The sequence below is a fragment of the Gopherus flavomarginatus genome, chromosome 8 (genome assembly GCF_025201925.1).
Source record: "Gopherus flavomarginatus isolate rGopFla2 chromosome 8, rGopFla2.mat.asm, whole genome shotgun sequence".
NCBI lineage: Eukaryota > Metazoa > Chordata > Testudines > Testudinidae > Gopherus > Gopherus flavomarginatus.
Window position 1 is genome coordinate 68,971,333 of NC_066624.1, and position 72,089 is coordinate 69,043,421.

Consider the following 72,089-nt stretch of genomic DNA (forward strand, 5'->3'; position numbering starts at 1 on the left):
CACAGTGGAGGAGAGAGAGGGCAAGGAAATCAGAGTACAGAAGCCGTTGAACATACCACAGGTGAAAAGCCACCACCCTGCTGACTAGGGCAATGAGCCCCTGGCTACCCTCATTTAGTGGCAGGAACAGCAAAGCAGGGTGAAAGCAGTGGTAACCATTCCAAAAAAAGTGATTCATGTGCTTCTGAATCTGGTCCAGGAAACTTGGGGGAGGTCTCATGGCTGTTAGCAACCAAAACACATCCCCGAAAAGAGAGTCCAGGAAGGAGCTATTTCTCCAGGTAGCCCTGCATCTTCTCCTTAGCCCCTTCCCATGTATTGTTCAGATCAAAACAAAATCCCCAACACCTTAATCCCAGAGGTGCTCCATTGTAATTGTTGGGGCAGTAGTTGGGGACTGCTGCATTGCCAAGAACCCCATAAAACCAAATTATTCTTACTCCAGGTAATTCGAGCAGAGGATACTTGTTCGTATATTTGTGAACAAGCACAAAGCGCCTGCATGTCACCTTCGGACATGATGAAAACTGAGACGTCGTCTACAAAGGGCAACAGATAAACCAGGAAATCATCGGCATCCCTGGCATAGATCAAGCCAGTACAACAGCTTCTAAGAAGGTGCAGGAATGGCTCCAGACACCGGGCATATAACTTCCCAGACAGAGGGCACCCTTTACGTATGCCCCTGCAGACTGGGGAGCAGCAACTAAGACCCCCATTAATCCTTAAGACACTAAAAAAGTTATGGTAAAATAAAAAAATTTGACATGAACATTAGCTTCTAACATTTTTTTAAAAATAACTATGGTTAACTCTATAAAAGACCTTCTCCTGGTCCTCTGAAACAAACCCTACATCCAGATTAGAAAGTTTGCTAACAATAAAAACATCATTAATTAAGAACAAATTATCAAAAATACAGCTATTAGCAATACGATATATTTGATCAGGGTACCAAAGAGTCCAGGTAGTCCTTCAGCCAATTGGCTACGGCCCTGGATATAATCTTATTGTCAGAGAGGAGAAGGGAAAATAGGTCTCCAATTCTGTAAATCACAGAGGTTCTCTTTTCTGTGCAACAGGGAAATCACTGCTCTGGGGCAACTGAAAGGGAGCTCTTTCTCCTGGATACACTCCAGCACCAGTGGAAAAAAGTCAGGACCAATAAGATGTCAGAAATGTTTGTATAATTCAGATGGCAGCCCATGAATACCTGGGGCCTTGCCTGTAGAGAGCTGTTGGACTGCAACAGAGAGCTCCTGTAGTGACAGTGGGGATCAAGGCACCACTGCATCTCACCAGTTAGATTAGTAACCCCGATGCAGCTCTGCTGGTGCCAGCATGTCATAGGTTTCAGGCGATTACAGAGTACTGTAAAAAGAAACAGTTGCTTTCTGGACCTCAGCAGGGTCAGTCATCAAATGACCATTCAGCAGCCAAAGACAAGAGATCTGCTGATGGTCCGTTGTCTTTTTTCTCCTGAAAAATAAACTGTCTGGGAACATGAGATCCCTATAGCTGGATAAAAAGGGCCCATCTCAGGGCCCCCTGCATCTTCTCTTCCAACAATTATCTCAGGAGTAAGTACATCTCATTTAGAGTTTGGTGAATCTGTACCAAGGTCGCCATGGTTGCCATCTGCAAGGTTGCCATGAAGGTCCAAGATATCTCATTCCAGGGCACTCGTGGCCTGATGCAAGGACCATGTGGAGGCCTGGATATGCTGCTGTCAGAACAGTTGGATCTGGACCATCTCAACACCCCACTGCTATCTTAAGGATTCATATAGGGGCTTTTGCTTCCACCAAGCTCCCATACCATAGTGAATATCTGGGTGAAATTCAAGTCCTTTAATAATTTACTGTTAAAGCACCATTGAGACGCACAGGCAGGAATAAGGAGAAACACATTGATCAGACAAGTGAGTGGGAGACACCGAGGACCAAACAAACATATTCACACTGTCCTTCGTGGTATAAAAGTGATCCGATCTAGCATCTGAGATGTGTTTGGGAGTAGCCTTCAGCCCAGAGTACTGCCTAGCAGTGATGTGAGAGAACCTCCAAACATCATCTGACCCAAAGGTGTGCAGGAGACAATACACTTCCCTGGCTGCCTGAGGCTATGGCTTCTCATGGTTCCTATCTAAAACATAATCTACGGTGCAACTGAAATCACCTCCCAGGACAATAATAGTACTGGTTCACAGCCAAGCATGGAATGGGCAAGTGTCTGCAGAAAGGAGAGACAATCTTACCCCACAGGAGAGAAATACACAGTAAAAAGATTAAAAATAACAATTCCAGTATGTCTCCCCAGCTAGAGGAACCGGCCCTGCACAAACTTCTTTACAAACAGGATCTACGCCCCTGCACCCCAGGAAAAAAGAACAGCTACCACAGCAGTGACATTAGAGTCATGGCTCAGGAAAACGTCCCCTTTCCATTCCTTCAACCAGTTTCCCTGACTATCAGGATCTGAGAAGGTCTCTTGCAAAAGGACCAGATCAGCCCATTTTTGTCCGAGAAGTTCAAAGAGTTGTGCCCTTTTATGGCCTCAGCAACCATTAATATTTAAAGAACCAAAGTTGAGCAGCACCATGGAGACTAGAAGGAAAGAGTCAAAGAGCAGAGAGAAACAATGGAAAGTGGAAGTATCTGGGGAAAAAATGAGCCATTTGGAGGTCAGTATATCTTGAACAATCCCCACATACTTCCTCACCTTGATCAACAACTTTTTGAGAAGGAAACATTTCCTACAATCAACCAAGGTATCTTTCAAGAGAAGCGCAGCTAAGTGAACAAAGCACTGTAAATCATAAGAATATAAGAATGGTCATACTGGGTCAGACCAGAGGTCCATCTAGCCCAGTATTCTGTCTTCTCACAGTGGCCAGTGCCAGGTTCCCCAGAGGAAATGAACAGAATAGGTAATCATTAAGTGATACATCCCCTGTTGCCCATTCCTAGCTTCTGGCAAACAGAGGCTAGGGACATCAGGAAATAGGCCTCAACCTCAAATCCCCACTTTCCTTTAGTGCTATCCAAAAAGTCACTAATCTCTTGCATACTGTACCTACTCTTCCTAGATAGATGACTGGCTGGAGCATCAGGAACCAGTGAAGAGTCAGTGACGTCATCAACAATCTCTTCTAGCTCCCGCAGACTCTGCCAGCTCAGAAGAACATTGAGCTACTATTGTAACATTCTAATTTGCGAAGGAGAGAGATTCAGTAGGAGCAGCTGTCATATCTATTTTCCCAAGAGTGGAAGACAGTATAGTCCCAGGCTGGGACATAGTGTCATCATTGCAGTATGCAGGATTGTGGACTTGAGGATTTACCATCCAAGGGGAAGACAGCACACCACTGAGAACTCTAGGCATGGAGCTACCCCCCAGCACAATGCTGTCCTCCTTCTCAGGACACACAGCTCCATCCTCAACCACTTCCAGAATCTCATGTGCCTCCAAAGTCTTAGCCCCTTTAGAAACAGTCCCATATAAATCCATCTCATCAGAGTATTCTTCACTCCCATCTCTAGAACCTCTCTTTGCTTCCTTGCAGGGAGGTGCTCCTCAACCTCCAGGACTTGCTTCTTTCCAAGCACAAGTGATGGGATCACAACAGAAGCTTCTTCTGAGGCGGCTGCTCCCTAGACAACAGCAGACAACACATGGCAAGTGGGAGGATAGAATCTGGCAGTACAGATGCAGGCTCTGTCTCCTGCTGGTTCCTTGATGTCCCAACCCCCTCCCCACTATCCTGGGATCCCATATTCTTACTAGTGGCGCCCAAGCCAGCAGTGCATGGGCAGAAACCTCTCAAATGACCAGGGTCTCCATGCAGGAAAAAAGTCATATTTGCAGAGGTAGCAAACACAGTATAATCTGTCCCATCTATGTGGTCCTTTAACACCAGGTTCAAGGGCTGTTCACGGTTACTTAGAACCACATAATCCTGGCACTGGAATGACATACCATGCCTGCCATTTGGGTTCTTGCAGCCCAGCGGAACCATCCTAACAGCAGAAACTACATTCCTATAATGGGAAAGATCAGACACTAGAGTCACTGTGAAGGAAGGGAGGAAGGGTGGACACTGGAAAGGCTACTTTAGTAGCAGGAGGAAACAAGAGGAAAACTGGAACAAAAGACTCCTTGATCCAGAATCCCTTCTGTTCTAAATTATTCACAAACTGCTCTTGGACCAGGAAAATCACTATAGATTTACTCATTCAAGAGGCAGATTTTATATTAGGACAGCCAATAGCCTTACCTACACTCAGCAACACTTCCTTCACTGTGCAGGAGACAGCAGGCACACATCAAACCCATTGCTTGTGGGACCTGTGATTTCTGAAATTAGGGAGAAGCATCACTTGATCTGCCATGCAGGGCTGTCCCTAGACATTGTGGTGCCTTACACAGCCCCCCTGCAGGGGGCGTCCCAGGCCTCTGCAGAGGGTGGGGGCTGTCCCAGGCCTCTGTGTGGGGAGCGGGGCTGCGCCCAAGGGCTTTGGGGGGCAGAAGCAGTGCAGAAAGGCAGTAGGGGTCAGGCAGGAAGTGGAGCGACCTGGCCCCTGCCTGCTCCACTCTTCTCCCCAGATTAGAGGAAGAGGGGGGAACCACCACCCCCCAGCACTCACCGGTGGCTCAGCTGAGAGCTGGCATAGCAGAGCAGGTTGGGGCCAGGTCGCTCCACTACCTGCTGCCAGGTAAGTGTGGGGGTGGGCCCGACCCCTGCTGTAGTCCCCCAGGATGCATAGCTTAGGGGATGGGGTTTTGGAGGGTTGGGGCAGAGTGGTGGCAGGGCTGAGGCAGAGCAGGGGCGGGAAGAGGTGGGGTAGGGGCAGAGCAGGGACAGGGGCTGAGGGGAAGGGGTGGGGCAGGGGCAGAGGCAGCTTTCCTGGGCCCTGTTGTGCACAGCCCACGAGGGGCCAGCTCAGCCAGTCGGGGATCGGGCTGGCCACTGGAGCTGGATGCAGCATGCAGCTGCGTAGGGTGTCCCAAATTTCCTGGTGCCCTATGCAATGGTGTAGCCAGGTTCTAAAAGCAGAGGGAGCGAACACAGAAAAAAAGGTGCCACCCTCTGCAAAGCAGCAAAGAAAAAAAAAGAAAAAAAAAAGAAAAACCCAAGTCTTGCCAAAGAACCTGCTGCGCTGAATTACCCACAGCCAAATTGCCGCCAAAGACCCGGAGCGACTGAACCACCCACCGCCGAATTGCCGCTGAAGACCCAGAGCTGCCTGTGGGAAACCAAGGCTGGAGCCGCAAGATAGCAGGTGCCCCCCAGCGGGCACAGGGAGGAGCGTCACCCGGCTGTGGGTTCAAGGCCACAAGGTGAGGGTGGGGGGAGCAGGAGCCGCCGCTGCAAGAGGCACACAGTGGAGCCTGAAGTGAGTGCTGCCGAAGACCCAGACGTGCTGGGAAACGCCGAGTGAGTGCTCAGGGGAGCGGCTGCTCCCCCTGCTCCCTCCCTAGCTACACTACTGGCCTACGCAGCTGCATAGTTTGCATATGGGTAGGGCCGGCCCTGCTGCCGTGTGTGTGATTCAGGTTGAATTCAATCCCCTTTTATTCCTGTTGAGAAGGAGAATCCACTTTGCTTCTCACTCTCCCCAGGAGAACAGGGCAAGAGAAAGATGTCAGCCTGCCCTCTTGCCACAGTCCAGATACTCTCCCTACTGTAACGTTTTTGTATGTGAAATAGAGATAATAAGTTGTTTGTGCTTTAGAATAAGTTATACTTTATGCCTTTACATTTGGTTAATGTATTAGATATGGAGCCTAAAATTAAAAATGGCGTGCCTGCCAAACAACAGCTTGACTCCATCTTTGTTTAGCTTCTTGTTCAAGTTTTGTACCCTTTTGCAACTTTGGAGGGAAAGGCAGCCAATGGTCAGCATAGAACTGGTTCAAACAGGTTCCAGCAGGAGAGCTACCAGTTTTACCTCAAAACTTTGGTGTGTTTGTGCCTATATAAACTCTCAGCATCCACTGCCTAGAGGCAGCCATGGTACTGTTGTATTTATGCAGCAACGTGGACCAGAAGATCAGCATCTGAAGACATCAGCATTAAGAACTGTGACTGTGTTTACCAATCTCTGAACTCCACATCAGTTTCAGAGAAAGGTACAGAGGTCCTGTTGATCGCTCATGCTCAGATGATCGCAGAACCAGGCCTCTCTTCAGCATCAGCAGATCCTTTTGATCTCCCACTAAGAAGTGGTTGAGACCCAGGGTCCATCAGTCACCTGTGACAACAATGTCATACCATCTACTGCTTATCGACACCTAGAAACAGTGCAGTATCTGGGGTATTTTGTTTTAGGTTTATTTGTTTATTGCCAAGGTACCTATTTGTTTGGGCCTGGGTTTTAGACCCAAACTGTCAAACATCTCACTGTAGTCTCTTATTAAGTTATTTGTTTGAAATAAAGCTGTTATCTGTTTACTTTATTCTTCTTGCTTCTTTATCCATTTGCATCTCGGGATAGGGAGGCACACTATCTTTCCCTTCTAATCCCATGGTGATAAGATACCAGATAAGGGTCCAAGATCCTGCTAATTGGCTGCAAGGTATAGCTAGCCTATACCATCCTCACCAACATAGTTAATGTTGCAGGGTTGACACTACTTTCTTGTCACACACTATTCCCACATGCTGAATAAAAAAGCTTTCCCCTGTCGTATTCATTTAGATGGAATAAATGGGCCAAAGATGTTAAGATAATCTATTCACTGTCCAACATTAAACAGTGTTAAACAAGGTTTGGTATACAGAGACTTCAGTCTGCTTTGTACTATGGCTCAAACACCATTCAAAATCCTTTTAACCTATTATTAAAGATATGGAGAAGTAAAAGGAATTAAAGCTGTTGAAATATAAAGCATTAAGTAAGGCTTTAATTTTCACAAAATTTCTTATTCCCTTTTCCTTTAGCTAGAGAGTTTTTAGAAGGAAAAAACATCCTTGTTTGACAGTATCTTAGATGGTGTCAAATATGGTAATAACTGTCCTTTCGGGAAGAGAGAAGTTAATTGAGATAAGCTGGATCTGTTTGTTACTGCTGTTTTTAAAGTCTAATACCATTTCATCTCAGGTGATAGTTGGGATTCAGCTGGAGCTGCCAGGGCTGCTGTTGTCCTCTGGATACCTCTCTCTGGCTTGGCCTGGTCAGAACATCCCTCAGGATTATGATGAAGGTCCATGGTCCCAGGAGAAAGTGAGGATGGAAACCATGATGGGGAAGCTCACTCCAGTAATCTGTCTGTTCTTCTTATACTTCCCACATACACACACACCCAAGTCTTTTTGTTTAAGAACACAAAAAGGGAATGATTGGTGGATAGCCCATTCCCTCATTTTGTCCACCAATTAAGCCTTGTTTCTGACCCACCAGTTTTGGTTCACTGATTTCTGGTTCCACATCTTCTGTTTGCATCAAGCATGATTTTAAGTCTTTGAACCGATCAGCAGGCCTTTCAGTTTAGACTTACTCAGTTTTTCTGTCTCCTTTTTGCACCTTTTCCCATCAACATTTATGATCGTAGGTTATTGTGACATTTCATGAACTTTTAAATACTTTTACAGTTGAGCTCATAATTAAAGCAAATTTGTAGGCCCAATTATTATAACACCCTAAGTCATTACTGCTTTCTTCAACCTGCAGAGAAGAGAGCTGTTCATAGGTCTAAATTTCCTTGTACTGCTGCCTCCTTCTCTGTTACTGGTTCACTAGCACTGGTAGCAGGTGAGGACATGGCAGATTGTGAAGAGCTGGGCATGCAGAGAAACTACTACCTAAATATGACCAGGAATTAGACTATTTCCTCTTCTCTCCATCTCTACAGAGTAGGAGAGAGAGTCTGAGTGACATCTTGGCCCCTGTTTTCCTTATGCAGTGAACTAGCTGTGCACTCAGGTGCCTTAGAAATCCAGTGGTATCAGAGCAGTGTTGTTCTCATACAGTCCTTGGAGCCAATCTTGCCAAAATTACAGCTTTTCCTGAAGTGAGCAAGTAGGAAAAATCCTGACATTTGTGTTAAACACAATTAAATAGCACCTACTGACAACACTATGTATATTGGAGAACAGAAATTAATTGGGGGAGATTGTAGCTGGAGTAGATGAAGTAGGGATCCTCTCTTTTTTCCATTCTAACTATTTCCAGTTTGGGGCCTATTTATGAAAGGAGTGTTGCACAGACATTGTCATATTCATTAGTCTGTTGTGTACTTTCCTAATATATATTGGGTGGGCCGCAAAAATACATTAGTAGATTTTGGGGGGACACAGAAGCACCAGATACAAAATGCAACAGCTGAAGAGAAAACAGTGCTTTAATTTGAAAGATATGGTACTGTCAGACTGCAAAATTATACTCACTCAGGGTGAAAGTTCATTTTTTTGGTAAGAGGAGTAAAATAGAAGTTGGTTTTTTTCATTATACTCTTCTTGATAAAGGGAGTTGAGTAGATTTTGGATTTAGGCCGCTAAAATTACATGATAATTTGTAAGGCTGCTATACTGTATATCAGTGGGTGTTGAAGAATATTTTTCACTGAGCCTCTCATTTTCTTTTTGCCTGTTCTGCTTCCAATTTCCTCTTCACTAGTTTTTTTTCTTTCAACAAAATCAGTATTGAAACATTGACTATCAAACAAGATATCTAGTTTAAAAATTTCACATATGTATCATTTCCCAATATATAATGTCCTAAACAGTCAGTTGCCTTTTAACGGACAGAAAAAGCCAAATTACTGAAGCTCTTGTCTCCTCTAGATGTTAAAAATTGAAATAAATGAAAAAGGGCCCAAGGACATAAATCAGAACTTTTGTGAGCACTGATGGTTGCACTCACAGAGATTATGGGCTCATTTTTGGAAGTGGTCTTCTGAACATATTACCTTAAGTTACAGCTAAGGACTTAATTTTCACTGCAGTTAAGACTATTCAGTTCTGGTTCCATTCAGAAAATCCATGTGTAAATTATACACGCCAACAAATGCCTGGGTGTATCTATATTTTAGATGGGTGGTGCAATTATTTTTGGGAAGTTGGCTCTTGATAGTTGCTAATGGTTTAAAATACCAACTTCAACTCTGACCATGGATTAAAACGGGCAGGCAAACTACGTGACACGGATGTTTGCATCGCTGTGGTCTCTTTGAACTAAACTACATCTCCCAAGTACTTCTGCCGCTGTGCTCCCACTGGCTGGCGTGTCACTGACATCATGTGTTTTGGCTTTGGCAGGTCACATGTTTCTCAGGGTCTCCTTTGTTTTGAGTTGAGCTGGAGCTAGAGACAGACCTAAAACAAAAAAGGCAGAGCAAGAGCACAAGCAGCAACCCCAGTTCGCAGCACCAGCGAATCTGCGGGAGGCCGGACTGAGAGGTAACGGGTGTCTGTGTGTAGTTGTCAGGAATCACAGCGGCAGGGGGGCTCCAGGGGATGGGGCCAGGAGCGGTGTCACAGCACACCAGGCTGCCTGCTGCCAGCGGGGACGGGTGTAAAGCAGCCCGGGGCTCATCTTGTCTGACCTGCTGCCCATGGCAGGCCACAGAGCCTCACCCGCCCGCGGCTGTAACAGCCCCCTAGCCCCACGGCTCATGGCCAAGGGAGCAGGAGGCTGAGCCTGCCGTTCCCTGGGCGCCTAGTAACGTTCCCCGCCCGCCCCGCTTCTCCACAGGTGAGTGTCAAGTTCCCCTCCCGGAGCATCCGATCTCCGCCTGCGGAGCGGTCCCCAGCCTGACGGGGACGGGGCGCAGGCTGGGCTTGCTGAGGGGGCGCGGGGCTCAGCCAGGCCTGGCCCCAGGCGCGGGGCCTCAGAGAACCGGGCTCCGTGCCGGTGGCCCCCCCTGTGCTGGATGTGTCCGTGGCAGCGGGACAGTGGCCGGTAACGGTGGGCGAGTTCGTTGTGGTTGAGCCGATCCCGGGGCGGGGGGGCGCTGTCCCCCTATCACATTAACCCCTCCGGGCCCGGCGACGGCAGTAACGTTCTTTCTTCCCCTCCCCTTGGTGTATGTGGACTGGGGCAAACCACAACGCAGGGAAGGGGTGGCGCTTCCCCCCTCGGTATTTAGTAATTTGGACCTTTCCTTCCTTGTTCTCCTCCTCCTCCTCCTCCTCTTAATAACAACGGATTGTGTGTGGGGGGCGGGGGGGATTAAGGGTACTGACAATTGGATAAAAAGGGAGCAGGAGGCGTGATTTTGGTGCTGCCTCGGTCTGATTGGGCAGAAATATTCGGACGGGGAGATGGCTTGTCTCTAAGGCTGCCTCGGGTGAAGGTGAGCTGGAGGGCGCGCGCGTGCGCACACAATGCAGCCTATGATGCTGGTGGTGTCTTGAGGGAGCCCGTTGTAGTAACACGCATGCGCACACCTTGGGGTGGCCGGTGGAGGTCGGGATGGTTATCTTCTCTGGCGCCAGTCTGAGGCGTTCACGCCCCCTCCCCCCCCCCGCATCCCCTTGGTTCGCCGGCGGAAGGGGACAGGCGGGCGAAGCTGTAGGGGGATGTCGTCCAGCCTCCGCACCCCGCCTAGAGTAGTTGTGTAACGCGGCCCCGGGAGGGACCGACCCGGCTCAGCGCGGTGCGGGCCATGCCGGGAAGTGCCAGGTGTGGAGACCGTCTCAAGTATAGGGGCCGGGGCTGCTGTCCCTGCTGTCTCCCCCGTGGCCCTGCAGGCGCCCCTGTGTTGTGATTCCAGGTAGCAGGCCGCAAGTTAACGATTTCCTTGTAAATACTAGAAACTCTGCAAACATGGCCTTTTTTTTTCTTTTTTTTGTACCTGGAACAACTGTTTGTCGAGGATCTAGGCTCGTCTTCACTAGCAACGTTAAAGTTCTCCCCGCGCTATAAAAAACCACCTCCAGGAGGGGAATAGCTACCAGCGCTGTGCCGCGGCTACACAAGCCACGTTCGAGGCTGCCAATGAAGACGTGCCCATAGTAAAGCCTTGACCCTCTTTTGCAGAACAGAATCTCCGTGGTATAGACAGACCCTGAATTGCATGTTAGTCTGAACTAGTTTTGAAATGCATTTGTTAGGTCTGAACTGCCATTTAAACTTTTTTAAAAACTTAAGCAACTGTGCCTATTTAAAAAGGGTTGTTTTTAAAATTTTGAGTATAGATAAATCCAAAGTGGGATTAAATGAGTATTAAAGTGAGATATTTGGCAGTGCTTTTCAAAGCAGTTAAGTGCTTTCTGTCCCACACTGATTATCCTAAATAATTCCAAATCACAGAGATTAGAAACAGAGGGGTCACTTAGTTGACAGTGACACCACAACACAATTGTGTCTCTCTAGCATACATTGTTTCTTGCAAATAATCTAGAGTCTGGTAAATCATGCACTGGGAAGAGTGGTACCTAGGGTGACCAGACAGCAAGTGTGAAAAATTGGGATGGGGGAAAATAGCCTATATAAGAAAAAGACCCCAAAATCAGGACTGTCCCTATAAAATCAGGACATCTGGTCACCGTAGTGGTACCAGGCTTCTATTTTTCTAGTACTATTCAGAATGACAGTACATAGAGTAAACACATTATGAGTACGTTGCCTCAGCCTGAGAATATTGCCATATGGGCCTCACAACTCACTTAGGCAAAACTCCCATTGACCTCAGTAAGCCTTTATGTTGCAACCTTTTGTAGCATTTTTTACTATTTCACTCTTATGTGTGTATGGGGAGAGGCGGTGGGGAACAACAACTTTGAAACACTCTTGGATTATAACTGTGCTAATATGCAGTTAGCCCTCACGGCACAAAGTATAAATAGAATCCTTCCTGGTGAAATAGCACACAAGTTTCAGGACATACATGTATAACGTATGCAAAATCTCTATTTGAATAATGTTAGGGCTGTGATGCAATCAGACAAAAGCCAGTAACCCACGCTGTGCCATTTATTGAAGTGGCTGTAAACAGGAAAAAGTCAACAGTGTAAATTGAGGACAATATCAGCCTTCAATTTCCTGGCTTTTGTCCATTATTTTTACTTCCTTGATGGTGCAATGCATCTTTTTTCTATTTCTTTGTTTCTATGGAATTTTTTTTAACAAAGAAATATGCAGGTGTATAAATGTAAGTATAAAACTAATCTTGCCATTGTTACACGCTCAAAACTCCCACTGATTTAAATTAAATGTGACATAAGGAAATCCCATTGAATTAAGGCATTAGGAGTGGTTTTAGTGTACTGCACATCAGTTCTTCAGTCACAGATTTCAAGAACATGCAAGACCTGAATTTCTAGTGTAAAATACCAAGCAGAAAAAAAATCTTAAAAATCCCTGAAACTTTTTAGACCTTTCTTATGCCACACAGAAACAAACAAAAAAAGAAACATTTTCCCCCCTTTATACATCACTTTTTAAAAGTAGACTGAACAAAAGTTAGAGAATATACTCTAGGGAACTATCCTGTTTTGGTCAGAAGGATGGACTAGATGAACAGTCTTTTCCATATTTGATTTATGATGTTCAACAATGTGGAATAAAGCGCATTCATTGGATATGTTTGTTAAAATAATCATTAAAATAATTAGAATGAGAATTAAAATGCAGTTATTAGGCTTCAGCATAAACATGGGTATTTATTTATTTGTATTACAGTAGAGCCCCACCCAAGTTTGTTGCACTAGGACAGTGCTATACAAATGCATAGCTTTGTCTTGACTAGGATTAAAGGTATGTTGTTAGAAGAGGTTAAATAACACCTAGTACTACACACATTCCAAAACTCCTAGGGTGAAGCCAGACTATGGATTTGGATTTTGTTTGTTTTTACCATGTGTTAGTAATGTGATTAAAAAAACACCTGTTTTCCTGGTAAAGCCAAGGCTCCGGGTCAGGTTTATATTAGCAACTTTTGCTATCGTATTAATGTTGGTAAGGGTGTGATGTTTTTCTTATGACATTTCTGTGCTGGCAAAAGCCCTGGTGTAGATGCAGTTATACTGGCATAAAAGTGCTTTTGCCCATGTGTCTTATTTTGCTCAGGGAACCAGTACAAGCTATTCTGACAAAAGCAATTTTTGCCAGGGCAAGCTGCATGTACACTAGATGGGTTTGCCAGTAGAGGTATACTGACCATAGTCTTTCATTAATTTGGGGTGCGGATTACACAAGTCACTAATCACAGGTTCTTTAGTCAGGTGACTACTTGAAATTATTATGAGATTGCAATCTCTTTATCAGGAAAGTTGAACTTACAAATGTAGAATTATGTACAAAAAAACCTGCACTCAAAAATAAAACAATGTAAAACTTACATCCTACAAGTCCACTCAGTCCTACTTCTTGTTCAGCCGATCGCTACAGACAAACACATTTGCAAGAGATAATGCTGCCCGCTTCTTGTTTACAGTGTCACCTGAAAGTGAGAACAGTCATTCGCATGGCACTGTTGTAGCCAGTGTCAAAAGATATTTATCGGTCAGATGTGGAAAAGATGTATATGTCCCTTCATACTAAAGCCACCGTTCCAGAATACATGCTTCCATGCTGATGAAGGGTTCTGCTCAATAACAATCCAAAGCAGTGTGGACTGACGCATGTTCATTTTCATCATCTGAGTCAGATGCCAACCACAAAAGGTTGATTTTCTTTTTTGGTGGTTCAGGTTCTGTAGTTTCCTCATCAGAGTGTTGCTCTTTTAAGACTTCTGAAAGCAAGCTGCACACCTCATTCCTCTCAGATTTTGGAAGGCACTTCAGAGTCTTAAACCTTATGTCAAGTGCTGTAGCTATCTTTAGAACTCTCACGTTGGTACCTTCTTTGCATTTTGTCAAATCTGCAGTGAAAGTGTTCTTAAATCGAACAACATGTGCTGGGTCATCATGCAAGACTGCCATAACATGAAATATATGGCAGAATGCAGGTAAAACAGAGCAGGAGACATACAGTTCTACCCCCAAGGAGTTCAGTCACAAACTTAAAGTATTTTTTTAACAAGCGTCATCAACATGGAAGCATGTCCTCTGGAATGGTGGCCAAAGCATGAAGGCGTTTACTAATGTTTAGCATATCTGGCACGTAAATACCTAGCAGTGCCGACTACCACAGCGCCATGCGAACATCCATTCTCATTTTCAGGTGATGTAAAAAATATAAAGGGAGCATGGTATACTTTGTATTCTGTGTTGCAAATTGAAATCAAATATTTGAAAATATAGAAAAACATCCAAAATACTTAATTTTCAGTTGATATTATGTTGTTTAACAGTGTGATTAAAACTGCTATTAATCATGATTAATACAAAATTTTGAGTTAATTGCTCGAGTTAACTGCGATCAGTCAACAGCCCTAATAAGCATTAATACATGGAAAACGCATAAAGAATAAAGCAGTCCCTGCTGACATACTCACAATATAATAGACACTAGTGAACGTAGAAGAAAGAGTCAGTGCAGAACATCATAAGTGGGATGTAATGCTCCCAGCTTCCACCATCTGATCACCCCGATGCACACACCAGAGGTTGGGCATACATCTTTTATACTCCTTTTCCTTGAGCACCCACACACCGAGGCACCATATTTAGATTGTTTTCCAGCCTAAGGTTCATGTAGGGCTATCCAGAAAACCATAACGGGAGTTCTGAATGTTGACACAAGCCACGTGCCTCAATACATTTCCTAATATTTCTAATGCATCAATGCAGTTAACTTCATGATTACACATACTAAAAGTCCCCCTGGTTTTTGTTCTTTTGCAGTTTACTTATTTATTACAATATCTATATTGCAAAAGTCCTTATACCCTAAACCAAACACTCAAGCTAACTTATGTCAACTGTTTATGCAAACTGCTAGGCCCCACTAGGTCTACTGCTCATAGCAAAGCCTATTTGAAAGAATTCTTTATAGTGTGTTTCCCCTACTTTTATAACAGCTGTTCTTAAGCAGCTTAGTTTATTTTAAAATATGAATTAACAATACAGAAACTCCTAAACAAGGGTTTCCAAGGTCAGTTCGAGCTTCAGTGGTCAATCTGGCAAACCTTTTATAAAGTAGACCTGGCCTTAGGGCTTGTCTACACTTGGGCCAAGTCTACACTACAAAGTTTTGCCTACACAACTTATGTCAGTTAGAATATGAAAAAATCATCCCTCTGGCCAACATTCTGGCAAAAAAAACCCTGTGTAGATGCAGTTTATCCTGCAAAAGATTCTTCATATGGTGTAGCTTATGTCATTTAGGGAGGGTATATATAGCTATAGACACTTACTAGAGCAACAAACAGGTTCTTCTGTTGACCTACACTGTCTACAGTGGGGCTTAGGTTGTCTTAACTACATCTCTGAGGGTGTGGATTTTTCATAACCCTGATGAATGTAGCTAGTCAACCTGTTTCTAGTGTAGACTAGCCCTAATACCACCTCCCCTAACAACATTAGCTGGGCTGACAGAAGTACTCTTCGGTTGGAATAATTGGGTTTATACTGGACTGTTTTTTTTCCCAGCATAGCTATATTGGCTAAGGGTTATGATTTTTTACACTCCTAGCCAATATAATTATGCTGGAGTAAATTTGTAGTATAGATCAGGCCTACCCCATGAAGTTATTCAGGAACAGTTGTTCCTAAATCAGGCCATGTGTTGCATAGCCCTTAGACAGCATAGACTTTAGCATGTGCTAATGTGATGAAATTGAAGCTTATGGGGGAGCTATTTGAGATGGTCCCTGCCCCAAAGAGTTTAAATGGATGGGGAAATTCACATCTCTCCACTGTATTGTTTCAAGTTGTCTGCAGACTCAGGAAAAGAGAAGCACAGTGGTTACATTCCAAAAGTTTTCTTCACAACTATAAGGCTAAACATTTCCAGTGTTTATTTTTTACAGAAAATGGTAGGGCCACCAGAAAAATGCCAGCTACAGCAGTGATTGGTACTATATGAATACTAAAGAATAACAGATAAAAAGAAGTTGGAACAGCTTTTTGCCTTTTTCAGTTAACCTTTGGCTCAGCTTAATTAAAACTTTTTTTATTATGAGGTAGCTGGGTTTTTCAAGGGTTTAGATCCCCTTGTGCAATACAAGAAATTAAGATTATGTTAGGGAGCAACTTTCTTGCCACTTTTAATTACAGAAGCACAAAAGGTATGTCACATCTGTCAAACTTTTCCTTTCATATAATTTTAAGTGTATCCAAATTATGGGTAAAAATGTGGTTTAAAAAAAATTAACTCACTACACAAATCTTATACACCAGAGCAGTGTTTTACAGTTGATATATAGTGCGCTTCATAACACAGGATTATAAAAGTGACATGAAAGACTGCTGTTCTGGAACAGTGAAAATTTATGATCTTGGTTCTCCAGTGAGCTCTGCCTGACTTAGGGGTTTGCCTACACATAGCTCATTGCATGATCAGGGCCTAAATATTAAAGTGACCTCAAAGCTTGTCAATGGAAAAAATGGATTGTTCTTTCTGACTCAATAAATGAACATACCTTCTTTGTGCTGATTTAATGACCAGCCTCGCCAAACCTTCCGCATGCAAGTCTTCCTTACTCTCACAAGTAGTCTAGTTACCTGTGACTCTCCATGTAAATAAAGATTTACACAAGGTCTTGCCATTATTTTTCTTCTATATATTATGTCATTTTAGAGATGTAGGGGTTGCTTAGAAACTTTACTCTTTGCAGGATTCTTCATTTCTCTCTCTTTAGCTTTAGTTAAATTTGTGGCAGAAAACCTGAAACTGAACTCTTAGGGTTTGTGTACACATGGAGATATTCAGGCATAGTGTGGTCACTCAGAAGCCATGTCTACACTACTGGTGCTACAGTGATGGAAGGGCGTTTTTACTGTCACTGCAGTTAGTCCACTTCTCTGAGCAGCATAGCTAGGTCAGTGGACCTGGCTGCATAAAAATTGGGAGTTAGGTCATCTTAACTTCAGCACTCAGATGTGGGAATTTTTCACACTCCTGAGCGATGTAGCTAGGGTGATCTAAGTGCATGGCTATACTTGTGAGTTAGAGTGCATTAAAGCAGCCCAGTGCGCTCTAACTCGCGACGCATCCACAGTGGCAAGGCATGTCGAGCGCTCTGACTCCGCGGCTAGAGTGCCGCTGGTACTCCACCTCAGCGAGCGGAATAACATTTGATACGCAAGGCAATAGAAAGGACAGTACGTATAAATTCTAGGAACTAATTCCTGTTCCCATTGCAGTTAGTGGAAATATAGCCTTTTAATTCAGCAGGACAAGGATTGCAATCTAATACGTTTAAAAGCAGTGAATTCTACTGTTGGTTTGTTGTAATTTGCTTTTCTCCCTAATTTCTTTCCCCCTTTGGTATCATTTGTATGATATGCTTTGTTAGTAATAATAATGTGATAAATAATAAAATAAAGCTTCATAAAAATGCATGGTACTTTAAAGAAATGAAAGAAGACTGGTAGCTCTTGAGAGCATTTATTTAAATTATCATGCACTTTTATGAAGCTGTATTTTATTATTAATTACATTATTATTTTACTGATTGATTGCTGACTTTTGTCCTCATCCCTGTACAAAGTATAGAAGACACACGTTCCCTTCCTCAAGGATCTTACAGTTTAGGTCAGAGGTTCTCAAACTGTGGCTTGGGACCCCAAAGTGGGTTGCTTCGGTCCCCATTCCTGGGGTTGTGTAGTAATTTTTCGTGTCAGAAGGGGGTTGCCGTGCAATGAAGTTTGAGAACTATTGGTTTACGTATATGGCTTGAAAACACAATGACCCTTATTAAGCAATTAACAAGTATTATGAATTGCAGTGTATGTTGCATTCTATTTAAATCTGTAAGTTTAATAAGAACCAAATCCTGCTTTCTTTACTTATGTGAATAAGATTGCTTATGGGAATAAGATGAACAGAATTTTGCCCTGTTATGCTATATACTAAGGCCATGATTCTGTTTACATGCTAGTTTTACCTGGGTATAACTCCACCAGCTTCATTGAATTTACTTCCGATTTACATCAGTTAGATCAAAATCAGGCCTTTAGGTTTATAGTTATATTCTCACAGTTGCACTTGCTTTTTTTACTGCTGATGTGTGTAAATCCCAATTCTGCCACACTTTCTCATGCTGAGTAGCCTGAATTTATTGTACAATTAGTCAATATGAGTAAACATGGCAGGGGTAGGCCCTCAATATAAGAACATAAGAATAACCATACTGGATCAGATCAATGGTCCTTTTAGCCCAGTATCCTGTCATCTGACAGTGGCTGGTGTCAGATGCTTCAGAGGCAATGAACAGAACAGGGCAGTTTAGCAAGTGATCCATCCCTGTCATCCAGTCCCAGCTTCTGGCAGTCAGAGATTTAAGGACACTCAAACTGCAGAGTAGTATCCCTGACTATCTTGGCTAATAGCCATTGACCCTCCATGAACTTACCTAATTTTTTTTAACCTAGTTATCCTTTTAACGTTCACAACATTCCAGAAGTTGACTGTGTGATGTGTGTAGAAGTCTTTCCTTTTTGTTTGTTATAAACCTGCTGCCTAGTAATTTCATCAGGTGACCCTGATTCTTGTGTTATGTGAGGAAGTAAATAATATTTCCTTACTCACTTTCTGCACACTGTTCATGATTTTATAGACTTGTATCATGTTCTCTCCTTTTAGTCATCTCCTTTGTCAGATGAACGCTGCCTTTTTAATCTCTCCTCATCCGAAAGCTGTTCCATTATCCCTAATCATTTTTGTTGCTCTTCTCTGTAATTTTTACAGTTCTAATATATCTTTTTTGAGCTAGGGCAACCAGAACTGCATGCAGTATTCCAGGTGTGGGCATACCATGGATTTATATAGCGGCATTATGGTATTTTCTATCTTATTATCTATACATTTCCTAATGGTTTCTAATATTCTCTTAGCTTTTTTGATTGCTGTTGCCCTTTGAGCAGATTTTTTCGGAGAACTATCTAGTGATTCCAAGATCTTTCTTGAGTGCTAGAAGCTATTTAGACCCCATCATTTTGTAAGTATAGTTGGGATTATGTTTTCCAATTCACAGTACTTTATCAACATTCAATTTCATCTGACATTTGGTTACCCATGTATGGTACTCCAAGTGTCCAAACTAAATGTAAGGTGGAAAAGATTGTTTAGCATAAGTAGTTAGCACATACTGTAAGGGACCATTCAAGGTACAGTGACCTGTTAAAACACTGTCATAGGACCAAAAGGAGGCTAGTGGGTTACAGATTGTTGTAATAAGCCCTAAATAAGGCTACGTTTTAGTCACGGGTACTTTTAGTAAAAGTCACGGACAGGTCACAGGCAGTAAGCAAAAATTTGCAGTCCGTGACTTGTCCATGACTTTTACTAAAAATACCCGTGACTAAAAAAATGAGGCGAGGGGCTGCCTGAGGACGTGGCAGGTGCTGAGGGAGGGCGGCCTGTGTTCTGGGGAAGGGCAGTTGGCGGCACGCGGCCTGTGACCCCCACTGGTTCTGGAGGGGGCGTTTGCACACTGCCTCCACCCAGAGCGCTGGCTTTGCAGCTCCCATTGGCTGGGAACTGTGGCCAATGGGAGCTGTGGGGGCGGTGCCTGCAGGCAGAGGCAGCGTGCAGAGCTGCCTGGCCATGCCTCTGCCTACCACTTGAGTGAGGGGGATGTTGCCACTTCTGGGGAGCCCCCCAGATAAGTCCCACCCAGAGTCCACTTCACCCCATCCCATATTCCAACCCTCTGCTCCCTCCCACACCTAAACTCTGCTACTGTGGAGGGGGAAGGAGGGCACAGTGGCCCAAGAATGCCCCAGCAGCAGCTGGTACGACTGGCACAGAGGCTGCCTGAGCTGCCCCTGAGCCAGGTGCACTGGCCACTGCAGAAGTCATGGAGGTCACGGAATCCGTGACTTCCGGGACAAACTTGCAACCTTAGCCATAAATCCAGTGTCCAGTTACCCAGTCATCCAGTTTTTTGAGATCCCTTTGTATCTCTTCGCAGTCAGCTTTGGATTTAACTATCTTGAATAATTTTGCATTGTCTGCAAACTTTGCCACCGCAATGTTTACCCAATTGTCCGGATCATTTGTGAACAGGAGTGGCCAACCTGTGGCTTTGGAGCCACATGCAGCTCTTCAGAAGTTAATATGCGGCTCCTTGTATAGGCACCAACTCCAGGGCTGGAGCTACAGCCGCCAACTTTCCAGTGTGCCAGGAGGTGCTCACTGCTCAACCCCTGGCTCTGCCACAGACCCTGCCCCCACTCCATCCCTTCCTGCCCCCTGCCCTGAGCCTGCCACGCCTTTCACTCCTGCACACCACGATACAGCTTATCGGGAAGTGTGGGAAGGAAGGTGGAGGTGCTGATTGGCAGGGCTATCTGTGGGTGGGAAGCTCTGGGAGCAGGGTCGGGGGGCTGGTAGGGGACTGCTGACATATTACTGTGGCTCTTTGGCAATGTACATTGATAAATGCTGGCTCCTTCTCAGGCTCAGGCTGGCCACCCCCTGTTTTATGAATATGTTGAAAAGCACTGGTCCCAGTACAGATCATTGGGAGACCCCACTTTTTACCTCTCTCCACTGTGAAAACTGACCATTTATTGCAACCTTTTGTTACCTATCTTTTAACCTATTACTAATACATGAGAAGCCTCCCTCTTATCCCTTAACTGCTTACTTTGCTTAAGAGCCTTCAGAGAGGGCTCTTGTCAAAGGCTTTCTGAAAGTTGAGGTACACTATATCAACTGGATCATCCTTGTCTACATGTTTGTTGACCCCCCCTCAAAGAATCCTAGTAAATTGGTGGGCCTTAATTTCCCTTTACAAAAGTCATATTGATTCTTCCCCAACAAATCACTTTCATCTATGCATCTGATAATTCTGTTCTTTGGTATAGTTTCAACCAGTTTGCCTGGTACTGAAGTTAGGCTTATTGGACTGTAATTGCCAGGATTGTCTCTAGAACATTTTAAAAAAATCAGTGTTACATTAGCTGTCCGCAGTCAACTGGTACAGATGCTGATTTAAGCAATAGATTACATATCACAGTTAGTAGCTCTGCAATTTCATATTTGAGTTCCTTAAAGTAGTATAACTGGTGTTTAATATTCTCATCTGGCCCAGGAGATGTCACTACTGGGTAAAACTGTTGCAAAATAAATTGGATAGAGTATAGAGATACAGATTAGAATATCAAGTGACACAATATTAACTGGGTGCTTTAGCAGGCTTTATTGAAAATGTTACATCGAATGCAACAGTATTCTTTAAGTAATACATTGACATGTAATCCATGTGTTAATCCAAATTAAGGATAATTATTTTGTAGCCTTCATATGACTTTATAAAAAGTGTTTTCTACCTTGTAAATAATTTCTAAATGTTTTCATTAAATTGTGTCTGAGATAGAATTGAGCCCTATGTAAAAAGCAACAATATGCCGTTTGGTATATTTATAGTGTTCCTTTTTAAAATTGTCAGAGTGAGGAAACCGTACTATAGAATACAGTCAAGAATAGAGCCTTCTAAAGAGGCTCTATAAAAAGCCTGTTTAAAAAAAAATATGGTTCATTTTGTTCTATGTTAAGAGATGGTGTAGCCAGACTTTGGTCCAGTGATATGCAGCTCTGAAGATGCTGGGTAGTCAGGAAATAAAATTAGTGTTAGAAACAGCATTTACTGTCTCTCTGTACATGGGGAATGAGAGGAAATGGACGTAATCTCTTAGAATCTTTTTTAAAAAAGAATCTTTTGCACAAGTTTTAAAATAATTTGAGACACATCCTCCTTGAAGTTTAAAAATGAATCCATGCACTTAGATTTATGGAAGTTAGTGCAGGAGTGCTTCCCAGGTTTTTTTTGTAGGGTTTTGATCCAGTGGGTTTTAAAAATCAGGAATCAAAAGATATACCAACTGAACTATGCTTATAGGGATGATCATCATATATACCTTCACCAGGCTATGTCTAGGCAAATTAACTGTATTATATTCACAGGCAACCTTAATTCATTTCCTAACCTTTGACTCCTTTCACTGTTTGACTTTGCAATCTTAAAAATGTTCTTTTAACATAGTTTGTGTATGAGTGAGAGAGCTGTATATATTGATGATGATATAATGCCTTCGACTATAGTCTTTGCTTTTAAATTTTAGATAGGAGTTAACTACTGTCAGAAAACAGAAATTCTCCTTTAACTCACTAGGTAGCCCCCACTTCTTACTTCCAGATGCAAAGACTCCTTATTCATTTGCTTGCATAATGGTTTTCTCACAAATATACATATTTTTTTATTTGATACTTATTCATGCGGCTGCCTTTTTTCTGTAGTATCTACATTATGCTTCAACATGAATTTTAAGTATTTTTTCCAAATGCATATTAGTAACCTGTATTAATTTTTAATTCCACCATAGCATATTGATTAACTGATTGTTTTGCTGATAAGGAGAAAGAGCTAAGACATTTGCTTTTGCACATCAGGAATGGTCACTGGGATGAACAAAATCATTAAACTCCATAGATTGCATTAGGGTACTGATGTATAATGAAGACTGAGATGTGGTTTGTAGCCTCCCTCTACAATTGTTCTAGTGTAAAATTTTCAGTCTTATTTAATATTACTTTTATTAGTGGTATTACAGGAGCACCTGGAGGCCCTGAGATCAGACTTACATTGTGCTAGGGGCTGGGCAAACACATAGTAAGAAGCAGTTTAAAAATCTGTATAGCTAAATCCTGAGGTCTTTCCTCGAGCAAACTCTTGCTGATATCAGCCGAGAGATTTGCTTAAGTAAGGATTTTAGGATTTAGCCTTTTGACATTTTTAAGCTTGATATAAAGGTGATACTTCAATTAAACAAAGGCTATGGTATTCATAATTATGGTTCTCACAGCAACTTTAATTCAGTCCTTTGTGTGTATGCATAACAGTAGGATATATTTCATTGCATTGCATTATGTCACATTTCATTTGCCAAATAATAACTTTTGACCTTTACTAGAATAGTGTAAGTTACACTGATTTTAGACTGATCAGGCTATTTGTTTTGTATTATGTAAGTTTCATAAATTTCATAATTCTTTCATTGCATTAACTGTCAGAATTGATTGGTTGGGTACTAAAATGTTTTAATTCTTCTAGCCATAGCACTGTAAAGAAGACACTCAGAAATCTTTTCTCAATGATTCTATAGTCAACGGATGTAACAATGGTACTAATACTGGGCCGCAGACTGAATAGAGAGGATAGCGGGGTCCGTGATTCCCCTGCAACCAAACGTAAAGTTTTTGAAATGGACCCAAAGTCCTTATCAGGTCATGAGTTTTTTGACTTCTCGTCAGGATCATCCCATGCTGAAAGCATACTCCAGATCTTCAATGAGTTTAGAGACAGCCGCTTGTTCACAGATGTAATTATCTGTGTGGAAGGAAGAGAGTTTCCCTGTCATCGAGCTGTTCTCTCAGCCTGCAGTAGCTACTTCAGAGCTATGTTTTGCAATGATCACAGAGAAAGCAGAGAAATGTTGGTGGAGATCAATGGCATTTTTGCTGAAGCTATGGATTGCTTTTTACAGTACGTGTATACTGGCAAGGTGAAAATCACTACAGAGAATGTGCAATATATCTTTGAAACCTCAAGTCTCTTTCAAATTAGTGTTCTGCGTGATGCTTGTGCCAAGTTCCTGGAAGAGCAGCTGGATCCTTGTAACTGCCTGGGAATCCAGCGTTTTGCTGATACACACTCACTGAAGACACTCTTCACCAAATGCAGAAATTTTGCACTGCAGACATTTGAGGATGTTTCTCAGCACGAAGAATTTCTCGAGCTTGGGAAAGATGAGCTCATTGATTATATTTGTAGTGATGAGCTGGTGATCAGTAAAGAAGAGATGGTTTTTGAAGCAGTTATGCGCTGGGTTTACCGTGCTGTTGATCTGAGAAGGCCAGTGTTACAGGAACTTCTAACACATGTGAGACTCCCTTTATTACATCCTAACTATTTTGTACAGACAGTGGAAGTGGAACAACTGATTCAGAATTCTCCAGAGTGTTATCAGCTGCTGCATGAAGCAAGAAGATACCACATACTTGGAAATGAAATGATGTCCCCAAGAACTAGACCACGCAGGTGAGAGGATTTTTTACTGTTTTTCTGATATGCCCTAGAAGAACATTTTTTTTTACCTGTTTATCTAGTAGATATGAACTGTAACCAAGATTGCATCATAGTGAAGAAAAATTTGAAAGTGTCTTTTATTTTGTGTTATTGAGTTCTGCATTTTTACTGCCTTATCCACACACAAAAGCCTGGTCACCTCACATGCTTAACTTTAAGTAGGCCTTTGAGTAATCTTATTCACACATATATATAACTTTACAGATATGAATAGTCCCCTAGAATTCAATAGGAAGGACACTGGTGTCAGTAAGTTACTCACAGGTGTAGATTTTGGCAGGATGAGATCCTCAGCCCTTTCCACTAGTTGCCCAGTTAAGCCACTTGCAGCAGCTTTCATTCCAGCTCATTACAATGTAGCCATTAATCCACTACATTTCATAATTATTTAATTTTTACAGTGCAAAATAATAATGTATTGTACACTTATCAAGGAGTTGGATGGCATTTTTCAGCAGGGTAACAGCGACTGCTTTTGAAAATCCCACTGTTACACCACAAAACATTTTACAGGCTTAATAAAACACTTTACAGGACAAGAAAAACAGGTCTAGAATTGTATAACAGATTTAGAGATGAAATAACAAAACAAATGTATATATTTACAGAATTACATAGTAGCTACAGAAAATATTTTAGGTTTAAATATTGTAACCCGTTTTTTAAAATCCTAAAACATGACTTCTTATTATCTCATAATACAACTGGAAATTGCTACTGTAAGCTACAGTAGGAAATGAGAAAATATGCCAAGGGTGGTATTTTGGTAACTGTTGGTTATGGAGATTTCTTTTGGATTCTGCCATATACCTTCCTTCCCAGGTAATTGCTAAAAACATTACATTCTTGAAAGAATGGTAAAGAAGGAAAACTAAGATGTTTAACCCTGGAAATTCTGCCAAACATAACATAGGTACTTGTGAAGTTTAGTTGGCTAGCTGTAATGCTGCACTAAAGAATTAGCTGAAAGAGAAGACACCCACCTCCACCCCTCTGCTTATGTTTAACAGAGACATTTTCTAGGGTTTTTGTTACTAAACTTAAGAAGAAACTAAACACTGAATCATGAATGCAGCAACAAGAAGAATAATTTATAAAGAGAGAAGCTGGCTGGTCTCCCAGAGATGATTTTTCCCTGTATCTATTTTTAAATTCAAGGGATAGTTCCTTGTCATTTGATTCTGTTGCAAAAATTAATAAAATTTTGTAACAGTTACCAGATTCCTCCCTGCCTCCTCTATGCTTTCCCCTTTCATTTCTTCTAAAATGGGGGTTTGGTAGCTCCTTTACCCATTCCCTCCCTGTGTGCCATGTATTGCTGCCTCTTCTTTCTCCTGCTTTGCTTTTATGTAAGCTTTGTTAGTGAAGAAAAAGCATAGAACCGACTGAAAGTTCTGTATACCAAAATTAATGTTTCTACTGAAACTTTTCTTGGGATTGTGTGTGAATATGTATCAGTATGTTTCTGTACTTAAACTGGTTTCTGACTAGCTGTTCAAAAACAATGGGATTCTGGTCTGAGTTCATTTGAAGCAAGTAAAAATTGTCTGATGTCACTGCACATTTAAAACTTGGGTTGACAGTTGTTGATCCTCCCTTCTTGTCCCTTATGACCCTATGGCAGGGGTGGTCAATTATTTTTTGTCAGGGCCCAAATTTCTTTGTGAAGGTATAGTCAAGGTCCAGACTCCAGGGAAGAAAAATAATAAAAATAACTACAGTAATGATAATAATAAGTAAATAAAGATTTTGGATTCCATTCAAACACCTCTCATGGTCAAGATTTGGCCTGTGGTCTGTCTATTGACTGTTCCCGCCCTCAGCTTTCATTGTAGAACAAAGTGTGGATGTGGGAGCCAGATAACTGAATACAGTTGCACTGACATCTTGAGGTCATCTCTCATATCTCCATTAAACTTCACAGTGACATCTAGTGGTCATGTTGTTCTAGTGCATGGGTGGGCAAACTACAGCCCTCGGGTTGCTTCCGGCCCATCAGACATTTTTATCCATCCCCCAGGCTCCTACCAGGAGCTCACAAGTCCCTTGATGAGCACCATCTTCCAGCACGCAGAGCCACACTGCACAGGCACAACTTCACTGTGCTGTTTCCGGGATTGGAACCCCACCCAAGGTGGCAGAATGCCAAATTCCCTCCCAGTCTCCTACAGTCCCACCTGTCCCAGCTAGAGTGTCTTCGCCCATGGCGGTGCCTGGTATGGCCTCCTTGGTGCCGCTGCTGGCAGGGCCCCTAGGAGTCCTCAGTACCGCCCCCGTAGAGCCTCCCCCACGAACCATATCCCATGAGTCCCTTCTCCCTCACCTTGGTAACATCCCTTATAGAGCCCCCCCACCCATGCTACACCCCATAGAGGCCCCCTCCCCCACCAGGTATTCATGGCCTGCCATACAATTTCCATACCCAGATGCGGCCCTCAGGCCAAAGAAGTTTGCCATTCCCCGTTCTAGTGGATGGACTCCTGTGTATTTAAAACAAAATATGAATTGCGTACCATAAGCTTTGAATATCTTTAGACTGGATTACAGTTGTTGCTTACTTCAGTGCACAGACCCACTAGACCTGTCTAATGAAAATACATCAAGATGTACTTTTAATTGGTTATTATTATGTTTATCCATTTCAACCAGTTCTTCTCAACTACTTTTTTTTTAAAATGTAAGCGTTCACTAATTTTTTCCTCTTAAGTGATTTACTTTTTATTTAACTATTGCACTGCTGGCTATTATTTATTTATGCAGCATTCAAATATGGTGGATGCTTTTACAGACAAAATTATTGATTTTTTTCAAAAGCCCTCAGAATTTCTGTCTGTGGAAATTTTTAATTTTTTTTAACAGATTTTCTTTGAACTAATTAAAGGACTTCTACCCAGGCAGCCATTTGTTTGTCTATATTGTTTCATTCAGCTTCCTCAAATAATGTCATGAGAGCTGTATAGTTTCCTGTGTGAAGTACATCAGAAATCTGATTTTTTTAATTTCTTTTGTGAAAGTACTGGGTTTAATGTTACTTTAGTAATGTGATTTTCCGTTTTTTTCTGTTTTGGGGACCGTGTAATGACAGAGGGATCTCATGGACCACCTTCCATGTCATCTCCATAGGCCACAGTTTGAGAACCACAGCTCTACTGACCTCAATTTGCATTTTATTTCAATAGTTAACTGTTGCTGTTAACAGCCTATGCCTACTTGTATTTTGTGCCTGCCTATTTATTTTTTAACTTGATCCCTATTATCTTTATTGACGGCACACTGTCCCAAGTGCAAAAAACTCTAAGGTCTGGTCTACACTAGAAAATTAGGTTGTCTTAACTATGTAGCTCAGGAGTGGATTTGGGTGTGAAAAATTCCACCCCTGTGTGTAGTGTGGTTAAGCTGACTTAACACCTAGTGTAGACAGCGCTAGGTCAATGAACAAATTTTTCTGTCGACCTAGGTATTGCCTCTTGGGGCTTGTCTGCACTTGAAATGCTACAGTGGCACAGCTGCAGCACTTCAGTGTTGAGACTGTATATGCCAATGGGAGGCATTGTCCTTTTGATGTAGGTAATCCACCTCTTTGAGAGGTGGTAGCTAGGTCGACGGAAGAATTCTTACATTGATCTAGCCTAAGCTGCACTAGATAATTAAGACTGCTTAACTACGTTGCTTGGGAGTGTGAAAAATCCACACTCCTGAGCAGCAACATTACGCCAAACTAACCCCCAGTGTAGATAGTGCTAGGTCGATGGAAGAATTCTTCTGTCAACCTAGGTCCTGCCTCTCAGGGAGATGGATTACCTATGCTAACGGGAGGGGTTCTTCCATCAGCATGATGCAGCAGCAAAGCTGCAGTGGTACAGCTGTGCCACTGTAGCATTTCAAGTATACAAAAGTCCTGGGTCTTAGGTTGGCTAGCTGTGCCACCCACGGGTGTGGATTTTTCATACCCCTAAGTGACGTAGTTATGTTGACCTAATTTTCTAGTGTACAGCACGCCTTAATCTCCACATATGTGACCATCCAGAGGTGTGGTTTATTTATTTTTAAATCCAGAACTGGATTTAAAATATTTTAATTCTCTTTCAGAGAGAGCAAAACTATGCATCATCACTCTCAGGCAGTACTTTTGATCCACGGATATTGGCTCATTTATTTCTTAATTTAAATAAGATTGGCAATCATGCAGAAGGCTGCGAGTTTGTCACAGAAGTCACTGATTCCGTGACCTTCCGTGACTTCTGCAGTGGTTGGTGCCCCTGCGCCAGTTGCACTGGCTGCTGCTGGGGCAGTCTCAGGCTACCACACCCCCATCCCCCAGCAGCAACAGGAGTTTGGGTTTGGGAGGGGAGCAGGGGGTCGGGGCACGGGACAGGGTGAGGCGGGCGGGCTCTGGGAGGTGTGGAGCCAGGTAGGGAGCCTGCTGACCTCGCCAACACCCCCCTCATCAGCACCAGTGGGAGTCCTGGGCTATGTACCATTGCCCGTGCCCCCCCAGCACCAGTGGGGTCCCGGGCCACACACCACTGCTCACGCCCTCCCCAGCACCCACAAGGGTCCTGGGCCGCACACTGCTGCCTGCACCCCCCCCCACAGCACCTTCAGTGCCCCCAGACCGCCCCCTTCCCTCCTCAAGCACCCATGGCACCCCAAGGCCACTCCCCCCCCCCAGGTTTAATCAGGGGTATATAGTAGAAGTCATGGACAGGTCATGTGCTGTGAATTTTTGTTTACTGCCTGTGACCTGTCCATGACTTTTACTAAAAATATCAATGACTAAAATGTAGCCTTAATCATGCACAACAAGCTCCTCATTTGGCAGAAGACCTTGATTGTAGTCTTTAAAAATATCAATAGCCAAACCTTGTCCTTTGTAGGTGTCTTTGGTACATACTTTTTCGCTTACAGGCATCCCAAATGTAAGAGAGACAAATTACTTGCTGTTGAAAGAAACCAATTTATTTTTCTGAACAGTGCTTCCTCGACTCATAGGGTTCCTTCCTTCTCTCCCTTGAGAGATATCGTTCCAAGATTAGTTCCTCAAAAAAAAAAAAAAAAGATGAGATAACTAAACATTAAATAGATAAAAAGCAGGACCTGACATCACTTCAAGGTTGGAGCAGCTGAAGGGAAGTTTTCTTTGGGTTTTTTGACTAACTATGAGAGAGTAACTGAGAACATTTTATCAAATGACCTAAGTGTGTAAACATAGTTCTTAAGACAAGTATTTATATTGTGATATTTCCTAGCATATTCACATTTCTCATTGACTTTGCTTTTTCTAAAATATTTAGAGTAAAAAGGACTTACTTGTTTAGCGAGAGAACAGTAATAATCAGCTAGTTTTTACTTGTGGTGTCCCACAATGTGAAAAAAGTATGGTTTTAAATAAAGGCCTACAGCACTTTTATCATTTATAAACAAAGTTGATGACAAATCAGGCAGTTGTTATAGACACAAGATAATGTGATTTTTTGCAGGATTGGGTCGTAGTAAATAAGATACCTGCTCTTATGGAATTATTTGTAGTTAAAATAGTGTATACCAGTGGTTCTCAAACTAGGGCCGCCGCTTGTTCAGGGAAAGCCCCTGGCTGGCCAGGCTGGTTTGTTTACCTGCCGCATCTGCAGGTTCGGCTGATCGTGGCTCCCACTGGCCACAGTTCGCCGCTCCAGGCCAATGGGGGCTGTGAGAAGGGCTACCAGCACATCCCTTGGCCTGCATCGCTTCCTGCAGCCCCATTGGCCTGGAGCTGCGAACCACAGCCAGTGGGAGCCGCGATCAGCCAAACCTACGGTCGGGGCAGGTAAACAAACCGGCCCGCCCGCCAGGGGCTTTCCCTGAACAAGCAGCAGCCCCAGTTTGAGAACCACTGGTGTACAGTGTATCGACATGCTCTTTGAAAGATAGAGTGCATTTGATATCTGGTTTGATATGGTTAGTTACACCAGTGCATTGATGTAATTACATAGGTGCAAATTTCCCTAAACTAGAGACGCTTAAATGGAGAGAGGTTTTTATAGGTGGCTTATGAGCAAAAGTGAATTTGAGGGAGGGACTTATGATTTGGTAGGCTCATATATAGTAGCTGGTTGGTCCTTTCTATACATTCATATATTGAATGAGATACTGTAGTGAGGTATGTAGCTTATATTATAACTATAGAAGTATAATCTGAAGATATCAGGTTTTCTTCTGAATTTGAGTGGAAAGTGAGCAGGAATATGGAGAAGAGTTAATGTCTAAGTTTCTTTAACTCTGGTTTCCATATTTTCAAATGTTTGGATTTGGTACTGGATTTTATTTTGTTTTTTTGGTTAAGTGTAACATTAACTTTGAATTTGCTGGCTTTGGTATTTGGTTTTATTATTTCAATCTTCTTTGAAGTTTTCCTCTATCACCATACCCTCTTTCATGTTACTGATACATATTTGCAGTCATATGTCCTGTCTAACAAAGTTTTTGTCTGATCCATAAGTCTTAAACTTTTTTAAAAAGAAATTTTCTGTAACACTTGGAAGATATTTAGTTCTAAATTTGTGAAATATTAATGTGATGCAAACTGTCGCAGGAGTCTTTGTGAGATTTGTAACTTTGCAGAAGACTGTTTTCAATATGATGGATTTTATCTGAAACTTCCAAAACTGCATATATAAATTTCTTACACACGGCTTCAGCTTTACCTCTGATATTTCTCCATTTTCAGTCAGAGGAGGAAAACAATCTTAAACTTTAAGGGCTTTTTAAAAGTTTGATTTTTTCATGGAGCAATCATGCAATATAACTCCACCCTTTATTTAAAAAAAGGTTACTTATTGGCCTGGTTGCCTGGCACACGATGGGACAGCTGGAAATACAGTGAAACCCTTAACCATTTTGTAAGGAAATAATTATTGCTGTAGAAGTCAGAATAACATTAAATAATAGATTTTCAAATTTTAAAACTGTATGACCTTGTTTTTTCAAGCTGATATTGTTTGCTACATATGCTTTAATAAAGATCTATTTTGTCTTTCTGTTTTCATTCTATTAGATCAACTGGTTATTCTGAGGTGATAGTCATTGTCGGAGGCTGTGAACGAGTTGGGGGGTTTAATCTGCCATACACTGAATGCTACGATCCTGTGACAGGAGAATGGAAGTCACTGGCTAAGCTCCCAGAATTTACCAAGTCTGAATATGCAGTGTGTGCTTTACGGAATGATATTCTTGTTTCAGGTAAATAATTCCAGGAAGCTTAAGCATCGTGATGACAGAGGGAACATCCTTGGATAATTTACAGTTCTTTAGGAGATTGTTGCTCTTTGAACTTCCAGAAGCTGCTGGAATGAAAATTTCACGAATTTCACTCCCTCTAGCCTATGTGTTGCTTACTAAATCATCTCCCTTAGTATGTGTTGAGCATAAACCCTATGCCTATATTTGATAGCCACAAATATTTTTCTTATTGTTTTTTTTTAATCATTAGTAATTACAGCCATGGCTGAAGTTTCATCAAGGAGTCTGGGGATATAATATCGATATGAGTAGAGCTTAGAGCTAAATGACTGTATGAAGTGACCCACAGTCCAATATGTCCTCCTCCATACTGGTTAAGTATGCAGCTTTTAAATATTAGTGCTCAGGTTCTGCAGTGAAAACACATCAAACCTTTTTTCAGCATAGAAATGTAGAGTAGAAGCAAATACCTCACCCTTCTTAAATCCTGACCTGGAGGTGCTGAGCACCTTCATCTCCCACTGAAGTCAGTGGCAGTTGTAGATGCTCAGCACCTCTCAAGTTTAGACCAAAAAAAATAGTTGTTTGGGTCCATGTCTGTCATCTGGACCAATGGTGACAGAATCAGCTGGATACTAACTCCTGTCCTGGAACTATCTATCTCCCCCATTACATTTGTTTGTTACCTCAAAGCAGAGTGGATTTGATTTAAATCAATTTGATTTAAATCATGATTTAAATCACTAGTCAGGAAGACTCGATTTAATCATGGATTTCTACATAAAAGTGCATTTTTGTTGGTTCTTATAACTTTAATACATATTCTTCACAACTCAGAGATAGATGTAGATTTCATTTTTAGAAGGTACACACTATACATTTTTAAGGTGATTTTGAAAACTTTTCAGATTAGTTTTTACAGCTATATCAGAAAATGATTGGTTATTTCATTTACCAAAGGTAATTGAAGCAGATATTTATGAAGTCACTGGGAGGTGAACTATCTCCAATTCAACAGGTTAATCATTAATATTTGGAGGATTTTCTTTCCGTGCTTGTTAGGAGGGGAACATCCCCAGACAGACATTTAAATTGTTTCATTTAACTAAAACAACAATGTTAGGTATTCTGGATTTTTTTCTTCAACAGCAAACATATAATAGTTTAATAAAACAAGCATATGAATTTTTGAATTTAGTTAAATATTCAAGTTTTTTAAGATCAGGTTTGTTTTTGTTAAAATTGTTTAACTGAAATAGTTAAATGAAATAGTCTATTTCGATTTTTTTTAAAAAAATATGTCAGCCAGGTCAGCAACTTAAAATATTGACTTCTGCAGCTAACTCAGTCATCTTCACCTTCATTTTCTTGTTTGTTCATTATCTGGAAAAGAAAAACAAGTTTTCCTGCTTTTTCAGGTCCCAAACGATTTATCAGTTTGGAATGAATTAGTCCAAAGGAAGAAAATATTCTTTGTACTCCGGCAGAAGAAGCTACTGCTGTTGAAAGTGAGATTATCACTTCAACAGTCTGTGAATCCAAGTGCTTTAGTGACTTCCACCAGTTCACTGATGTGACTTTCTTTAAAAAATCATCAACAAACGTATATTTCTTGAATGGTTCACTCTTAGCTCTGAAGTTTATTATAGTTGGCATTATGGCATTATGATTGCTGGATGTCTATGTCATAGCCAACTCCTCTTCTTCAGTTGTTAAGGTTTGACTGTGGTACTGAGTATTGAGAATATTCGCAAGAAAATGAGCTGGAGATAGTGCTTGTCCCATTTTTTTTTTGAATGCTTGTAATTTAACTCTGTCATTGCATATTTCTCTTTTTAAGATCTCACTCAGTTCCTTCCAAATTTCAACAGCGCCAGCAATAAAACAGCTAATTCTCTGCATTTTGTTCAAGGCTGCAGATATAGGCTTCAGGGTATTCAGTATGTGTTCAACATTTCTCTTAAGCCCAATGTTGAGAACTTTGGCTGTGACGGTGCCATCTATTTTTTCATTATTTTGTTCACAAACTGTGATCAGATTAGGCCAGTTCTTGATAGAGTGCTCAAAACAGTCCACTACTGAGTTCCATCACATGTCTTGTGGGAAAGTTAGCTTGGTTCCTCCCACCTTTTTCAGAGCAGCTGCTGCAAAGTGGTTGTTTTGGAAGTATTTTGCAGTTTCAACATTAGCCCTTATTTCTGGAACACTGAAGTCTTTGGCTAGGAGATGCATCAAATGAGCACTGCAACCGTATGTTATTATCTTGGGACTCTCTTCAGTCTCTTCTGAATTTCTTCTCATCTTGGATACATTTGCAGCATTGTCTGTGACCAAAGCTGTGTACTAGACATTTGAATTTTTTTTCAACTTGTTTTAGCTTTTACTGCTCCTTCTTGTAAGTATTCTGCTGTGTGTGCATTTCCTGATGTATCAATTGTTTCTGAAAGGAAAACATTCCCTTCTTCTGTTGTCATACAAGCACATACAACAGGATCATTGTGGACATTGTTCCACCCATCAAGACTCAGGTTAACAATTTCACCCTCTAGACCTTTTGCACACTGTTCAATTTCTCTTTCATACTGTCATAAACAGATAGCTAAGGGTTAATGTCTCTTCCACCTGAAGCACCTGACCAGAGGACCAATCAGGAAACCGGATTTTTTTCAACTCTGGGTGGAGGGAGTTTGTGTCTGAGTCTTTTTTCTGCCTGCCTGCTTTCTCTGAGCTTTGGAGAAGTAGTTTCTACCTTCTAGTCTTCTGTTTCTAAGTGTAAGGACAAAGAGATCAGATAGTAAGTCTATGGTTTTCTTTTCTCTTGGTATTGTGCATGAATATAAGTGCTGGAGTGCTTTGATTTGTATTCTTTTTGAATAAGGCTGTTTATTCAATATTCTTTTTAAGCAATTGACCCTGTGTTGTATCATCTAAATACAGAGAGAACATTTGTATGTATTTTTCTTTCTTTTTATATAAAGCTTTCTTTTAAGACCGGTTGAAGTTTTTTCTTTACTTCAGGGAAATTGAGTCTGTACTCACCAGGGAATTGGTGGGAGGAAGGAATCGGGGGAGATCTGTGTGTTGGATTGCTAGCCTGATTTTGCATTCCCTCTGGGGGAATAGGAAAGTACTTTTTTGTTTCCAGGATTGGGAACAGAGAGGGAGATTCACTCTGTTTGGATTCACAGAGCTTGTGTCTGTGTATCTCTCCAGGAGCACCTGGAGGGGGGAAGGGAAAAAGGATTATTTCCCTTTGTTGTGAGACTCAAGGGATTTGGGTCTTGGGGTCCCCAGGGAAGGTTTTTCAGGGGGACCAGAGTTGCCCCAAAACACTCTAATTTTTTTGGGTGGTGGCAGCAGGTACCAGGTCCAAGCAGGTAACTAAGCTTGGAGGTTTTCATGCTAACCCCCATATTTTGGACGCTAAGGTCCAAATCTGGGAATAAGGTTATCACATGAGTGACAGCTGGTGGGATATAGACAGAATCCAGAAGCCAGTAGGAATATTATATTTTTCTTTTCTCTGCTAAGGGCTTTTTTAGCAGAGAGAGAAACAGTTGGTTTTAAAAAGGGAACCAGAGAGAATTTTTTTTTCTGCTCTCTCTGGCAGTTTGTGGCTTGCATGTTAAGCGAGAAGCCATTAAGAGACTGTTGAGGGTCTTTTGTCATGCAATAGCCCTCCCATTAGGAGGCAAGTACCAGCACTTATATGCATGCAAATAAAGTGGTTTTTCTGGTTTACTTTCATTGAACATTAGCTAGAGAGAGAAAGGGAAACAAGCACTGTTGCTAGGCAGACTTCAGGAGGCAACAGAGAACCTGCAGTTCAGAAGATAAACACCGGAGGGCACCCCAACACAAGGAAACAGGAACATGACTTCTAAGGCAAAAATTGAGGCCGAAGAACAAATCAAAGAAGCTGAACACAGGCGGACAGATGGAGATGAAAGAAAAGGAAGAAAGCATGAAACTGGGCAGCCTTCCAAAGAGACACAGGCAGCCCAAGAGGCAGCACACAAAAGAAAACTAGAAGAAGAAGAGGTGGCCCACCGCCGAGAAATGGAAAAAGCACCAAAAAGAAATGGAAAAAACAACAAAAAGAAATGGAAAAACAACAAAAAGAGAATGAAGAGAAGGAAAAACAGAGAAAACATGAACTGGAGTTGGCAAAAGCTGGGCTGCATGTGCCAGCCAACCCTAACAACCCGCCGCCCATTATTGCTCCACAGCACAGGAAATTTCCCACCTACAAGGCAGGTGATGACACCGAGGCTTTCTTGGAAAATTTTGAAAAAGCCTGTCTTGGGTACAGCATTCCCGAAGACCAGTACATGGTAGAATTGAGGTCACAGCTCAGTGGACCTTTAGCAGAGGTGGCAGCTGAAATGCCTAAGCTGCAAATGAATGACTATAAACTTTTTCAAACCAAGGCCAGATACCGAATGGGGATAACCCCAGATCATGCCCGTCGGCGCTTCAGAACCCAAAAGTGGAAACCCGAGGTGTCATTTCCCAAACACGCCTACTACATTGCAAAAAACTATGAGGCCTGGATAACAGGAAACAACATTCAAACCTTGGAAGAATTAAACCTCCTCATACAAATGGAGCAGTTCTTGGATGGTGTTCCTGAAGACATCACACGGTACATACAAGATGGAAATCCCAAAGATATCGCTGAGGCGGGGGAGATTGGAGCCAAATGGATGGAACTGGCAGAAAGCAAGAAAGCTACTGTCAAGGTCCAAATCTGGGACTAAGGTTATTACACATACACTTTATTCAGCAATTTGCTTGCAACATCTGCTCTATTGAGTTGACTGTATCTTGGTCTTAATGACTGAACCATGTTAATGAAGTGCAGGTTCTCAATCATACGGAAAGGAGAGTTTGTTGCATAAACAAACCAGGCAATTTTTTCATCAATTACCTCTTTTTGTAATCTCCTTGTTCTTATCACAAACTTATGTATGGTTGTTTCTGCATGATGGAGTGGTTTTTTTTTTCTTTTTGCTACAGGTGATATACTGTGGCTATGTGACATACATGATGTAACTGAAACACTATCAGTGGCAGATAACTCTGAAACTATAGAAAATGATGGTGATCTTGAAGATGGATAGTCTTCAGAATCCTGTGTTTTGAGGATGGATTCTCCTAACAAAATAAGTCAATGCAGTTATTTAATTATTATTACCATACTGCTCGTTTAGTATTACTCATTGCATTCACTGACACTCAGTACTACTTTAAAGGTAAAATTATAAAAGGAAGATCTGCCTATTTCGGTTATTTATTTTTTTATCACAACTGAATCTAAAATGATAGCACCATAGAGTAACAACTATATTTTTTGCTCAAACATGAGAATTCAAGAATAGTCCAGAAGGAAGACAGGCAGTCCTTAAGAAAGAAGTATGAAACAAAAAAGTTTACCAACCTGAAGATCCTGCGTGTTCAGACATGTTGATTTCATCATCTTCAACTCAGCCTCCTCCTGAGAAGGAACATTTCTCATGATGTTGTTTCATTCGGGCAACTAGGTGTTGCATTTCTTTGTTGCGCTGTTTGCATTTTGCACACGTGTCTGTCTTACCCACAGGTAGAGGAACTTCATTAAAAGATTTTTTATTAATACATTAGAAGCAAGAGGAAGACCAAGGACAGGGTAGGCCCATTGCTCAGTGAGGAGGGAGAAACAGTAACAGGAAACTTGGAAATGGCAGAGATGCTTAATGACTTCTTTGTTTCGGTCTTCACTGAGAAGTCTGAAGGAATGTCTAACATAGTGAATGCTTATGGGAAGGGGGTAGGTTTAGAAGATAAAATAAAAAAAGAGCAAGTTAAAAATCACTTAGAAAAGTTAGATGCCTGCAAGTCACCAGGGCCTGATAGAATACTCAAGGAGTTAATAGAGGAGGTATCTGAGCCTCTAGCTATTATCTTTGGAAAGTCATGGGAGACAGGAGAGATTCCAGAAGACTGGAAAAGGGCAAATATAGTGCCCATCTATAAAAAGGAAATAAAAACAACCCAGGAAACTGCAGACCAGTTAGTTTAACTTCTGTGCTAGGGAAGATAATGGAGCAAATAATTAAAGAAATCATCTGCAAACACTTGGAAGGTAGTAAGGTGATAGGGAATAGCCAGCATGGATTTGTAAAGAACAAATCATGTCAAACCAATCTGATAGCTTTCTTTGATAGGATAACAAGTCTTGTGGATAAGGGAGAAGCGGTGGATGTGGTATACCTAGACTTTAGTAAGGCGTTTGATACAGTCTCGCATGATATCCTTCTCGATAAACTAGGAAAGTACAATTTAGATGGGGCTACTATAAGGTGGGTGCATAACTGGTTGGATAACCGTACTCAGAAAGTAGTTATTAATGGCTCCCAATCCTGCTGGAAAGGTATAACAAGTGGGGTTCCGCAGGGGTCTGTTTTGGGACTGGCTCTGTTCAATATCTTCATCAACGACTTAGATGTTGGCATAGAAAGTACGCTTATTAAGTTTGCAGGACGATACCAAACTGGGAGGGATTGCAACTGCTTTGGAGGACAGGGTCAAAATTCAAATGATCTGGACAAATTGGAGAAATGGTCTGAGGTAAACCGGATGAAGTTCAATAAAGACAAATGCAAAGTGCTCCACTTAGGAAGGAACAATCAGTTTCACACATACAGAATGGGAAGAGACTGTCTAGGAAGGAGTATGGCAGAAAGAGATCTAGGGGTCATAGTGGACCACAAGCTAAATATGAGTCAACAGTGTGATACTGTTGCCAAAAAAGCAAACTTGATTCTGGGATGTATTAACAGGTGTGCTGTAAACAAGACACGAGAAGTCATTCTTCCGCTCTACTCTGCGCTGGTTAGGCCTCAACTGGAGTATTATGTCCAGTTCTGGGCACCGCATTTCAAGAAAGATGTGGAGAAATTGGAGAGGGTCCAGAGAAGAGCAACAAGAATGATTAAAGGTCTTGAGAACATGACCTATGAAGGAAGGCTGAAAGAATTGGGTTTATTTAGTTTGGAAAAGAGAAGACTGAGAGGGGACATGATAGCAGTTTTCAGGTATCTAAAAGGGTGTCATCAGGAGGAGGGAGAAAACTTGTTCACCTTAGCCTCCAATGATAGAACAAGAAGCAATGGGCTTAAACTGCAGCAAGGGAGATTTAGGTTGGACATTAGGAAAAAGTTCCTAACTGTCAGGGTAGTTAAACACTGGAATAAATTGCCTAGGGAAGTTGTGGAATCTCCATCTCTGGAGATATTTATTAGTAGGTTAGATAAATGTCTATCAGGGATGGTCTAGACAGTATTTGGTCCTGCCATGAGGGCAGGGGACTGGACTCGATGACCTCTCGAGGTCCCTTCCAGTCCTAGAATCTATGAATCTATAAATTCCCAAACTGGGTCTCTTTTACGGCCTGCTTCCATTATAGGTTTTTCCTTCTCATGAGAGAATGGTATGGTAGATCTCAAATCAGTGAAGGCTACACTCAGAAAGAACTCAAGACTTCTGGAATATGCTGCTTAAACAGTTTCACTTTTGTTTCTACTGCCTGTCCCTCCCTTTTCACATATATCTCCAGACTTCTTCTTGTCCAGATCTGTTCTGCACCCAACAATCTTCTATTCATCGAACTTTTTGAAACTTTTCACTTTTAGAGAGAGGTAAGGGATTGACTCTGTGTACACAAATTTGCAGAGGGACAATAGGGTTGAGGTGTGTTATTTCTGACCTCTATAGGTTATTTATTTTTATTTAAAAACATTTTTGCTGTTAACAAGCATGTTATCTCTGGAGACACAATCCACAGTTTGAGAACTGCAAAACTAAGCATCTCTGATGGTATCTTCTAGACTGAGCATTAAGTCCCATTGGGTAGATAGAAAGATTAACCTAAATAATCTATACAGAAGCCCATGGAACCCCATAAGATTGGGTCCCTAATCCATGAACTATTGGAACTCATTTACAAAGTATTTCTTAAACATTACGTGACTATATTGTCTCATATTATAGAATTAGAATTTATAATCCCTGTTCCATGATGAGATATCTTTGAGCTATAATGTATCTTAATTAAAACTATCTTTAGATAGTTTTTTTTCCTCAAAAAGCATTTTATCAAAAAAATCCGATTTAAATAAAAAAAATCCATTTTTTAAATCATTGATTTTTATCCATCCTATCTCAAAATGACTATCTTCCCAAATGTAAAATATCTTTCTCATTTCAGCAATCAGTGGAACCGAGAGGGGGACATATGCATGAACCATGTAGAGGAAAATAGCCAGTGTTGTGTACATGCCTCATAGCATATAAATCTTAGAGATTTCCTTTCCAATGGCCCATCCATGCAGTGGTGCTCAAAGAAGTCTAAAGAGTGTAGGAAAAGTCACTGAAATATTTCCCAACATTAAAAAACCATTTGCTCAGCATATTATTCTGAAAGGTTTGCATAATGGGATGTATTTCTCGTGTATTTTCATGTTTGAAAATATTAATTAATATTAGCAATTCTTAGAATCATAGAACTGGAAGGACCTCAAGAGGTCATCTAGTCCAGTCCCCTGAACTCATGGCAGGACTAAATATTATCTAGACCATTTCAGAAGTAAACTGAGAGGTAGACTCAGCAAACATCATTATCGGATGTATTAGCAGGAGTACTGTAAGCAAGACACAAGAAGTAATTCTTCTACTCTACTCCATGCTCATTAGACCTCAAATGGAGTATTGTGTCCAGTTCTCGGAGACACATTTCAGGAAAGATGAGGACAAATTGGAGAAAGTTCAGAGAAGAGGAACAAAAATGATTAAAGGTCTAGAAACGTGATCTATGAGGGAAGACTGAAAAAATTGGGTTTGTTTAGTCTGGAAAAGAGAAGACTGAGAGAGGACATGAAAACAGTTTTCAAGTACACAAAAGGTTGTTACAAGGAGGAGGGAGAAGAATTGCTCTTCTTAACCTCTGAGGATAGGACAAGAAGCAATGGGCTTAAGTTGCAGCAAGGAAGCTTGTAGAATCTCCATCACTGTAGATTTTTAAGAGCAGGTTAGATAAACACCTGTCAGACTGCCTTGTTGAAATGTAATGTTTTATGAGACAACAGAATGAGATCCAGTGTCAAAAATAGCTGATAATATCCTTCTCAATACTAACTTAACAATTTAGAGAAAAACTTTACTTTTTAGTATTAATTATCTTGGAGAGATTTATTAGAATTCTTTCAGTCTAAGTTATAATTAACAAAGGATCTGTTGTCTTAAAGTGTAAGAAAGTGGTTATTTAGATTAAAATGCAAGCCTTGCCTCTTTGATTAGACTTTTCTCCAGCAGTGACATCTTCTAAGGAACAACCTACAACTAGCAAATAGAAGGCAAGAGCAAACAAACATGCACATCAGAAACAGGAGGCTTTGAAAATTGTCATCTAGGAAACAGATCTCTCCAATTTTTGTATAGCATGAAGATACCACAGTGATAGGTGCCTTATCTGAAATAGATCATGGAAGACTGTACTTTGTAGAGGGTTGGGAGAAGACTGGTGTAGATCATTATGGTACATGGTATTTTGGGGGAGTGTTTGGAAGAGATTATTGTTTAGGGAGACTACACTTCATAAGAGATGTACGTCCTCTACACAGTGACCAAGAACATCTGAAAACCTCTATCTACTTAAATTTGTATAATCACAGATGAGTCTACATCAGATGTATAGGATGTGACATTTTCCGTGGTCGTCTGCAGAGGCATATGTCAGTATCCAGCATCTCTTATTTAATAACTTCATTAGTCAAAGATACATGGGTGTTTTTCTGTCTTTTTTCATATTTTAAAGGTGGAAGAATTAACAGCCGTGATGTGTGGATTTATAACTCTCAGCTTAACATTTGGATCAGAGTTGCTTCCCTAAACAAAGGCAGATGGCGTCATAAAATGGCTGTCCTTCTTGGTAAAGTAAGAGAAATAATTCATTACTTATTATAGCTAATACATTTCCCAAATATAAGCAAAACTTAAATGTAAAACCAGGTGTAACTATTTAGAGTTAGACCACATTCCCCATCAACTCGTATTGCTTTTAATAACCAATTAATGATGGGCTCAGTCAGGTTGGCAGTGTCCATAGAAGTTAAACTGATGTTTCCTAACTTTTGATTCTTCTTCGGGTGCTTGTTCATGTCAATTCCAATCAGGTGTGTGCACGCAGCATGCACAGTCATTGGAAAGTTTTCCCTTAGAAGCTCCCGTTGGGTTGGCTGTGGAGCACCCTGGAGTGACACCTTCATAGCGCTCAATATATGACCCTGCCGACCAGGCGCCTCCTCAGTTCCTTCTTACCACCAGTGACAGTCGTTGGAACTGCAGTCGCTTGCTTAGCAAGTGCTTCCCTTAGCGTTCTTTCATATAGTTAGCTTAGCCTAGTTTAATTGTAGTTAGTCTTAGTTGTTAGTGTATATATTGTATATAGTGAGGTTTGGGAGCAGGGTTTCCCTAATCCCCAAACCTCTCCTTCCCCCCTACCCCTCTTTGGGCTCCAAGGCATGCCGCGAGCCCAAGGCTTTAAACCCTGTGGAACCTGCAGCAAGCCTATGCCAGTGAGTGACCCCCACAACTCATATCTGATGTGTCTAGGGGAGGCACACCAGACAGAAAGGTGCAAGATCTGCAGGGCTTTCCACTGCAGAACTAAAAAGGATTTCCGATTGAGGCAGTTGCTTATGAAATCCGCCCTTCATCCCCAGTCTACTGTGGACCGCCCCGGCATCGGTACGTGACACAGTGCCCAGGAAGGACTCTAGTCTAAGAGACTTTCGGCACCAGCGCTCTCCGGCACTGCAGGATGCACAGACAACCCGGCACCGCTCGCATTCACCAGTGCCATACAGGCTGCATAGAAAAGCCAGCAGAGCACGTTCCCTGTGCAGAAAACAATGGGATCTGCAGGCACGATACCAGGGCATCCCATGAAGGAGCTCTCGGCGTCCAGGCAGCAAGAATGGGTTCCATCAACTTCAGTTCCCACAAGGAGACTGTTGAGTCTGGTGCACATCAACTCCCGGGATGGGCAGTGCCAGGTGGAGGAGTTGGAATTACCCTCCACCCTGGACACATTTGAATCCACCAGAGACTTAACAGCAATGATGACTCCTCAGCCCCTGGTGATCAGAGATAAGCCCCCGGTGTCTCCGCAACTATCGCCATCTAGAGGCAAGCTGGCCATGATGCAGCTGTCTCCCTCTCCTGCCCGGCACCGACAAGAGAGCAGCAGTGAACTCCGGCTCCAAGAGATAAGCGACACCGACTCTCGGCACCAATCCCTTGGCACTGGACCCTCGACATCGGTTCCCAATGCCGGATTCCCAGTTTTGGTCCCTGGCCCGGGCATCTCGACACCGGTCCCCTGCATCATCGGCACAAGTCCGTGGCGCAGTACCATGCGGCACCACCATGGACATCTCTGTCGAGATCCGTGTCTTCAAACTCAGATGGTGACTCATACTATTCCTGTCGCAGCAGGCATAGATCCAACAAGCAATGGAGGGAGGCACCAAAGGCATGGCAACCCCAGTGTCAGCCTCCGTCGCAATGGCCTTTTTGGACCCCCTGGGCTTACCATCAGGCCCAGGGCTCCCATTCGGTGGCCTTGGAGCACTGACCACCCCAGCCAAAGATCAGCCTACGCCCCGTGGTTCTGAGGCGACCTTGGCACAAGCCCCACAGACAACGCAGGTCACAACCAAGGCAACTCTGAGGCACAACCCATTGCAAGGCCAGGCTGCGGTTGCCACAAAGGCCCCAGAGGCTGAACAGGAGGAGATCAGGGAGTAAAAGGGTCAGGAGGATCCTGTGCCACCTCTGATCTCCTCATCATCTTCAGATGAAGTGATGGCGGGAGCTTCAACCTCGGACCCTTTCCCATTTGACCACAGGGCCTACCAGGACTTTCTACAAAGTACTGCCTGTAACATGGATTACAGGCTGAGGAGGTGGTCAAACCCGAAGTCCCCAAGGTCAACCTCCTTGCACCAGAGGGACCATCCAGGGTAGCTCTGTCACTAATAAAAACTATCCAGAGCAATATTAAGACTCTGTGGCAGATCCCTGCCTCAGTCCTGCCCACCGCCAGGGGGCTAGAGCACAAGTACTCCGTTCTCTCCAAGGGATACGAATACCTGTTCTCTCACCTGCAACCATGCTCTCTCATAGTATCGGTGGTGAATGAGAAAGAGAGACAAGAGCAGCAAGAATTGGCCCCTAAATCCAAGGCGTCAAAAAGGATGGACCTTTTTGGCAAGAAAATCTGCAGAACTGGGGGCCTGCTGCTGAGGATAGCTAACCAGCAAGCACAACTTCAACTCGTGGGCCTCCATATTGAAGCATAAGGAGCTGATTCCACCAGACTCCATAGATGAGTTCTCGGCTATCACTGCTGAAGGGAAGGCAGTGGTGTGAAGCCCTCTCCAGGCTTCACTGGACTTGGCAGGCTCAGCTGCCTCCATCCTTTCCTCAGGAGTAGCCATGAGGAGAAACTCATGGCTATAAGTAAACCTTCATCTGGCTCTAAAAAGGCCTTTTGAAGGGATACCCGAGGACTGCACATCCACTATGACATTGGATCCTTCCCCCTCTTCTTATGAATCGCCTATCCCACTTTTACTGTGCATGGTCTCAAATAACATCAGACTGCTGGGTTCTTTGCATGTTAGAAGTGGGATATTCTCTCCAATGCTGCTGCTCCCCTCCCTCCCACCTCCCTTCCCCGTCTCTCTTCAGGGACCCTTTACATGAGCAACTCCTTATCCAGGAGGTGCAAGTGCTCGTTGCAACAGGGGCAGTTGAGGAGATTCCTCAGGAGCTAAGGGGCAAGGGATTCTGTTCCCATTATTTCCTGATCCCCAAAGCCAAGGTATGTCTCAGACCCATCCTAGACCTGCGAGGACTCAACAAATTAATGATAAAGTTGAAGTTCCACATAGTCCCTGAGGGACTAGTACACTGTCCTCAACATGAAAGATGCGTATTTTCACGTAGCCATTCGACCAGCACACAGACGATTTCTCTGGTTTGCAGTTGACCAAAAACATTATCAGTTTGCAGTCCTCCCCTTTGGCCTGTCAACAGCCCCCAAGTGTTCACCAAGTGCATGTCCAACATAGCAGCCTTCCTTCGAAGGAGGTAGGTGCAGGTATACCCATACCTCGACGACTGGCTGTTCAGGGACCTCACCAGGGAAAACATGGAGTCTCAAGTCGAATTAGTCAGATATACTTTCAACAGAATGGGTCTCCTCCTCAATGTGAACAAGTCAACCTTGTCACTGACCCAAAGAGTAGAGTTCATCGGAGCGCTGCTGGATTCGGCACGGGCAAGAGTGTTTTTGTCAGAGAACTGATTCCAGGTCATGACAGACATTATTCAAGGCCTCAGGCAATTCCCGACCACCACAGCATGGAGATGCCTGAGTCTCCTCAGCTACATGGTAGCCTGCACTTACATGGTCCTCCATGCCAAATTGAGGCTCAGGCCACTCCAGGCGTGGCTCACTTCGGCCTGCCACCGGGACACAACAGTCTGGATGTAGCGGTCATGGTGCCCGGGCAAGTACTTGAGTCCCTGCAGTGGTGGCTTAACCCCAGGGCAGTCTGTGAGGGAGTTCCATTCTACGGCCCCTAGCCCTCCTTGGCCCCTGTAACAGATGCGTCAGCTCTGAGATGGGTTGCGCATTTGGGAGACCTACGAACACAGGGTCTGTGGTCACAGGAGGAGCTTCCCCTTCTTATCAGCAACAAGAAGCTCAGGGCAGCTTCTTGTTGCTGATAACAAGCTGATAACTGCCATGCACTGACTTTGTAGCTTGTGGCCCTAGCTACAAAGTCAGTGCATGGCAGTGATGATGGACAACACCACTGCCATGTTTTACATCAACTAGCAGGGTGGATCCTGTTCCTCTCCCCTATGTCGAGAAGCCCTCCAGCTATGGGAGTTCTGCATAGTCCATTCCATTTACCTCGAGGCATCCTATCTCCCAGGAGTGGAGAACAAACTAGCAGATTACCTCAGCAGATCGTTCCGAAATCACGAGTAGTCCATCTGTCTGGATGTCATACACTCCATCTTCCAAGGGTAGGGGTTTTCCTAGATTGATCTATTCACCACCAGGAACAACATGAGGTGTCCAATGTTCTGCGCCTTCCAGCATCACTGTCCTGGCTCAATCACGGACACGTTTCTGCTTCCCTGGAGAGGCCACCTGTTGTAAGCCTTTCGCCCGATCCCTCTCATGCACAAGGTACTTCTCAAGATCCGCAGGGACAGAGTGGACATAATTCTGGTGGCCTTAGCGTGGCCCTGAAAACAATGGTACACCACACTCCTGGAACTGTATGTGGACACTCCAATCGAGTTACCACTGCATCCCGATCTAATCACTCAGGACCACGGTCGCTTTCACCACCTGGACTTCCAGTCCCTCCATCTCACAGCCTGGAAGCTTCATGGTTAAACCCCATGGAGCTTCTGTGTTCAGAACCAGTAAGGGAGGTCCTACTTGGCAGTAGGAAACCATCTACTAAAGCCACATCTAGCTAAGTGGAAAAGGTTCACTTGCTGGTGTCCCCAGCAGCATACACCTCCACTACAGGCGTCTATACCACTCATTCTGGAGTACCTTCTGTACCTGAAACATCAAGGACTGGCAGCGTCTGTCATAAACAGATGGTTAAGGATTAATGTCTCTTTAACCTATAAAGGGTTAACTAGCAGTAAACCTGGAACACCTGACCAGAGGACCAATCAGGAGACAAGATACTTTCAAATCTCGGTGGAGGGAAGCCTTGTTTGTGCTTCTTGGGTTTTTCTTTCTGTGTATTCTCTCTGGGTTCTAAGAGGGTCCAGACATGTAAGCAGATTCCTCCAATTTTTCTGAAAAAGTCTCTTCTGTTCAAATTAGTAAGTACCAGTTAGAAAGGCGGTTTAGTCTTTTTGTTTGTTTTCTTTATTTGCAAATGTGTATTTTGCTGGAAGGATTGTATTTGTGTTGGGGGAGGACTCTCCCTAGTGTCTATAAGCTGAAAGACCCTGTAACATTTTCCAACTTGATTTTACAGAGACAATTTTTACTTTTTCTTTCCTTTATTAAAAGCTTTTCTTTTTAAAAGACCTGATTAATTTTTTTCCCCTTGTTAAGGCTCAAGGGAATTGAGTCTAAACTCACCAGGGAGTAGGGGGGGGAAAGGAGGAGGAGGAAGGTGAATTTCTCTTTGTTTTAGATTCACGGAGCTTGAATCTGTCTATCTCTCCAGGATAGCCCAGGGAGGGAAGGCCTGGGAGAGGACACAGTGGGGGAAGGGTTTATTTTCCCTTATGTTAAGATTCAAGGAATTTGGATCTTGTTTCATCAGTGAGTTGGTGAAGCCTCTCCAGACGACCCAGGGAGGAAAAGTCTAAGAAGGGGAAAGTGGGGGGGATAGTCAGTTCCTCCTTGTTTTAAGATCCAGGGGGTCTGGGTCTTGGGGTCCCCTGGGAAGGTTTTGGGGAGACCAAAGTGTACCAGGCACTGCTAGTCCTGGTTGGTGGCAGCCCTATCAGATCTAAGCTAGTAATTAAGCTTAGAGGAATTCATGCTGGTACCCCATCTTTTGGACGCTAAGGTTCAGAGTGGAGGTTCATACCATGACAGCGTCATTCATCAAAGTACATCTCACTGCTATCTCAGCCTTCGATCCGGGAATGTCTGGCCAATTGGTATTTGCTAACCCCATGGTAGGCCATTTTCTCAAGTGTTTGGAACGCCTGCATCCTCAGACCAGACAGCCTGTCCCAGTGTGGAACCTCAGTCTTGTTCTCTCAAAATTAATGAGGCCCCCTTTTGAGCCAATAATGACTTTCTTCCTTTTCTATCTGTCATGTAAGGTAGACTTCCTGGTGGCCATCACATCAGCTAGGGGAGTGTCAGAGCTAAAGGCTCTTACCTCCGATCCACCCTACACGATCTTCCACAAGGATAAGGTGCAACTCAGGCCTCACCCAGCCTTTCTTCCCAAGGTAGTGTCACTCTTTCATACTAGCCAAGACATTTTTCTACCTGTCTTCTATCCTAAGCCTCATGCTAGTAGTCAGGAGCAGAGGCTATACTCATTGGACGTTTGGCAAGCACTATCATTCTACATCGAGCGCACTAAGCCGTTCAGGAAATCGAACCAGCTCTTTGTAGCGGGAGCAGACAGGATGAAAAGGACTCCCAGTCTCATCTCAAAGAATATCTTCCTGGATCACATCTTACAGCCGCACATGCTACAAGCTGGCCAAGGTCCCAGCCCTGGCATTTACGGCACATTCGACGAGGGCACAGGCCTCATCAACAGTGTTCCTGGCCCAGGTCCAGATACAAGAAATTTGCAGGGAAGCAACGTGGTCCTCGGTGCATACGTTCACCACTCATTATGCTGTTATCCAGCAAGCCAGAGTTGATGCAGCATTCGGCAGAGCGGTGCTCCAATCAGTGTTCCCTTAACTCCCGACTCCACGTCTGGGGTGGAGCTTGGGAGTCACCTGATTGGAATTGACATGAACAGGCACTCGAAGGAGAAAAAACGGCTACTTACCTTCTCATAACCGTTGTTCTTCAAGATGTGTTGTTCATGTCCATTCCAATGCCCACTCTCCTACCCCTCTGTTGGAGTAGCTGGCAAGAAGGAACCAAGCAGGGGCTGGGTCAGCAGGGTCATATACTGAGCACCGTGAAGGTGCCACTCCAGGGGAAAAGGGAAAAAACTTTCTGACGACTGAGCATGTGGCGCACATACACCTGATTGGAATGGACATGAACAACACATGGAGCGCTGTTCTGGTACATTGTGGAAGATCTAAAAGGAGATAAATGTTATGGGTACAACGAGCAGCCAATTACACCTCTTCATAAACACACAGGTTAAGCATGTGTCCAACAATGATTTGGTACATAAAATAAAACTGGGCCTTAGACATCTTTTATCTGCAAATCCTTCACTTATGCAGTCACTAACTCAAATTGATCGTGACTTTAGCAGAATATCTGGGCCTTTTTATTTAATAATCTGCATGTATATTGAACATTTAAATCAAAATATAAATCAGTAAAGAAACTCTTATTCTTGCTGCAGTTCCAAAGGCCTTGTCATAAACAGATTTGTAAGGGTTAATGTCTCTTTTACCTGTAAAGGGTTAAGAAGCTCAGTAAACCTGGCTGACACCTGACCAGAGGCCCAAGAGGGGGACAAGATACTTTCAAATCTTGGTGGAGGGAAGTCTTTGTTTGTGCTTTTTGTTTCGTTCGTTGTTCGCTCTCGAGACTGAGAGAGACGGGACATCATTCCAGGCTTTCCCTATCTTTCTGAATCAGTCTCATGTCAAGGTTTTTTCCCCCACTTTGAACTTTAGAGTACAAGAAGTGGGGACCTGCATGAACACTTCTAAGCTTAATTACCAGCTTAAGTCTGGTACGCTGCCACCAGCCAGAATTTAGTGTCTGGCACACTTTCTGTTCCCCCAAAACCTTCCCTGGGGAGCCCAGACCCAAACCCCTTGGGTCTTAAAACAAGGAGAAATTAACCATCCCCCTCCTTTTCCCCCCAGACTTTCCCCTCCCTGGGTTGCCTTGAGAGGCTTCACACAGATCCAAACTCCTTGGATCTTAAAACAAGGAGGAATTAACCATCCCTCCTCCTTTCCCCCCACCAGTCCCTGGTGAGTTCAGACTCAGTCCCTTGGATTTTAAAACAAGGAAAAAATCAATCAGGTTCATAAGAAGAAAATTTTTAATTAAAGAAAGAAAAAAGTAAAAGTTATCTCTGTAAAATCAGGATGGAAAATGCTTTACAGGGTACTCAGATTCATATAGACCAGAGGGGCCCCCACCCCCCAGCCTTAGATTCAAAGTTGCAGCAAACAGAGGTAAAAATCCTTCCAGCGGTCAGCCTCTTTGTCCAAAGACACATTTACATGTTGAGAAAACAAACATAAGACTAATCTGCCTTGCCTGGCTACTGCTTACAATCTTGAAACATGAAAGACTGATTCAGAAAGATTTGGAGAACCTGGCATGATGTCCCGTCTCTCTCAGTCCCGAGAGCGAACAACGAACCAAACAAAAAGCACAAACAAAGACTTCCCTCCACCAAGATCTGAAAGTATCTTGTCCCCCTGTTGGTCCTCTGGTCAAGTGTCAGCCAAGTTTACTGAGCTTCTTAACCCTTTCCAGGTAAAAGAGACATTAACCCTTAACCATCTGTTTATGACAGGCCTATTTTATTATTCTATACAAATACAATAAATGAGATCAGCAATCCCCACAGGTTTCATTCATGAGTTTGAGTGGCAAAATATACACTCATCAGGGAACTGTAGTATGTAGCTTCTTAGCTATAACAGCATCTTCTTCAAGTTGGGATTGACCTGAGGTGAACAAATTGAGCAGAGATGGTATATCTGTCAATATGCTAATGGTAATATATTTGTCAGTCTCTTTTTCTTAAACTGTAACTTATGTGATAGGCAGCCAGGTAAGAAAATACGTGATCAAAAGGTAAATCAGAGTAAAGAATGTCATTTTAGACAGGAAAGAGAGAAGTAAAAAGTTGAGGAGAAAAGAGTGAAGTTAAATAGAGTTTCTTTTTATTTCTGAATATAATTTGTAATATCAGTGAAGATAATCATAGAGATTTCTTATAGAGCATGTTCAAGTAAGAAGGAAATCTATTGTCCATATTTGTAATATATGTTCTGGTGTCCATTGATTCCAGTATCCCCACATACCAGTGGATGGCTGCTCTCTTGAGATTCTTTAGCTCAGAATCTTAAAAGGCAACATTCCTGTTCTTCCGCAAAGAAGCTTTCTGGGGGGAAAACCTATGCATTCAAAAATATAGCAAATCAGAACTGAGGTACTGAAGCTTTGAATGAGTTTAATCCTATACTTGCTTTATTAAAACTGGAGATAAAGATAAAAAAGATGCTATTTTCTCTTTGTTTTGCATAGGTGTATGTAGTTGGAGGGTATGATGGGCAAAGTCGACTCAGCAGTGTAGAATGTTACGATTCATTTTCCAATCGATGGACAGAGGTAGCTCCACTTAAAGAAGCAGTGAGTTCTCCAGCAATAACCAGCTGTGTAGGCAAATTGTTTGTGATTGGTGGAGGTCCTGATGACAACACGTGCTCTGACAAGGTTAGTTAACTATATTTATTTCCTTTCTACGTATCTTAATAAAACTGCTAAAAATGTAAATTATAAGGAGAGATATTTCAACTGAATTACAATTCTCCTGGTCCAGCCTACTGCCTGAATGCAAAGTATATATCTCACAGTAGAAAAAGCTAACTAAATAAAGCACAGTTGTGCCATTAATAATCTTTGTCGTAGTTACATCATCTTTCGCTTTGTGTATTAAGAGCCATACACGTTCTTAATGAAATAGCATATTTAAGTAAAGAATGTAATTATGTAAGTTGCTGCTGTTTAATATTTTTTGTTTTTATTGTTACAGATGTACAGTAGGAACAAGGTGTTTGTTTTGACGTAGCAATATCTTGAGTTACTTTGGGTACTCCAAATAGATACTGTTATCTTTAATCTCTTTGAATCAAAACTTCTGTATGTACCTCAAAAAATAAGTTTGATTTTGTTCATTTGTGGTGTTAAACCTAAAATGTGTTTACTTGTTTTCAGGTTCAATCATATGATCCTGATACTAATTCTTGGTTGCTCCGTGCAACTATCCCCATTGCAAAGAGATGCATAACAGCTGTATCTCTAAACAATCTAATCTATGTCGCGGGAGGGCTCACCAAGGCAATTTACTGCTATGATCCAGTTGAGGATTATTGGATGCATGTACAGAATACATTCAGCAGACAGGTAATAAACACTAAAAATACTTGGAAACATCTAAAAATGTATTTTATTTTCCTTGTATGAATAATTTGATATGAAATGAGTTTGATATGAAACTCTGTTAAATTACATCTCTCAGATTCGCTAGTTTTAGCTTTTCATTTATTAAGGTTAAGATTTTGTCATGGGTATTTTTAGTAAAAGTCATGGACAGGTCGCGGGCAATAAACAAAAAGTCACGGAAGCCCACAACCTGTCCTTGACTTTCCAACACCGGCCACAGCTCCCAGCCCTGGCCACTGCTCTGGCCTCTGGAGGCTGACCCAGCCCTGGCCACAGCTCTAGTCCAGGTGGCTTTTCCAGCCCTCCGGCAGCTACTCCAGCTCCAGCCATTGCCACTGCTTCAGCCCCTGGGGGCTGAATCAGCCCTGGCCACTGCTCTAACCTGGGCGGCTGCTCCAGCCCTAGCTGCTACTCCAGCCCAGGTGATTGCTCCAGCCCAGAACCCAGTCCTGGCCTCTGTTTCACACCCAGCCACTGCTCCAGCCCCTGTGACTGCTCCAGCCCAGAAGTCCCCCCTGGCCGCTGCTCCAGCCCTGGTGCTGTGCCTGCAGCAGGGCCAAATAGCTGCTTCAGCCCTGCTGCTCCGGTGGGGGCTGAAACCAAAGAAGTCATGGAGTTCTGTTAAAGTCACAGAATTCATGACCTCCATGACAAAATCATATCCTTACTCTTTATAGTCTAGACACTTAAAAAAAAAACCATGAAACATCTAAAAGTAACACTTCAGGTGAGGGCCAATATGTTAGAATGGGCAGTCTTCTTATTGGAAACCACTGCCCCAATTTAACATATCCGAACATGGATTTATACTAAATTCAATTGGATCCTTTTGTTTAGTCAAAGTATTGTTGCCTTGAAATTGATTAGAACTACAAAATGTTGTAGGAAAATGTTTTAAACAGAGCATGAAACTGGTCTGTGTAGAACTAAAAGCAGCAGAGAGCAGTGTCACAGCAATGTGTGAATGAGCCTTCTGAACAGAATTTCTGTGTGTGCCTTTTCCCTTGGGATACTATTTGTATGTCATCCTATAGCAATAAATTTCACCATGTTTTTTGAAAATCTGCTAATGAAACACTGTAAAATGGAGGGGAAAATGCCCTCAAAGAGATCTGCTTCTGCCCTTCTCCTCACTTTCCATCTCTTCCTTTTACCATTTTCTGCATAGTGTTTTCGCTTTGACTCCTCTTTCTGTCTCGCCTTTAAGACAAAATAACTCCTAGCCTCCCTTTTTTCCTCTAGAACCCAGCATCTCCTTTCTTTGGCTCTTATTTACTCTATCCCTGGCTCTGTCTTCCTTTCCTTTTTTCTAACCACTAATTGTTACATACTTCTGTTCCCTTAACCGCTCTCCCTGTTCCCAGTCCACATTTGTTACATTTAGTCTTTCCACTTTTCTCTCTTCTTTCAATCCCTCCATTCTCCACCGTTTTCTTATGTTAGCTGCTTAATTGTACTATCCCCAGACACTGGATATCTCATGTACAGAAGTCTGAATCAGCGATGCTTAGCTGCTTCAACCCCTCGTAGCCTGATGCCTGAATAGCCCAAGTCTTCAGGATTATCTTATGCAGCTACTTCCCCGGGTTGACCAGAGGAGCAGTATCCTGCTTTCTCCAGTGGGCAGCACCAGAAGGAAATAATATAGCACTAAGCTATCTCCTTTTGGTAATCAAAATGCTGTACTATCTCTCAAACCTTGAATAGGGTTTGGTTTTGTAAGTAGTCATGTATTTGTTTGTGTATTTGATAAACAGGAAAACTGTGGCATGTCTGTGTGTAATGGCAAAATCTATATCCTTGGTGGAAGACGAGAAAATGGAGAAGCCACAGACACCATTCTTTGTTATGATCCTGCAACAGGCATCATCACGGGAGTAGCAGCCATGCCCAGGCCAGTATCGTATCATGGCTGTGTGACTATTCATAGATACAATGAAAAAGGCTTTAAACTGTAAAGAAAGGAAATCTTACGAAAGAATGTTGTGCCTTGGTACAGGACAGAATTTCAAAGATTCATAAAATGGGAAACTGACTTTTCCTTCAGTGTCATATGAAACTAAATATCCATGTGCCTTTTAAAACAAAATGTTTTCAGTTAATTAAAAGGTAAAAAAAAAATATCTACAAACATATCCAGGACCCGTTCAGACATTTCTGGCTTGATAGCGGTGAACTAATATTTACATAGTTTTCCCCTTCTTTGTGATCAGTAATTAAAATTTAGGATGTTGTGTAGGGAATGTGCCTTCACAAATAGCTGTGCCTATATCTTAAGGACTGATGTCTGTATTATTTTTTCAGTTATTTCAGAGTCTGTTGATTTTACCAAATTGACCTACAAAAAATGTGTTGGTTTAAAAGAGTGTATATCATTCTGATCAACAGGCATGATGCAGTGTTGTTGTAGCCATGCTGGTCCCAGGATATTAGAGAGACAGAGTGGGTGAGCGCAATATCTTTTATTGGGCCAACTTCTGTTGGTGAGAGAGACAAGCTTTTGAGATTATATAGAGCTGAAGAAGAGTTCTGTGTAAGTTCAAAAGCTTGTCTCTCTCGCCAGAAGAAGTTGGTCCAATAGAAAATATTATCTCACCCACCTTGTCAGAATGATGTTCTTTTATCAGAAAATTGCTTGGCTTACCAAATAGATTTTTTTTCATGATCACCCACTACTATAGATCTGTAAATGGATAGGGAATAGAGTGGCATCATGGTTGTTCTCTGAGCTACTGCAAAAAGTTGCAGTAACTATTGTTTTCATAGTAACAGACCTTAGTGTTGCTAATAATTTATTATAAGTCGTGCAAATACTGGACTACATGCATATGGAAAAATAATGACCCTTGCAGCATAGGCACACTTCTGTGAAGCAGTTTTGTATCCCAGTTCTGACCTCCTTGAGTTGTAAAGCTGAAGTCTGCTAGTTCCTGGTATCATTCTTTGCTAACTGCAAGGTACCTTTCATCATTCTACTGCATGAATAGACCCCTAGTCAAGGGGATATTCTAACTTCATGAATTCCACGGTGTAAACTCTGTGTTGATAGAAAGAGCTAGGAACTACAGGCCTAACTCTGCTGTTTTATAAATTGATCTTTGTGGTACCTCGTTATGCGAAGTTCCAGGATATCTGCCAACTCTGTTTCTACCGATTTCAGACAATCACCTTTTCCAGTGCTATTGAGCTCCCATAAAGCCTATAGGGGGCACGTGTGGACCTGAAAATTTCCCCACATCACCAGAACACTACCCAGGGACCCGTCCATTTAACCATGTGACTGTGTGAGGGGTATATTTTAACTTGTTTAGTTTTGAAGGCTTAGAGACTTCCAAAGTATCCTCTGAAATTTTGGCCCATTGCTTTTCAATGAAACTGAAAATCTTGCTGAAGATATTCCTCCCATTCCTGCTTAGATCTCTATAACAGAACTATATGTTTGTATAGTTGGGGCACAAATTCATGAAACTGGACATAGTGCTTTGGAGTTTGCATGTGGAAGGGACGCTCGCTCCTTGCACCAATTTCCCATCAGAAGGCAGAGAGTGACACCATATCCTCTATCCCCATGAAGCCTCTCCTTACTTTAAGAACATAAGAATGGCCATACTGGATCAGAACAAGGGTCCATCCAGCCCAGCATCCTGTCTGCCGACACTGGCCAATGCCAGGTGCCCCAGAGGGAGTGAACCTAACAGGCAATGATCAAGTGATCTCTTTCCTGCCATCCATCTCCACCCTCTGACAAACGGAGACTAGGGACACCATTCCCTTTGAACTCCCTTTATGAGGAATTCTGAGGATAGCAGCCAGCCAGGAAAGCAGACAGTACTGGAGCAGATGAATGCAAAGGGCCTCTTCAAGGACAACCCTAATCTCTAGCAGACCCAGGAGATTTATGGGTTCTGAACTCTTTGTTCAGTCTGTAGGAAATAGGAACAAACCACATGTCCGGAGCATAATCTGTTCTCCTTGGAATTTCTTCTCCATCTCCTTCCCACAAGTTTTCCCATGAAATAGGTATTTTGGCTCTTGGCATGGAAATGACTCATTTAGAGAATCATCATTTTCAGTACTGAGTTACTGGTGATATTATAAAGGAACACTGAGCATTAACTGTGCATTGTGCCATTTCATTTGTAACCTCAGGAACGTATGCAGATACAGAGGTAACTAGTGAAGCAGTCCCTGAGTGGTATACACTCAGGTGGACCTAAATTGGAAGAAATGGAGTAGTGTAAGAAAAGTGAATCAGATAAATTAATCGTTTTCTGGATTCCTTGGGTCCCTGTTCACCAAGCCAGTCTTTGAAAATATAATTCCAGCACCTGTGAATAAGGTCCATTGACAGCAATGGTAGTTACACAGTAACTGTTTTGTAGTAACATGGTAAATAGTTTGTGCCATCATTGTAAGTGAAAACATAATTATGGAAGGAACACCTGATTAGAAATAAGATATTAAGATAGATTTCCATTTCCCCCAACTTCCTTCCTTTTTGTATTAAGATACTGACTGTTGATTGTTATAGTAATCTGTTCTGAACTGTTTTTTATTTAGTAGATATATTATAATGTTATTTGTGTGGTGATTACTTTTTATTTGTGTTCATAAGACTCTGTAAATACAAACACATTGCTTTCCTTGTGTCTGAAGATTCAGTTTATAGTCTAGAATGTTGTCTTTTCTATGTTAACTGTTTACATGTATCTTATTACTGTTACATACTAATTTTGAAAGTAGCTGTTTACTATACCAGTAAATACAGACATTTAGATGTAGAAGAAACTTTTTTGCATGCAGCTTTTTAGACCCTGTACCAGTAATGGAAGAGGTAATGTGTTGAGTATAGCTAAAATAGCAGAAGTAATTTATGCAGTAATTCCTTTTTAAGTGAACAGTCAATATTTAATATTTTTGACTCAGTACATATATAGTTGACGTTATCACCCATTCTGTCAAAGTAATAATTTTTAAAATGTAAAAGAAAACTACTTGTTATTGAAAATCTAACATGGTCTAGAGGGATCTATTATATATGGAGCCACTTTCTTGGGTCACTTGTTCTCCAAGACGTTTCAGTTAGGGACAGATGGATTCAAAGATTCACCATCATTCAAACCCATTTAATTGGATCTTACGTGCCCTGATGGACAAAAAAAAAATCTACTTGCATTCCTTGAGAGAAAATACGGAAGTACCTTTCAGTCTAATCAAAAGATCTTCATGATGAAAAGTCACAACTTGTGCTAGCTCCCAGGGAATGAGATCTTCTCAAGGATATAATTTCAAAATAGCTATGTTTGGGAAACAGGGCAAAATCTTTTCTAGCTGTTCCACCCATTTAAAAACTCACTGTTAAGTGTTTATTTAATGTTTGGCCAACAGAGAAAAGTAATTTCCTTAAATCTCATAGCTTTAAAAGAAGCTAGATTAAAAGTTTTCCTTCTGAGTTTTGATGTTCATGAGCTTTGTCACTCCACTTTTCGGAATCTTGGCATTGACTGAAAAGAACATTGGTACTTAATTGCAACTTGATTTAATTTAAGTAGTGCATTCTAGAGAGGTCTACAACCTTTTGCTTTTAAACACAGCATGCATGACATCAGTTTTATAATCACCAGCACGTTGCATTTCCTAGAGTCTAGTAGTTGCTCATTTTCTGGTCAGTTCGCTCATACCCCGTATGCCTTCAGAGTAGGCTGAACTTGTGGGACCTCTTCCATATGTACCATTGGATAGTTCATCTTGCAGTGTGTGCATCCTATATGATCCAAGGATTAAGCACTGTGTTTTCTCTCATAACAGTGGAAGTTCAACATATTACTGATTTTTGCCTCATGCACTAATACAGCAGCATTAAAAATTGTTTTGATATTCTTACTCCATGGTGCACAGATACCTTTAATTCAGGAGATGTTGATATGGACTCCTCCTATATTAATTCAGCCAGAATTTTTATAGGATTTTCAGCACTCTGTAAGCTTCAGGAAAAGGCTGATGATGGAGGAAAAGGAAGTGTTCATCTTCACAGAGGAGAAGTTCAAAGAGGAAACTTTGGACATCTGCGCTTTAAAGCAGGAGACACTGGTGATTGTTAGCTATTCTCTAGAAGACAGACTGAGTTCACTGCCTTATCTTGTGTGATTAGTCAGGTTATCCTGTTTAAATTGATAAGGTGCCAGGACACAAGATGAGAAATAATCAATTCCTTACTATTTAAGATTCTTCTCCTCCTCCACAATGTGTTGATACTGCACTGGACCTTCATTGTTCCCTACCATAAAGGGGAGGTGATGGAGTTATAAACTAATTCTCATTCCAGTTCAGAAGAAAATTTATAGAAAGAATCTGAATAGATGGGTGGGAGAGGTAACAGATAAATTCCAGTGCATTCATTTGATAGTTGAGGTTGCTGTAACCAGGACTTTCTAGACACTCTTACAGTTCATGATCTCAGATATTGACTCATTTAACAAAACAACATCATGTGTGGCAACTCGTTGTCTTCAGCTTTAGAGAAAAAGATGCACATGTTGATATGCTTGTGGTCCTTCTAGTGATGAAGCTCAGGAGGATTCAGTTTTCTTACTTGCTCTATTTGGACGACGTTTTCTTTACAGTTGAAGGAGGCAATCACCAATTCAAGCAAATTTTAAAACTTGCTCGACTTTGGTCTGGTCTACACTGGGTTGTGGGGGTGGGGGTTGATGTAAGATACGCAACTTCAGCTATGAGAATAGCGTAGCTGAAGTTGATGTATCTTATTTCGACTTACCTACCTCCCGTCCTCACAGTGTGGGATCTATGGCCACGGCTCACCCATCGACTCTGCTTCCGCCTCTTGCCCTGATGGAGTTCTGGAGTTGACGGGGAGCACCTTCGGGGATTAATTTATCGAGTCTAGACGAGACGCGATAAATCGATCCCCGATAGATTGATTGCTACCCACTGATCCGGCAGGTAGTGTGGACATACCCTTTGTCACTCAGAAGCAAGGCAGATGTTTTCATTTGAACTTATTCTTTTGCATATGAGAAGGTACAAATTAAATTTGTTAGTGTATCTGATTAAAAAGTCTCTGTCCTAAGTACTGAAAGAGAATCTGTTAGGCAAGGTATAATTTCAGGTAGAAGTATGGTATCTGGCATGGAGCCAAATAATTATATTCACATATCTTGCATACAAGTTTGTTGTTGTTGTTGTTTTTACATAGTCTAGCCTTCAGGTAGCCTCAGTAAAAATCCACTGCAATCTTAGCTTTTTCTGAATGTCTCAATTCAATCAATACTATTGCAAAAATAGAAGCCAGCCTTCCACTGTCCCTCCAGGCCAGATCTGTCAGTCACGAGTTCTCAAGGCACTGACAACACATGGCAGCAGTTTTTCATAACTGATGTTATGTACAAGAGTCCAGGTAACTTAGTAGTGTGTATCCATAGATAACATTGCCTGAGAGTTTTATTTACAGGAAATTCTCCTCTTTATCATATCATAATGTTCAGTCAATATTTTTAATTATTTGTGTGTATGTATTATGTGTGTGTGATTAGATTTTCTGATCATTTTGTGATAGTGCTTATGATGATCTTTTACAAAAATGATAAATAGGTAAAGCCACTCTGTGCTGCATGTAGGTAGCTGTACTTAAGTGATGATGGCAGATGTGTAATTGCAGCTTCTTTTGTACCACTGGTTCCAAAGAAAAGAATGTGTTGAAAGTTGCCAAAATATGTGTGCCTTGAACTCACTAATATTTCATCTACTTTCAGTATGAGCTTGTATTGTTCCTCCCGAATATTTTGTGAAGGTCAGTTTTACTGCCCAGAACAGTAATGTCCTTGTCAATGACAGTAATCTTTACATTCATTAATTTAAAGCACAATTAAATCAATTTATGCAGAATATGTACATTTTGGGTTTTTTTTAAAGTGATGGGGGATTTAATTGTTGGGGGGATGTAATAGTGTGCGTTTTCCATTCTCTATTTTCTGTTTCCACAACTCCCACTGTGACAAAGGAGAGTAATGTTGCTGTTTTTAGCCAACTGTCCTTAAAGTGTACAGTGCATTTTTTGTTAGTAACTTAGTTCAGGACTTGGCTGAAATTTCTGTAAGAAATATCTTGTTTAGGACAACACATTTCCCGCTCCGCCCCCTTCCCTCCCCCTCCCACTTCGAAGTATGTAATATGAAGCAACTGTATAATGCAACCTGGCAATAAGTGAGACTAAGAGACTTGAATACAATGTATTGGTATTCATTTCATATGAGTGAGCACATGACACAAGTGTCTTCTCCTTTCAGTGCACATCCACATAATAACTTTGAGTCATATTAATAGGCGTTACCTCTCCAGCGAAAGAGAATACACCCACTAAACAACAGATATTCTTTCCACACTTGGGGTTATGTTTTGTGTTTTCCTTTTTGGAAGCAGTTCATTGTTGTTGTTGGGTTTTGTTTGGAGGTGTTGGCCAGTTTCCTTTTGTACAGAACATTAAAACATTTTGTTCCACCAGGAGCTAATGTCATTTTCAGGAACAAATTGGTACAGCACAAATCAGATCTGAACAAAAGTGCAAACCACTTAACATGTACCAGAATCAGTTGAATATTACCTTGCACAAAGCCAATTTTAGAGATCTTCACTTTATGTTGGCAGTGGAAAAAGATGCCTTTTTGTAATGTAGCACAGAATTTCAATAACGTTATGTACTTGTTATATTTAAATGTATTTCTTGCATAATTCTTTTTTTTAAAAATTAAGTTCAGTGTATCTAATAAACATTTGTCTTTTGAATATTGCTTTGTGTGTTGTGCTTAGCCCATGGAAGAATCCACAGATGGAGGCTTGGTTGGGGAGAGAGGAAACTGCAGATCCCCCTTGCAGAGTTTTTCCCAGATTGTTTAGTTTGATGGTGTGTTCCCCGCACCTCTGAATCCTCCTCCTCTCTGTGTCTCTGGCAGGATGGCTTTCCCTGCAATGTGCACGTGTGCACATACGCACTCTCTGTAAAAGGGAAGGAGCACAGAACACTTAATGCAGCCTAAGACCACACACACACACAAAGGGAAGGAGCACAGGAGCACAGAACACTCAATGCAGCACAGACCCCATCCCCTCAGAGTCCATGGTGCAAATGCAGCTCACTCCCTGTGTCTATGTGAGTAAGAGGAGATCTGTAGCCAACCCCTTAACATCTTATTGCAAACTTCTTATAGGTTTGTTTCAGACTAAGATGTCTCCAGTGTGGGCATCCACAAATGGAAAATGTTGCCTTAAGAATGCTGATTTCAAGATCAAGGAGAAAGCAGATTATATTACTAAAGTTGAACGAAGGTAGAAAAACTATGAAAAATAAAAACATGAGATGTTTGTCTAAACACAATTTTTAAAGATTACTGGGCTCCATTGAGACCCAAGCAGCCATCACCTTCCCCTCCCTTATTTAATATATTTCAAGAGGTGGATGTACAGTGCTTGTACTTCCAAAGATACTATTCCATCACTGCTTGGGACCCGATTCTCAGTATAGTTCAAGATATATCTAAAGCTAATAAAGTCAATTATTGCAGAATTGATAATAGACACCATTTATATTGCAATGGGAGTAATTTAAATGCTGGTGCTGCTCTTACCCAAGAGCAGATGTGTCATAAACAGACAGTTAAGGGTTAATTCCTCTTTTACCTGTAAAGGGTTAAGAAGTTCACATAGCCTAGCTGACACCTGACCAGAGGAACCAATGTGCAGACCAGATGTTTTCAAAGAGAGAGGTGGGAAATCAGTCTTTGGTCTGTTCAGAAAAGTTTGTGCCGGTGTGAAGGATCCAGGAATCAGCCATCTAACATTTTTTAAAAATAGTATTTAGAGAAGGAATGTATTAGATTACGTTTATTTTCTTTTGTGACTTTTTTGCATAGAGGGAGAATCAAATTGGATTTCTTTGTGTAACTAAGGTTTTCCCCAGAGGGAAATCCTCTGTGTTTTGAATCTGTTGTCTGTGAGAGTAGCTTGCATGCTAATCTCACAGAGGTAGTCCTTTCACCCTTTCCCTTTTAATTAAAAGTCTTCTCTTAAGAACCTGATTGATTTTTCCTTGTCTTAAGATCCAAGGGTTTTTTGGATCTGGGCTCACCAGGATTTGGTGGGAGGTGAATCAGTCTCAATCCTGCCAGGAAAAGTAGGATAAAGACTGGAGAAATATTTGGGGGGAAGGCAGAGTTTCCAAATGACTCTCCCATAAACATTTGTTTAAACTATTTGGTGGTGGCAGCTACTAGATCTAAGCTAGTAAATAAGCTTAGGGGTTATCTCATGCAGGTCCCCACATCTGTACCCCAAAGTTCAGAGTGGGGGTGACACCTTGACAAGATGAAGGGCCTGATTCAAACTTACATCAGAAAATTTAAGTATTCCCATTTGTTTCTGTGGAGCTGAATCAGGCCCGCTAGTTATGTGTGAGACTAAGTATTTTACCCATCAGGTATATAGCATTTTTAAATAAATGTTTTGTAATGGGAACCATCAAGTTTGTCGTGCCAGCAATGTACTTGCCGCCTCAGTGTTTCACAATGGGGCCAGAGTGTTTCCAGTATCATTTGTGAGAACCAAATTAATCTTACCCAGACATTAAAAAATGAATTAAAACTCTCAGAAAATGAGTGATCTCCGCACTGACAGAAGTAATCTCACATGAAAGTGTACGAGGAGACTTTGGCAAACCAGTAAAGTGCCTAAAACCACTATGGCTTATTGTTAAAAAGCAACCTAGTCAGCAAGCTGTAAATTGATCGTTCAGCAAACTCAGCTTGACCAAGGCAGGAGGGGAGGGGGTTTAGGGTGCCATGGAGAGGGCAGCTTGACCCCGTGTCCTTCCTGATAAGACTCCTGTTGAAGTTGTTGATACATGCATGTTAAAAAAAGTAGGAATGTTTATTGGGGTCTCAGAACTGCAGACTCTGGAAAACCCACACCTGGTTAATCAATAGTCAGAAAGAACCTCTTGCTTGAAACTGCTTACTTGACAAGTATCAGAGGGGTAGCCGTGTTAGTCTGGATCTGTAAAAGCAGCAAAGAATCCTGTGGCACCTTATAGACTAACAGACATTTTGGAGCATGAGCTTTCGTGGGTGAATACCCACTTCCTCAGATTCACCCACGAAAGCTCATGCTCCAAAACATCTGTTAGTCTATAAGGTGCCACAGGATTCTTTGCTGCTTTTACTTGACAAGGTTTCTTTAAGGGATATATCATTCTATTACTAATGTATAAATAAAGGGATAAAGCTTGAGATAGTTGGACTCATTTGGGGACACTTTGGACTCTCCCTCTGGATACATCTTGCAGTCCCTACCAGCAGACGGAAGATTTGGCCACCGGAAGCCTGCCGCTGACTCGAGAGCCACACTCAGGTTTGGTAATTATCAAGGGTTGGGGGTGTTTTACTAACTTGTTGCCAACGTGTGTAAGTGCTTGAGACTAAGTAAAATTTAGCTTTAAGTGAAAGCACTCTTGTGTTGTCCTGTTTGTGCCAGCCATCTATTGGTCGGACGGCCGTGTCTCCCCTGATTTATTTCCTGACACCTCCTTGCACAGAGTAAAGTTACCAAGAGCTTTAGGTTGAAAGAACCCCGGGTAACAAAAGAGCAGCCTGCTGTTTACAAAGCAATGAAAATAAATACTTTTGTAGGTATCTGGGAATTGTTCTTAGAACACATTAAATCTTGAAAACAGCAGGCTCACAGTATTAATCATTTCAACAGCTCCACATGTTTCCACCTCCTTTTCCTTTAAGCAGAGAACAGAAAGAAGATAAAACCAAACTAAAACATATTCATAACGTTATTGAGGAAAAGGGTATAAACTAAAAAACTTGTCTTGGGAACATTTGTTCATTTGAGTTGTTCCATTGTCCTTGATTGACACTAATCACAGATATAATTGTGGGATCAGGGCCTGAGGGGCAGAACCTGAAAACATTTTTTGCCTGACTGTTGGTACTGAAGCCAAGTAGAGATCACAGGGTTTGCAGGATCTGGCCCTAAATATCATATAATACAGCAGAGTCTTTGCTATCCCCATTGCAAATTAGAAAATAAGGGTCCAGTTCTCATACCTTTAATGCTGTTGGGTAACAGTTTACTCCAGAGTCAATGGGAGTATTTGTGGAGCAAGGTACTGTTTGACACGATTATTGGTATCTGAATCTGGCCATAAGTGAAAGAAAGAAAGAAAGAGGACACCGCAAAATTAATCTTGCTGATATTTTGACAATTCAAGTTCTCATTTAGTATATTGTGAAATACTATAAACAGTAAACAGAGTGTAGTATATTTTATAAGGAAAAAAAATCTTTGTAATATGCGTTTGCTGCAACTCACTGCTAATAAGGCTTTGCAGACAAGCTAAGAGTGCTACTTTTTGTGCAAATTATCGTGTGTGAAATAAGTTTTTACTTTCATTTCCTGAGCTGTTTTTTGTCTTGCATCTTGATCTGTTTATACTTTATTTCCTGTTATGTACTTTTTTGTAATAATCGTGTTTTTTTAATAATCATGCACTTTCACTATTTACTGTTCAAAAAAAAATTAAAATGTTGCTTTGAAATTACACTGATATGTAAAATACCTTTATTATTTTTCCTTTCTTTTTCTAGTCTTGAAGGATATTTATTGTGCTATAGAACTACTAGTCTTTACCTTCCGTTCCCAAGTAATGGTGGACAATATGTATGCTAAGAAGGACTTAAAACAATTAAGTCTGAACACTATGCAAAATTAGTATCTTTTAAGTTGCGATAATAGGTCCTGAATACCCTTTGTAATTATAAAGGAATCTTTTTATGTATGTATTTTTTCTATTTTCCAAACACTGGTTAAAAAAGAAACACCCAACCCAATTCCGAAACAAAAATAGAAATTTAAATGCACTTAATTTGATATTTATATTGTGATGCTGGTAAATGAAGTGTCAGTTCTTGCCAAGGCTGTAGGTGTTAGCTGAGCACTGACAAATTCATAGCTGGAAACCAGACCAGTTCACCTGCATTAATATTGTTCAATATAGGCGTTAAACTTATAAAGATGTGTGTAGACTCTGTAAAAGGCGTGTAAGTTGCTACATGCATTAATCTTACTTGTAAAGTCTGTATCCCATGCTATAAGGTAATATGAACATTTTGCTTTATAATTGTAAAAATGCCTCCTCTGAGCTTGTGAAACTAGGCAGGAAGAGTGTTCTCCCCGTCCCATCCCACCCATCAAGAAGGACTATCAAGACTAAATGGCAATTGTAGAACAAAAACTTTTGTTGATTGCCCCACCCACCCATGAAGTTATGGGCAGGAGCTCTTGTTCCATCGGTTTGAACTCTGGGGGAAGGGCATATAAAGATGCTCACAAGAACAAATGGTTCTCTCTTGCTGTTTGGACTCACAAGGGCTGGAGCTAAGAAACAAAAGAAGAGTTCTTGAGGATCAGCCTGGGTTAGCCCTAAAAGACATTCAGTGGACAGACTACTACATCTCTGTCACTTTTTGGAACATAAGACTGTGACTCATCTGTGCTTATATGTTGTTTGCGTTATCCTGTAAATAACTCTCTCATTTCTTTTTCCTAGTTAATAAATCGTTTACAATAGAATTGGCTACCAGAATTGTCTTTGGTGTGAGATCTAAGGTACAAATTGATCTGGGAAAGTGTCTGGTCTCTTGAGACTGGGAGCAACCTCAGTATTTTGTGATCTTTGTGTAAGTGACCATTTATCACTATTGGCTTAACCACGAGATCTTGCGTGACCTACAAAATAAAAAGGCGTCATATAAAAAATGGAAACTAGGTCAGATCACAAAGGACGAATATAGGCAAATAACACAGGAATGCAGAGGCAAGATTAGAAAGGCAAAGGCACAAAATGAGCTCAAACTAGCTATGGGAATAAAGGGAAACAAGAAGACTTTTTATCAATACATTAGAAGCAAGAGGAAGACCAAGGACAGGGTAGGCCCACTGCTCAGTGAGGAGGGGGAAACAGTAACGGGAGACTTGGAAATGGCAGAGATGCTTAATGACTTGTTTCGGTCTTCACTGAGAAGTCTGAAGGAATGTCTAGTATAGTGAATGTGTACGGGAAGAGGGTAGGTTTAGAAGATAAAATAAAAAAAGAGCAAGTAAAAAATCACTTAGAAAAGTTAGATGCCTGCAAGTCACCAGGGCCTGATGAAATGCATCCTAGAATACTCAAGGAGTTAATAGAGGAGGTATCTGAGCCTCTAGCTATTATCTTTGGGAAATCATGGGAGACGGGGGAGATTCCAGAAGACTGGAAGGGGGGCAAATATAGTGCCCATCTATAAAAAGGGAAATAAAAACAACCCAGGAAACTACAGACCAGTTAGTTTAACTTCTGTGCCAGGGAAGATAATGGAGCAGGTAGTTAAAGAAATCATCTGCAAACACTTGGAAGGTGGTAAGGTGATAGGGAATAGCCAGCATGGATTTGTAAAGAACAAATCGTGTCAAACTAATCTGACAACATTCTTTGATAGGATAACGAGTCTTGTGGATAAGGGAGAAGCGGTGGATGTGATATACCTAGACTTTAGTAAGGCATTTGATACGGTCTCGCATGATATTCTTATAGATAAACTAGGAAAGTACAATTTAGATGGGGCTACTATAAGGTGGGTTCATAACTGGCTGGATAACCGTACTCAGAGAGTAGTTATTAATGGCTCCCAATCCTGCTGGAAAGGTATAACAAGTGGTGTTCCACAGGGGTCTGTTTTGGGACTGGCTCTGTTCAATATCTTCATCAACGATTTAGATGTTGGCATAGAAAGTACGCTTATTAAGTTTGCAGACGATACCAAACTGGGAGGGATTGCAACTGCTTTGGAGGACAGGGTCAAAATTCAAAATGATCTGGACAAATTGGAGAAATGGTCTGAGGTAAACAGGATGAAGTTCAATAAAGATAAATGCAAAGTGCTCCACTTATGAAGGAACAATCAGTTTCACACATACAGAATGGGAAGAGACTGTCTAGGAAGGAGTATGGCAGAAAGAGATCTAGGGGTCATAGTAGACCACAAGTTTAATATGAGTCAACAGTGTGATACTGTTGCAAAAAAAGCAAACATGATTCTGGGGTGCATTAACAGGTGTGTTGTAAACAAGACACGAGAAGTCATTCTTCCGCTTTACTCTGCGCTGGTTAGGCCTCAACTGGAGTATTATGTCCAGTTCTGGGCACCGCATTTCAAGAAAGATGTGGAGAAATTGGAGAGGGTCCAGAGAAGAGCAACAAGAATGATTAAAGGTCTTGAGAACATGACCTATGAAGGAAGGCTGAAGGAATTGGGTTTGTTAAGTTTGGAAAAGAGAAGACTGAGAGGGGACATGATAGCAGTTTTCAGGTATCTAAAAGGGTGTCATCAGGAGGAGGAAGAAAACTTGTTCACCTTAGCCTCCAATGATAGAACAAGAAGCAACGGGCTTAAACTGCAGCAAGGGAGATTTAGGTTGGAATTAGGAAAAAGTTCCTAACTGTCAGGGTAGTTAAACACTGGAATAGATTGCCTAGGGAAGTTGTGGAATCTCCATCTCTGGAGATGTTTAAGAGTAGGTTAGATAAATGTCTATTAGGGATGGTCTAGACAGTGTTTGGTCCTGCCATGAGGGCAGGGGACTGGACTCGATGACCTCTCGAGGTCCCTTCCAGTCCTAGAGTCTATGAGTCTGAGTCCAGCTTGCCTGAGTGCCAAGATAGTCTGCAGTGCCCAAGGGACTGCCTGTAACTCCATGGTAAAACTGTTACAGTGATCCAGGAGTTAACATTTGTTACTGAGTTGGTGAAATCTAATTATAGAACACACCATCAGTGTGGAGTGTGTGCCCTGCTTTTTGACAGTCTGCTCTTAGGTTGGCACTCACAATCTTGAACCACTCCAGACAGCGTGAGATAGTATGAGGTGAATACTATTTCCTTAGTACAGATATTTATTCTTAATGTTGGCAAGCGGCTGGCAAATAACCAAAATGTGCCAGTGATGTTTGTTAAAATTTGTTCATGCTTATCATTTGCATTATGATTACACCGATGGGCCCTATCATGGATCAGGGCCCCGTAGTGCAATATAAACGCAGATCAAAGGATATGTCCACACTACCGGCCGGATCAGCTAGTAGCGATCGATCGATCTATCGGGGATCGATTTATCGCATCTCGTCTAGACGCAATAAATCAATCCCCAAATGTGCTCCCATCGACTCCGGAACTCCACCAGGGCAAGAGGTGGAAGCAGAGTCAACGGGGGAGCTGCGGCCGTCGATCCCGCGCCATGAGGATGGGAGGTAAGTTATAAGATACATTGACTTCAGCTACACTATTCCCGTAGTTGAAGTTGCGTATCTTACATCGACACCCACCCCGCACATAGACCAGGCCAAAGAGTATACCTGCCCTAAAGAGACAATGAGTGGTTACAACAAATAGACAAGTTGTCATAAACAGATAGTTAAGGGTTAATGTCTCTTTTACCTGTAAAGGGTTAAGAAGCTCAGTAAACCTGGCTGGCACCTGACCGGCACCTGACCAGAGGACCAATGGGGGGAACAAGATACTTTCAAATCTTGGTGGAGGGAAGTCTTTGTTTGTGCTCTTTGTTTAGGGGGTTGTTCGCTCTTGGGACTAAGAGGGACCAGACGTCAATCCAGGCTCTTCAAATCTTTCTGAATCAGTCTCTCATGTTTCAATCTTGTAAGTAACAGCCAGGCAAGGCGTCTTAGTCTTATTTTTGTTTTCTCAACTTGTAAATGTTCCTTTTTGCTGAGAGGATTTTACCTCTGTTTGCTGTAACTTTGAGCCTAAGGCTAGAAGGGGTTCCTCTGGGCTATATGAATCTGATTACCCTGTAAAGTATTTTCCATCCTGATTTTACAGAGATGATTTTTACCTTTCTTTAATTAAAAGCTTTCTTTTTAAGAACCTGATTGATTTTTCCTTGTTTTAAGATCCAAGGGGATTGGATCTGGACTCACCAGAAATTGGTGCGGGAAAGGAGGGGGGGATGGTTAAATTCTCCTTGTGTTAAGATCCAAGGGATTGGATTGGTGTTAACCAGGAACTTGGTGAAAAAGCCTCTCAAGGCTGCCCAGGGAGGGGAAGGTTTTTGGGGGACAGGAAGTGTTCCAGACACTGAATTTCTGGATGGTGGCAGTGTTACTAGATCTAAGCTAGTAATTAAGCTTAGAAGTGTCCATGCAGGTCCCCATATCTGTACCCTAAAGTTCAGAGTGGGGAGGAACCTTGACACAAGTGCTACAAAATGAGACAATACTGGTCAACAGTGGAAAACAGTCATCACAGCACAGTGGATGCCTAACCACTGTCCTGTTTTTGTATGCTTCATGTCAGAAGACAGTTGAAGGAGGGATTGGAAGGACAATGAACTAGCTTTGCAGATATTTACAGGGAGCTCCTCCCATGGGTGGGGGACAGCATGGGAGAAAGCAGAAAGGTGTACAGTTTTTCTTTGGGGAGAACTCGTAGTGCAGAAATACAAGCCTCCTCTAACTTGATCAGCTCTGGAATAGATACATACATTTTCCAGAATGGTGAAAACCTTTGTGCTGCCTGGTGTCTTCACCAGCTCTCCCTCTTGACAAGAAAATATAAATTACTATCCTTATCTGAAATGTATCATGTGTCTCCCCTACTTTCCAATAAATACATTTCATATGATTCCAGTTTATGCTGCTGATCCTTTTAAAGAAAACATATCCCATGCTGTCAGCCCTAAACCCTTTTAACCAGCTTCACAAAATGACTTCTCTTTGGCCTGGTCTGCACTATGGGGTTAGGTTGAATTTAGCCACATTAGGATGATTTAAAAATGAATGCGTCCACAAAACCAACCCCATTCCGCTGACCTAAAGGGCTCTTAAAATCAACTTCTGTGCTTCTCCCTGGTGAGGGGAGTAGCAGTAAAATGGACTTTACTGGATTGAATTGGGTAGTGCGGATGCAAATCGACTGTATTGGCCTCTGGGAGCTATCTCAGAGTGCTCCATTGCGACCGCTCTGGACAGCACTTTGAACTCCGATGCACTAGCCAGTTACACAGGAAAAGCTCTGGGAACTTTTGAATTTAATTTCCTGTTTGGTCAGCATGGCAAACTCAGCAGCACAGGTGACTATGCAGTCCCACCAGAACCCCTATCATCTCCGTCTCTGAGGTTATCGCAGATTAGAAGGCGAAAAAAATGCACTCGCAATGACATGTTTTCCAAGCTCATGCAATCCTCCCACACTGATAGGGCACAGCTTAATGCATGGAGGCATTCAGGGCAGAAGCCAGGAAAGAACTGAGCTCGAAGAGCGGAGGCAGGATGCGATGCTGAGGCTAATGGGGGAGCAAACAGACATGATGAAGCGTCTGTTGGAACTCCAGAAAAGCCAAGAGCACAGACCCCTGCTGCATCCACTGTATAACTGCCTACCCTCCTCCCCATGTTCCATAGCTTCCTCACCCAGATGCCCAAGAACGTGGTTGTGGGGTGGAGAGGTTCTGGACACCCAGTCACTCCACTCCAGAGGATGGCCCAAGCAATAGAAGGCTGTCATTCAAACAGTTTGATTTTCAGTGTGGCTACAATAAGCAATGTGGCCTTGTCCTTCCCTCCTCCCCCACGTCACCCAGGTTACCTTGTCCATTCTCTCTGTTTTTTTTAAATTAATAAAGAAAGAATGCATGTTTTCAAAACAATAATTACTTTATTTCGAAGGGGGGAGGGTGCTTAGCTTACAGGGAATTAAAATCAACAAAGGGGGTAGGTTTGCTTCAAGGAGAAACACACACAACTGTCACACCGAAGCCTGGCCAGTCATGAAACAGGTTTTCAAAGCCTCTCTGATGCACAAGCGCGCCTTGCTGTGCTCTTCTAATCACTCTGGTGTCTGGCTGCTCAAAATTAGACGTCAGGCGATTTGCCTCAACCTCCCACCCCACCATAAATATCTTCACCTTACTTTCACAGATATTATGGAGCACACAGCAAGCAGCAATAACAATGGGAATGTTGGTTGCTCTGAAGTCTGACCAACAGCGCCAGCGAGCTTTTAAACATCCAAAGGCATGTTCTACCACCATTCTACACATGTTCAGCCTATAGTTGAACTGCTCCTTACTACTGTCCAGGATTCATGAATGGATTCCCCAAGCTTGTCGCTGGGGAGCAGAGTTGCAGGGGAAGTGGTGGAGCCGTTCACCATGCCCTGCAGGTTGCTAGGAGCTGGGCAAGGAAGATTTTCCCAGAACCCCGGCCAAGCTACATGTCTGAGGACAGTTAGCAGTTCTACTGCACCGTCTGCTGCCCGCAGCATCCAGGAAGACCAGTACAGATCCCCTGAGCTTGTTGCTGGGGAGCATCAGAGCAGAGTTGCAACAGAAGCGGTAGATGACGACAGTTAGCAGTCCTACAATTGTCACTGCACACCGTTGATTCTAGTATGATCCCAAAAATACAAAGCTGGATTAGACATGGGACAGGTCAAAATCAGACGTCTGGCTGGCAGCCCTGCACATAAGCCAAATGTCTCTTTTCTGAGCAAAATATTTACTAGTTTCCACTCTGCCTTTCAGACAAACAACAAATCCCCACATCTCCTAATCCCTCCAGCCTGTTCCAGCAGAGTTCCTCTTGCTCTCCCCAAATGCCAGTATTGATCGCTTTCAGACGGGAAAAACTATGAGAGAGTGGAGCCGTTATTTTTAAAAGAACATTTCACTTGATCAATGTGTCCCTTGGTTGTAGCAGGTCAGCCAGAGTGAACGAGGCAGAGTTAAAAAGTGATAAGCCAGGCTGCCGACGGCTCGTTGAGACACACAGCAAGATGTTTACTCCCGAGAGAGAAACTGTGATAGTTCCCTTCACATCAGTCTCCTGTGTGACAAGGGCGCTTTGCCTTCCAGGCGCTGTGCAGAGCCGCCTTACCCCTTGCAGGGCCCTTCCTAACAGAGAGACTGGGTCCCAAACGCGACCCTGGCCACAGCCTGCCGGTGTCTGTCCGGGGGCTTTTCCTGACCCGTCCCGGGGGTCTCCAACTGGGCAACTCGAAGGTCACCCAGGAGCGGCGGCCCCGCTGGAGAACGCCTGGCTGCGGCCCAGGCCCCAGCGGGTCAGGACAGACCGGGGCCGCCCTCGATCTGCCCCGAGCCACAGGCGAGCTGGGGCTGGCAGCTGCTCGGCTACGCCCGGCCCGCGGAGGCCGCCCCGCCCCTTCGCCGCCGTCCGCCTGCGCGGCTCCCGCCCCTCGCAGTGACGGGCGGCCGGAGCCGAGCCAAGCAGGTCGCTGGGCCGATGGCGGCGGCGGCTGCTGCACAGGGCGGCCGGGAGCCGCGCTGAGCGCTCGGGGCCGGCGGCTGGAGGAGGCGAGCAGCGGACCCCGGCAGGCGGTGAGGCTGCCGCGCGGGGACGGGGTAGCACGGCGCGGGGACAATGCGGGGGCGGCCGCATGGCTCGGGGGCAGCAGGCGGGGCCTGCCCGGCGCTCTGCCCCCCGTCCTGCCCTCCGTGCAGGCTCTGCAGGGGCAATAGCCCCCGGGCCGCTGCCCTGCACCAGGGGGCGCCCCGGCTCCACCCCCCTCTTCTTGCCCCGGGGCTGCGGCAGAGCTAGCTCCCCCCTGAGGCTGGGTCGGACGCGGGTCGGGTCCCTGAACGGGCAGGGGGGTTGCGGTACGTGTAGCTGGGGGGATGCGCGAGCCCACGAG

The 72,089-nt window shown here is 42.5% G+C and overlaps 2 protein-coding genes across 4 annotated transcripts in view; both read left to right on the top strand.

Moving 5' to 3' along the window:
• The first annotated feature begins 9,263 nt into the window (after positions 1–9,263).
• Positions 9,264–60,115, top strand: KLHL24 (kelch like family member 24). 3 transcript variants are annotated; one of them, XM_050964059.1, is made up of 7 exons: positions 9,264–9,695; positions 23,110–24,096; positions 31,178–31,362; positions 41,216–41,334; positions 50,396–50,584; positions 51,086–51,274; positions 53,071–60,115. In XM_050964059.1, exons 2-7 carry the CDS (start codon positions 23,177–23,179, stop codon positions 53,269–53,271), a joined length of 1,803 nt encoding a protein of 600 aa, XP_050820016.1. In that variant the 5' UTR covers positions 9,264–9,695; positions 23,110–23,176; the 3' UTR covers positions 53,272–60,115. The 3 variants fall into 3 exon arrangements, with proteins under 3 accessions (XP_050820016.1, XP_050820015.1, XP_050820017.1); XM_050964058.1 differs by having other exon boundaries at positions 9,264–9,400; XM_050964060.1 differs by lacking the exon at positions 9,264–9,695 and adding an exon at positions 10,178–11,021.
• An 11,574-nt stretch (positions 60,116–71,689) lies between these two features.
• YEATS2 (YEATS domain containing 2) overlaps positions 71,690–72,089 on the top strand; it is a 56,956-nt gene continuing 56,556 nt past the window's right edge. The window contains exon 1 of the mRNA XM_050963710.1: positions 71,690–71,775. The gene's annotated coding sequence lies outside the window, so the exon portion shown is untranslated. The remainder of the gene's footprint in view (positions 71,776–72,089) is intronic.

Excerpts from the sequence above, each read along its gene's own strand:
- KLHL24 (XM_050964059.1), top strand. The coding sequence starts at position 23,177 with ATGGTACTAATACTGGGCCGCAGACTGAATAGAGAGGATAGCGGGGTC. Across the intron at positions 41,335-50,395 it reads TGGCTGTCCTTCTTGGTAAA|GTGTATGTAGTTGGAGGGTA; the intron begins GTAAGAGAAATA and ends TGTTTTGCATAG. Across the intron at positions 51,275-53,070 it reads AGAATACATTCAGCAGACAG|GAAAACTGTGGCATGTCTGT; the intron begins GTAATAAACACT and ends TTTGATAAACAG.